The sequence below is a fragment of the Heterocephalus glaber genome, unplaced genomic scaffold (assembly GCF_053883595.1).
Source record: "Heterocephalus glaber isolate CG9 unplaced genomic scaffold, H.glaber_assembly_v1.0 deba00001457, whole genome shotgun sequence".
In the NCBI taxonomy this organism is placed as follows: Eukaryota; Metazoa; Chordata; class Mammalia; order Rodentia; family Bathyergidae; genus Heterocephalus; species Heterocephalus glaber.
In genome coordinates, this window is record NW_028258305.1 from 21247852 (window position 1) to 21309923 (window position 62072).

The 62072-nt window shown below is 48.6% G+C and overlaps 1 long non-coding RNA gene and 1 pseudogene across 1 annotated transcript; both read right to left on the reverse strand.

Moving 5' to 3' along the window:
* Window positions 1-15781: 15781 nt before the first annotated feature.
* Window positions 15782-18706, reverse strand: LOC110348004 (uncharacterized). Its single transcript, XR_015453120.1, has 2 exons — window positions 18426-18706; window positions 15782-16396 (listed from the first exon to the last, which is right to left on the reverse strand). It is a non-coding gene; the product is annotated as an uncharacterized LOC110348004 (long non-coding RNA).
* Window positions 18707-30229: 11523 nt separating this feature from the next.
* Window positions 30230-31504, reverse strand: LOC101717248 (serine/threonine-protein phosphatase 2A regulatory subunit B'' subunit gamma pseudogene; annotated as a pseudogene).
* Window positions 31505-62072: the final 30568 nt, after the last annotated feature.

The window sequence follows — 62072 nt, forward strand, 5'->3', positions numbered from 1 at the left end:
GTATTAAATCTATTCCCTTGTAAACCCTAACTACAGCAGAGGGAAAAGCCAGAACCCAACAGTTCCTTGCTTTCTGCTAGTCAAACTCTGCTGCAGATAAAAGAAATAAAGCTGGGTATGGTGGTGCACACTTGTAATCCCAGTATGCTGGGAGGCTGAGGCAGGAAGATCACAAGTCTGAGGCTAACCCTGGCAAATTAGTGACTTAGAAAGATCCTGTCTCAAAATAAAATGTTTAAAAGGGGTGGGGAGAATGTAGCTCAGTATGGAGGCCCTGGGTGAAGACAAATTAGAAACAAAAACCACATGTCTGTTAGAGTTACTGTACCTGTGAACCTTAACCTGGCATGGCAATCTATGCCTGCAGGGATGCATATGTGTGCCACTCTGGTGGGGAGATATGGTGTGGAAACCCTGTTCCCCTTGCTGGCCATCATTCACTCACCATTATGGGTTAGTAAGAGGGAGAGGAAGGCCCAAAAGATGGGAGACCTCAGCTCCATCCCATAGCCCCCCTTAACTAGCTGAGGCTCATGGCAGAGCATTTAGTCTTCACGGATTGGGGGTGGGTGGGATGAGTGTCACCAACTCTGGGAGCTCAGTGGTTTGGCAGCATCTCCTGTGATTCTGAGAGTCCCTCAGGAGCGACCTATGTCGGACTCTATCAGTCAGAAAGGACCTTTGCCTTCCATTTTCTGTTGCTATAAGAGCATGCTCCAAATGGGTCACATAAAGACCAAAAGAGCAGCACTTTCTCTCCACAGGGCCTTGGGTGCACTCTTCCTCTGCTGGTCACAGCCTGGTGGAGGCAGCTCATAGCCAGAGCATGCACAGGCATGCACGCATGTACAGCAGACCCAGCTCTCTCCCTCTTCTACCTGTCAAGGGCCTGGCCTCCCAAAGGCCCCGCCTCCAAATATCATCAACATAGGAATTTGGAGATTAGGTTTCTAACACAAGAACTTTGGGGACCACAACTCTGCCCCAGGACCAACAGTTCATGTGCCTGGACTGATGAGCGTGGTAAGGGCTTGGAGAGGTCGGAGGTCAGGACTGTCCCCTGCCCCATGTAGCCCCTGGGATACAGGAACACCAAGCTTCTGGTGTCCCTTGGGTGGCCAGTGATTACTATTGCCCTATCTTTGCCTGACTACTTAGTGTGAGCAGAGCTGCCTTGCTCTTCCAACATGGGGTGCTGTGGGGAGACAAGGTAACCTGTTCTGTCCGCTGGACCCCATCCTTGCTCTTCTCCCACCAAGGTTTCCATGTGAGACCCCCAGCTCTGCCCATCCCAGTGGGGCAGAGGCATCAGCCAGCCATGGGCCTGGGCTCCCCCCTTTCAGTGTCTCCCCAAAGGCTCATCACTATGGAAGCATGAATACCAGTTTAAACTGCAACAAACTAGGCTCAAAAAGCACCTGCTTATCAAATTGAGCTAAAAAAAATATTACTGACAGCCAGTGAAAAATATGTGACCTTTTCCAGCAGGAGCAGTCCTGTGGTATATGCAGCTGTCAACAGAATGTGAGCCAAGGGACTGAAGCAGGAAGCTGGGTGCCTCGAAGAGTGACAGTCTCAGGGGGAGGGGCACATCCCAGTTGCAGGGTCTCCACACCCCTGATGCTGGATCCTCTGGGGTCTCATATGTCAGGCCAGAGTCTTAAGGGGAAACCAGGCCCTTGGGGGAAGGTGGAACTCCTGAGCTAGGGGCAGGGCTCCCTGCCTCATCCCCTTCCTGGCACCCCTGCCCCATCCTTCCAGCATCAGGACTAATCAGCACTGCCCTAAGTATGCTCGCTGAAGTCCTCGCTGCCTCCTGACTCAGGGCCCCTTGGCCAGGGTGGACCTGTGCAGTCTGGAGCTGACTCCTAGCTCCCACTTCCGGGGCACCCCTTCCCTCTGGGAAGTCCTTGCTGTTGGGACACGTCAAGGAGCTCAGACCTCTCCCGGAGGCTCTCACACATTTAGCTGAGCTGGCAAGGTGGACTGAGAGGCCCGGTTGCTGCAAGCCCTGTACCACCTGGCCCGAGGTAGCCCTTGGTGATGGTCCTAAGGCCACCCACAGGCAGCCATGGGCTTTCAAGCCTCTCACACAGCCTTCTCACACCTGGCTGCATATAGGACTCACCTGAAAGCCTTTAAGACTACCTGTAACCTTCCCACTGCCTCCAGTTAAGTTAGAATTGCCCATCTCAACCCGTAGTCTTCTGTCACAGTTACCCAGGTGATGGGAACATGGGGCCAAGGAGGCGGAGCTTGCTCCTTGAAGAACAGCCCAGGACCAGCAGCACCCCATAACCCTGCTGCTAAGAAATTCACCAGAGCTGTGGGGACAGAGTGGGCACTTTGACAAGTCCCCCTGGTGATTCACATTGATGGGGAATTTATTTCTAACTTAGCTGTCTATAATATTATGGCCATTAAAGTTCCAGGCACACACATGTAGTCTCAGCACTCTGGAAGGTCGAGGCAGGAGGATCACAAATTTGAGCCCAGACGGCAACTTAGCAAGACCTGTCTCAAAAATTGAAAAACAAAAGACATCTAGGGATGAAGCTCAGTGTGAAGGTCTTGGGTTCAACCTCAATACCACCAAAACAAACAAACGAACACAAAGTGCCAGGAGCTGTGTCCGTGTCCTGCTGAGCTGTCCAGTCCTCACTCTGCCTCACTGCTCCCAATCAGCCTGGGCATCACCCTCTCCACTGTGGATCGTGTAGAGGTTGGACAGTGATGCCTGGGTCCTTCTAGCTCTTCCACCGTCCCCACCACATTGAGCCTCGTCCTAAGGACCAACTGTGCAGCCGGTGCTGGGTGAGGCCCCTGAGTGCTCCACTGAAGTCTGGGTCTCACTCCACCACCTCCTTGGCTCCTGTGGTGTCCCCAACCACAGGCTGAGCCATGCAGTGACACCACCTCCTGGCCTGGCAGTGCTTCCTCTGCTGTCTCAGTTCTCTAACATCTTCTTTCCACTGAAGATCTTTGTTTCCCAGTATTTTTCAAAAGACAAAAGGCAGCATTCTTTTTGTGTTAAAGGGGACACGAGACAGTGTAAAGGCGTGGACTGCCAGTGGAGCAGGGCGTGCATGCTTTGGCCCCTACCTGCCCTCGGCACCACTGGGCTGGGCACTGGGAACACGGGGCATTGCCAAGACTCCCAGACAGCCTGTAGGCTGAGAACACGACCTGCAATGTTGGGACGGCTGTGCGCAGGTCCTGATGGAAAGATGCCCATGGCCTTGATTCATGCTGAGCCCCCACTCCCTGCCTTCCTCATAGGCAGGAGATGCTTCCAGTGACCCCAACCCAAGGTGAGCTATATGAGGTGGCGTGACAGCTCCTCTTTTCTGCCCCCTCCTCAGGACTGAAGACCCCCTCCACAGGTGTTTAGGGGCAGGTGGGTCTCCTGCTTTGTCCCAAGTCCCTGGCAGCTGAGGTGCAGGCTCCACTCATCAGGGACTCCTGGCAGAAGGGCACTAATCCTGCAGTAAATGACTTACAGGAGCAGGCACAGAGGTGGGCCCATTGGGTCTGGCAGGTGGCAGAGAGGGCAGTGTGGATGGCAGTTCCTGGTAACAGTCACCCTAGCGTCTGGCATCTATGTCAGCTGGCTGGGGCCCAGGCTATCTGTGGGATCGTGTAGGGTCCGAGGCTGAGTGGGGCGTGATTTGTGCTCTGCCTCCCTGTCTTCCTTTCATTCTAGGCTGCAAGCTTCACATTTATGGCAATTCTGTGAGCTACCTTCCCTCTGATTCACGGATCCTTTTTCTGCTTAAATCTGCCATAAGCCAGACTCTGATGGAAGCACGCATTAACTGAGAAACACATGAGAAAGCATTTTGTAAAGTGGAAAGCACAAGGAAAATGTTCCTTGTTGGGATCTGAGGCCTCCAGGCAGAGGAGCCTCACAGATACCCGCTCCCGGTCTGGGAGCTCTAAGCAAGGCTCCTCATCCCTGTGGGTCTGTTCTGCTGGGTGTCATGGAATCAAGCACACGTGCCTTCAACCTGTCTTTCCCTCAGAGAGCCAAGGACATAAGACTGGAAACACACACAGCAGAGGGAAGGGAGGAATGGGGCGAATTCCACACCAGACACACTATGTTTTGGATTTTTTGGTATTGGGGAATCAAACTCTGGTCTTGTGCTTGTGCAGCAGGTGGCGAAACCACTGAGCTAAATCCCCGGCCCTGTGACCCACTATGTTTAATGGCCACTTTAAGGGTGGGTACTAAGGATTGAACCAAAGGCCTTTGCACTGAGCTACATCCCCAGTCCTTTATTTTATTTTATTTTATTTTTGAGACAGGGTCTCACTAAGTTGCTGAATTGCCCAGGCTGAGCTGGACTTTCGATCCTCCCGCCTCAGGCTAGAGTGCTAGGATTACAGATGTGTGCACTATGCCCCACTTATTTTTTATGTGTTTGTTTTTTGGTACCGGGGATTGAATTCTGGACCTTTTGCTTGCAAGGCAGGCAGCAGAATCACTGAACTAAATCCCTGGCCCCACTTTATTTTTAATAAGAAGGATGTGGTTGCATCTAGGGGCATGGTGTGGAGTGGGATGCATTTTCCTATCCATCCTCAAGTCTGGGAGAGAGGGAGTGGCAGGGGTTAACATTCCCCATCTCAGAGAGGGTGAGTGGCTTGCCAAGGTCCCAGGGAGCAGAGCTGGAGCTGGGACTTGACCCTGCAGTCTTTGGCCTTGAAAGGCGTCGACATGGACTGAGCACAGTGGCCAGGCTTGTGCATGCAGCAGGTTCAACATCAGCAGCATAGTGACCACTGAATATGTTGTGTTCATCACCTCAGAGTCCGCAGGCTGCATGAGCTACCACCAACGCCAGGTGAGTTTCACACGTCTACCTGCAGAGCACTTGCCAGCCTAGAACAAATATGCCAGCTGCTTTAGATGTCATTTAGCCCAGGCCTTTAGAGCTTGAGGTTTGTTGCCAGGGAAGGAGCCCGCATGCCTGTTCTAGCAGCACACCCTATGCACCTATTCCCACACCTGCCTGACATGACCCATACACAATTTCCCCCTCAGCCTTGTTTGCAGCAACAGGAAGCACAGGAAGCAGCCTCTGTGTCCATCAGCGGAGGCTGGCACTGCTCATGGAGCAGTGTATTACCACCTGGATTATCAACGGGGGCTTCTTCAACTTAACAAAATAACAGCAGGCTCTCTCTGACTGATGTGGGAAGATCCTCAAAATATATTGGGAGGTGAAAACAACAAGTTACAAAACTAGGTATCGTAGCCACCAATTATGCAGAAAAAAGAGGAGAAAGAAAACAGATGACTGTGCCCGTATTTCTGGAGAATACAAAAGACCAAAGACTGAGACATCACATTGGGGGATTCAGGGGAGGGAAACTGGGTGCTTGGGAGACAGGAGTGGGAGGGAGGATTTTCATAGAATATCCTTTTGTTCTTGTGAATCTGGAATAATGAGAATGTATTACCTATTTTAAAATGTGTGTGACAGTCATGGATTTTTTGGTTTGCTTTTTTTCTTGTTTTGTTTTTGCACTTATATATTGCAGTGGTAGGGATCAAATCCAGGCCCTCGTGCATGCAAAGCACATAGTCTACCACCAGACTACATTCCCAGTCCTTGAATATTATGTTAAAAAAAAAAATAAAAACAAGGACTGAAATACATGGATTTCAGATGGTCAGGTTGCAGCCATTGAGGAGGCCAATATTTCGGCAGTGGAGACCTTCGCAGATCTGTAAGTGGCTGTCTTGTTTATGAGTTCAAAGATAAAGCAGAAAGATCCTTCCCAGGGCCCGGAAGCGCCTTCAGATCTTCCAGGTGAATTGAACCACCAGGAGGGCACCCAGTTGATCACTGTCCCACCTCCAGAGGCAGAAGGGCCACACCAGTGCTCTGCAAAGAACAGAAGGAAGTTCGGGAGCCCAGAGCCAGGAAGATGATGCGGGTGTGTCCCTCCTCAGCAGGACTGCCTGGAGACTCCCTGAGTGATGCCATACCTGATATTCCATCAGGAGGTGGGGCTGCATCTTTTATTGGTAAGGCGTTGCCTTGTTCCCAGCTCTGCTTTCAAAATATAGCCCTATTAGCTGTGAATTAAGCATTACCCCATGGACGGTCCTAACAGTGCAGTAGTTTACCCAAACTCTCCTCCCCGAGCAGGAGCCTGGTGACAGAACAGGCCTCTGCAATGGGTCAGAGGTTCTCCCAGAAGACATGCCACCAAGAACCCCAGGATGTGGTCTTCTTTAGAATAAACCTCTCTGCAGATATGATTCAGCAAGGTTCTCAAAATGAGACCATCCTACATGAGAGATGATCCCAAATCCAATGACAGGTGTCTTTATAAGAGGCAGAAGAGACCAGGTCACAGGACATGAAAGCCATGTGGAAGTGGAGGTAGAGGTTGGAGTGATGTATCTGCAGGCCAATGACCCCCGAGGACTGCCAGGGCTGGGGACAGCCACAGAGGGGTCATCCCCCTGAGCCTCCAGAAAGGAACAACCTTCTAACCCATTGACTTTGAACTTTTGTCCTCCAGAACTGAAAACGAGATTCTACTGTCAGGCACCCAGGATGCTGCGATTCTGTTATGCCAATCCTAGGACCTTGGTGAAGAAGAAAGGGGGACTTGGGGTATTGAGGGTTCCTCCAAGAGCTTCACAAATCAACTAACAGCTGGCCCTGCTGTGTATGACCCTGGGAAGGAAAGAAGGGTGGCCTGGTTGGTTGAAAAAAAAAATGTCTAGGGAAGGCTAGGCCTCACTGTGGGTCTGGCGACTCCTTGCAGTCCCTGGGCCCAGGGCCCTTTCTGCAATTGCTGAGTCTAACAAGGAAGGTGTGCCTGTCCCATCCCTGTCGCCAGGAAACAGGGAACCAGGCCTGTGGGCTCCCAGCCTGGAGTGCATGCAGATGGTGACAAGATTAAATAGTGCCTTTCATTTCAACATAGGAAATGTTTTCCATTCTTTCCTCATGTCTCTAAAAAAAGGCAAGTGGCAGAAACGTCCCACTGGAAATTTATTAACAAAAGCCCAGGCAAGCCCCCCAAAAGCAGACTTTTTTCTTTTCAAGTGTCTTTCCAATCAGGCAGCAGGAGCTCTGAAGGTGGGGCCCCTACCTTTATACCATGATCTGCCAGCCACCCCAATGAGCCTCATTCAATCCTCATTCAGTGAGGGGTCCTCACTCACCAAGCAAGGTGCCACAGCCTACAGAACAAAGGACAGGAGTCCCCCACTTGTCCTCGGGGTACATACATTCCAGGACTCCCAGGAGGTACTGACCCTCTACAAACAGTATATACCACTTTTCCTGTACATACTACATTAGTCATTTGCCTGTAGTTAGGACAAAATATTCAACCCTCACAACTTTCAGGAGGAGAGGTTTATTTGGCTTCCAGTTTACAGTGGATTCAGTCCATGGTCAGCAGGCTCCAAGACAGAAACAGCATAGTGCATGGCAGCCAGGAAGCAGAGAGAGAGAAGGGAGGAGCCAGGGACAAGAATATCCCCTTCCTAGTCACCCTACCAGTGACCCTCCACCAACCAGGCCCCATCTCCTAACAGCACATTCAGCTATGCACTTATCAGTGGATGAATCCATGATCCAATCACCTTTTAAAAGCCCGTCCTCTTAACATGAGACTTTCGGGGAACATAAACCCTAACACATACATACCTATGATAAAATTTAATTTATAAGTTAGACACAGAGATTAACAACTATAACTTTTCACTTTTTTTTTTGTTTGTTTTGGTACCAGAGATCGAACTCAGAACTTTGTGCTTGCAAAGCAGGTGCCACACCACTGAGCTAAATACCTGGCTTAACAACTATAACAGAACAGGTATAACAATACACTATAGAATTGTTTTCTTTTGTTGTTGTTGTTTTGTTTTTGGTACCGGAGATCGAACTCGGGTCCATGCGCTTGCACAGCAGGCAGCGAAACCACTGAGCTAAATCCCTGGCCCAACAATACACTATAATAAAATTTATGTGGATGTGGCCTCTTTCTCTTGCTGTCTCTCAAAATGTCTTAGTATACTACACTAACCTTCCTGTTCTTCTTGTGATGGTGCAAGAGGGTACAATGTGAAGCTCCCCTTTGCCTAGTGCATCCACTGTGTATACACTATTCACCCATCAGTCACATAGTGGCCCTCTTGGTTAGCATTTCACCTGTCATGGCATCACAGAGCTTGTGTTCTAGTAGCCCTCAGAAAGATGTATAATTTAAAACCTGTTTTTCCTTTTTCTGGAATTTTCCATTTCATATTTTCTCTTTTAAAAGGATACTTATTAACTTCTTTGATTCAGTTTACTCATGCTCTTATACTCTAGAGTTCTAGCCTACAAATACATGGTGAGGATAGGAAATTTCCTTTTCTAATTAAACTAATGTTTCTATTTTATAGGATGTCCATTTAAAAAAAATATGCCACTGTAGCAAATGTTTACTTTGTTTTGTATTTTTTTATTAGTGCATGTTTGCAGTACATAATGATTATATTCATCATGAAGAGTTGGTACATGTACATAAAACATCTTAATTTTTTTTTTGAGACAGGTCCTCTCTATGTAGCTCAGGCTGGCCTTGAACTTACAGCAATCCTCCTGTCTCATCTTGATTCTTTTTACATTCCCTTCCCCTCCCTTCCCTCCTGGCTGCATTTTTTCCCTATCCTAAGTGATAATGACCATGAAAGTAACTGGACAGGGTAAGGCCAACACAAATCCAGAATCTCATTGGCATCAATATGTCTCAGTCAGCTTGGAGGGTGGTAACAGAATGTTGTACACTGGCAGGCTGACATCCAACAGAATTTATTTCTTACAGGTCTGGATGCTGGGAGCTCCAGGATCAAGACAGCAGCAAATTGGGTGTCCAGTGAGGGCCTGTGCCCTGGTTCATAGACCACTGTCTTTTATTGCATCATCACATGGGGGAAGGAGGCAAGGGCACTTTCAGGGCCTCTTTTATAAGGCCACCAATCCCATTCATGAGGCAGAGCCTCCCACAGGCCCCAGCTCCTCTCGCCATCACACTGGGGATGTGTGGGGGACATAAACACACTCAGCATATAGCACAGGATAACTCAGAAGACAGCTTTGTTTTCTCTGCTTGGGGCAAGGAGTGAAGTGGACCGAGTGAGTAGACAGATGTAAAACCTGGCATGCTGCAACTCGGAGTCCACTGGCTGGCTCAGTGACTCTTCTGACCATGTCATTTTGGGTACAGCTTGAGACTCCATGTGACCCGGGCTCTCAGGCTGGGCTGACCACAGCTGGCCAGAGAAAACGCTGAGACTGCCCAGTCTCCTGACTGTCCTGTGTTTGCAGCAGGGCAGAGGGATAGTGGACACCGGGTGTCCAGTGCTCAGACTGAAGCTGGGTAACTGGCTGCTCACTTATTCAACAATATTCGTGGAGTACTTCTGTGCTGGGCTTTGTGTTAACCAAAAGGAGCAAGGCAAAAGCTTGTGATCTAATCATTAAACAAATCATCACAAAGATATGTATGTAATCATGTAAGTGCTATGAATAAACATCACAGGTAAGAGAAAAAAGGGACTTCATTTATATGGGGAGGAGGGCGGTTAAAGAAGCTTCTTTGTGGAAGTGACATTTAAGGAGAAGCCTAAAGGATGAGTAGCAGTTGCCCAGGTACCAGAGAAGGAAGCAAGAAGCATTGAGGTGTGTGCGGATGTCGCGAGGCCCATAGGCTTCTGCAGGAATTAGAGCGAGCTGGGCGTCACTGGCATGGGACAGGGCTGGTGAGGGGACTCTGGGCCAGGTCATCCGGAGTCTTAGGAATCATGTTAGGTAGTCTGGGTTCTATTCCAAGTGCACAGGGATGTCATGGGAGGGACTGTGGGCAGGTCATGTCCCTTACGAAAATGATGTTTTGGAGACAGTGAAGAAGGAGGCTGCAGTGACAGGGTCAGTAGTTCTGTACCTAGGGGATGATAGGGCTTATGCTAGGATAGTGGCAGTGGGAATGGAGAGAAATAGAGTCATGAGAGATATTTTGAAGCAGAATGGACAGGAACTGGAAATAGAAAGACAAGAGGGCAAGAAAGCCAGTGTTATTCATCAGTGGTGCCAAGTCCTGCAGCAGACATGCCACAGAGCATGTCATGGCTGGGCCCTTCCCGTCTTGGAGTGAAAGCGGACCCCTTCCTTTAGCCAGTGACCCCCACCTTCATTTCCCCGAGGCTCCCTCCAGTTCCAAGCAGTTCTGTTAGTCTGCCCAACTCTCTGTCTGCCCCTCAAGGGAGGGAAGAATATCCAGTTTTGCTCAGGACCATATGGCCCAGGACCAGCCCAGTGCCTGGGGCAAAGTAGGTACCTATTTCCCATTGGATGAATGAATTACACTGAATAAATGACTGAGTTTTTGCTTTTTCTACCCACACCCTTCATCTCTATCCCTTTGATCTTTTGTTCTCTAAAGTGAGGGTATTTTTTTTTCTTTTTTTGTACCGGGGATCGAACTTGGGTCCTTGCGCTTGCGCAGCAGGCAGCCATCTTGCCATGGAGATTTAATCCAGCCATAAAGAGCTCCCAAGGGCCAAAATGCTGAGCCCTGAGGCCTGGCTTGAGATAGAGAAGAGAATTCTGGAGGCAGAAGGGGCAAAATTCCTTGTCTGTGGCATTACCTAATGCCCCATCCAGTCCTAGACCTCGTCTTTGGGTCCTGGCTCTGGTCCCAGCCCTACGGTTTCATATCCTGAGATTGACTTCTCACCAATTCCACTCAGCTCTTTGCCAGACAGGAAGCAGGTCCTGTGGAGCTCTGGTTCTGACACCTCACTATGTATCAGGTCACCAGGAGCTCATGGATAGCACAGCTTCCTGGGGCCCTATCCTGGACAATCTGACGCAAAGGTCCCCTGGCTCTGGCAGTTTCCTCTTTAACACCCCAAATGTTGCAGTGGTTGCTGGATGGTGCTGTGCCAGGCTCTGCTGTGGAGCACAGGTGATGCCCGGATCAGACAGACACAGCCAAGCGCCCTCCCACACATGGCAGCAGTTGGGTGGGAGTCAGGTCTCACGTCTAAGGCTCAGGGTCTTCATGGGCCTTAGGGGACACATGGGGCCAGGCTGGGGCTCCTGATCTGGGACCTTCTGCACTATATCAAACATCAAAACCCACCTACAGCCCATGGCAGATATATCTCTTTGCTTTAGAAAATTGGAAAGGACTCTGGTATTTTTAGCTTTTTAAAAATAAGTTATCCATATTGTTAATTTGATCACATATACATATTATATACATAACATAAAACAAAATAATTGAATTGGAGGTGACTGTTGATGTTTTATGGACATTTGAGTGACATTTACTAATTTCAATTTAGAAATTTTTGTCTCTTTGAGCCTATACATTTTAAATTCTGGCTTCAGATATTTTCTACAGGCTCTTAAAAAGCCAGCAGGCCCAGGGCCTGGTGCCCATAAAGAGGCACAGTGCCATCCGAGGCAGCTTTTCCTAGGCCATCTGGGTTAGGGAGGGAGGTGCCAGAGTTGAGGGGGGCACCTCCTCATTGCCATAGGAGCCCTCGGGGTCATCCTGACAGATGCGGTGGTGAGCAAGGCACTGAGCTCAGCATGTTCAGGGTGATGTCCACCTGCCACCTGGGTGCTAAATATAGCCCTGCACAAAGGCCTCTCTGCCTGAAACTGCAGCATCAGCTTCATTGGCTGGGATTCCCACAGAGACAAACTCTGTTAAAATAAACGGAAAACAGGCTTCTCTCCACAATTCAGGATGTTGAGGTGTACGATTAGACAATAGATTTTTCCTGCCAGAAACACAACATTGCTGGTTTCAGTCACTGATAGAAGCTTAGTCACTTCAGGTGTGGAGGCTAGGCCTGGGGAACTCTCTCTAGTGACTCCACAAAGCAGGATGCTTCCCACAGGGTTCTGCTCCTCAGTGTTTGGGGATTCATTTGCTGAACCCCTAATCCCTCGTGTGTCTGTATTGGGAGAGGGGGCCTCTAAGGAAGTAATTAAGGTTATGAGGTCATAAGTGTGAGGCCCTGATCTGACAGGATTAGAGTCCTTCTAAGAAGAACCAAAGAGCTTGTTCTTTCTCTTCACTCACACAGGAAGAGGCGAAGTGTACACGTAGCAAGATGGTGGCTATCCATAGCCAAGAGAAGAGGCCTCTGAATGAAAACTGCTTCGCCAGCACCTTGATCATATACTTCTAGCCTCCAAAATTGTGAGAAATAAAATTCTATTGTTTAAGCCAGTTCAAGCCAGTATGTGGTATATGATAGAAAATACAGTGAATATTCAAATTTTTAAAAATACATTACAGTAAAAGACACATTGCCATTGAGCCCTCTCAGAATACTTCCCCTTGCTTTGAAACACACTTATTCCACCTTTCTTGCCACTTTTTTTTTCCCATTTAGTTTATTGGTACATTTTAGGTATACAGTACAGTTACATTCCTCATTGAGATCTTGTACATTTACATGGTTTACATGGTTCTTATTTTTTCCCCATTCCCCTGCCGTCCCTTCACCCCCTCCACCCTTCCTTATTTACAAAGACTTTGTTTCCATTTTTTACTTTTCTCATATTTTTTCTTTTCCCTTCTTTCCTTTCCCCTTCCCCTCCCATTTCCCCTATTCCTTTAGACATTTTCTTCCTATTTCACAATATCAATTATACATTTTGATTCTTATTTGCACTTTTAGTTTTTCACACCAGAGAAATTATTTGATATTTACACAAGTGTTTCCTATTTATGTCACTGAAGAGGATGGCCTTAATGTGCATCCACTTAGCTATAAATGTCTCTAGTTTCTCATTCTTTGTGGCTGAGCAGTACTCCATTTTATATAAAAAAAAACACATCTTCTTTATCCAGTTTCCAGATGACAGGCATCTGGGCTGTTTCCAAGTTTTAGGTACTATAAACTATGCTGCTATAAACATGAGTGCACATATATTGCTGTGGTATGATTTTTTAAATTCTTTTGGGAAGATCCCCAGTATAGGAATAGCTGGGTCAAATGGGACTTCCAGTCCTAGTTCTTTGAGGTATCTCCATACTGATTTCCACAGGGGTTGCACCAGTCTACACTCCCGCCAACAATGGAGAAGGGTTCCTTTCTCCCCACAACCCACCCAGCATTTTTTATCAGTTGATTTCTTGATAGCAGCCATTCTTTTTGAGTGAGGTAGAATCTCAGCGTTGTTTTCATCTTCATCTCTCGAATGACCAGTGATGTTGAACATTTTTTCATATGTTTATTTGCTGCTTTTACTTCTTTGTCTGAGAAATGTCTGTCCATTTCATATGCCCATTTTTGAATTGGGTCTTTATATTTGGGGGGTCTGATTTTTTTTAGTTCTTTATATATTCTAGAGAGTAGACCTTTGTCTAAAGAACAGCTGATAAAATTTTTTTCCCACATTGTAGGTTGTTTCTTAGCTCTGTTGGTGGTTTCTCTTGCAGTGCAGAAGCCTTTTAATAAGATGAGATCCCAGCTGTTGATTCTTTGTGCTAGTTCCCGTGCTACTGAGGATTTTTTCATAAAGACCTTTCCTATACCAATGTCTTCAAGAGTTCTACTTAATTTGTCTTCCAGCAAGTTTAGCGTTTCTGTTTTAATATTTAGATCTTTAATCCACTTTGATTTTAGTTTAGTGCATGGTGAAAGACAGGGGTCTAGTTTTAATCTTTTTTCTTGCCACTTTCTGAAGCAGTTCTGGAAGTCCTCTTTAATGAGTGTCTTTACTTGTGCTGTCATGGCTGTCTCAATGTCCTGAATCCACTCGAACATTTGCCTTTTATGGTCAGTTTGAATTTGGGGAAGAGCCAAAAGTTGCACGATGCCAGATACCATAAAGGAGTGGGTGAGGACACACCTCAATGTTTTAATGAGACTGCCTTTCCATTGGATAGGACTTGGCAGCAGCATTCACTCTACTTTTGATCACATCTTATAAAGACATTCACAGAAAGAGGACTTCCAAACCTGCTTCAGAAAGTGGCAAGAGCAAGAAGATAAGTGTGTTCAAAGCGAGGGGGAGTATTCTGAGGGAGACTAATGGCAACGTGTCCTTTGCTGTACTAAACATTTTTATTTAAACATTCACCTTTTTTTTTTTTTTTTTTTTTTTTTTGGTACCGGGGATCGAACTCAGGTCCTTGCACTTGTGAGGCAGGCAACAGAACCACTGAGCTAAATCCCCAGCCCATTCACCATATTTTGATCAGTTCTTCCCTTTTGTCACAGCGACTCAAGCTGACTATACTTTGCTTCTCCATTCCGTGAATTAGCAACACCAGCCCCAAGCGCAGGCCTACCCATCAGAACCTGCCTCATCACAGGGCACCCAGGTGATTCAGAGGATTAGAAGGTGTTAGGCCTTTTAAGGAGGGTCTAACTGACCTAGTGGTCATTTACTCAGGAGTGGAGGCTACTGAATACTCTAGGCCAGAAAGAGAGAATACTGTGAAACTAAAAATAGTTGCTGGCTCTCAGCTTTGCTGAACAGAAAAGTCTTATGACTCTGGTTATGAGTAGTCTGGTCTGGGGCTCTGAACCTGGCTAGCCTGGCTGTGCATGAATAGGGATGGGGGAATCTTTAATGTCCTGTAGTTGATAGGAGGTCATGATCTGTCCTAAAGAAGGGGCAGTCATGCTCAAAATGTGCATCCTGCCTTGCTTAAGAATTGGTAACCCCTGCCTCTCACTTTCACATAACCTGGATGACTGAGGGTGGGGTGAATTTAATTCCATGCACCAACTCTAATCAAATGGCAGTGGCCACCTGGAAAGCTCTATTGAGAAAGAGGCCTCCTTTGGTACCCATGAAGAACAGAAACTTGATGGATTAGCAACATCTGCCAAGAACATGGGGTGGGAGGGACCAACAGGGATTTAATTCCACTCTTATAACTGATGCATGAAATATTTAATCAAGTGATTAGGTCTGGATTTTCTCGTGCTGCTATCATCACATATTTGCCATTTATTATTATTTATTTGTATCATTAACATCTACTGACTTAACTAATCATAAATGAAAAAATAAGAATAACAAAAAATTTTGGGCAAACAAAAAAGTAGGGCAAACTAGCCTACCAGATATTACCATACTTTGATTCTGTGCTTGTTTTTATAATTTATTGCCTCTGACACTGAGGTGTGTCCTATATCTCTGGCCTCCAGGTGGCTGTCAGGATGTTGTTACCATCACTTGTCCATACACATCAGCACTGATGGAGACTGGTAGCAACTTGGAGGATGTCTTAGTTACTTTTTGGATTGCTGAGACAAAATACCCAACACCCAAAGTTAAGGCTCACAGTTTGTAGAGGTTGGGTCCAAGGCAGGTTGGTCCAAGGCAGGACGGCATGGCAGAGGAGTATCACAGAGGAAAAACTGTTTATGGTGTGGCAGGGCAGGCAGAGGCAATAAAGCAGCAAAGTAGCAAACAACAACAGCCCTCTTTCTATCCCTCACATTCTATCCAAGATACCTGCCCTTAGGGTGGGGAACCTTAAAACCAGCATTGCACCATTAATCCCAGCACCACATCCTTAATCCCAGCATCACACACCCTAGATCCAGCCACCTGTGAAAAACCCCACCTAGGACTGCATGAGGCTTTGGGGGGACATCTAGACACAAACCATTGTAGGGGACAGGGGAAGGGGACGTTACCAGAACCTCTGCAGTGAGTCCTGGTCTCCTGCGAGCCACGGCAGCACACGGCGAATTACAGGAAAGGTAGAAAAATGAGACTGAGAAGAAGCTGAGCTTTGGGTCTGATCAGTGCTGCTCTGGGCAGCAAAGACAAAAACCCCTAGCTTGCAGCACCTTTTATTTAGTACATCCAAAGAAACAAATGTAACAAATGAATAATGTAGATTTCAGTATCATATTGGGATGAACAAGGTGTAACAAAAGACTGGGTGGGGGGTGGCAGAAATCTAAGAACAATGAGGAACTATGCAGATGAAGATTTAGTTCCTCCCAGGAGCTACACAGATGAAGATTTGGTTCCTCCCAGGGCGTCTCCCACAGGTGTGGTCTTGTCCTGGAGCATTACAGCATCATGGGATCATTGAGACCTTCCTTGTGACCTGAGGCCAAAATGGAAGTATGTTTTGGAGTGTTATTGCTGGCCTGTAGGCAGGAGAACTAGGCCTACTCAAACGATTTTTCCCTAGAATTATGTAGCATTGCTCCCAACAAACCATAACAGAGGATATCCTGCAGACAGAAGCGGGCTCCTCTTTTAAGAAATCCTTTATCATCAGGGACTGGGGGGTAGCTCAGTGGTAGGGTAGCTCTGTGGTAGGGCACTTGCCTAGTATGCTGGAGGCCATGAGTTTGATCCCCAGCATTCCCGCCCTGTAAAAAGTAAAAGAAATGCTGTATCATCAAACTAGCACTCTTCAAGGCATAATTTAAATAAACAAGGGTGTTAATGGTCAAAATCAAAATATGACTCAGCAGAAGCAGATTCTGAATTTTGGGACTATTTTAACTAAACAATTTTGCTTATGTATGTCTAAATGTCATATGTCTACGTGACATCTATTTCTATAAACATCTATATCTATATAAGTCTAAGATTTTTTTCAATAAGCATAAAATAAAAATTTGAGTGATAAGAAAGCATTATGTCCTGATTTAATTGGCAACAGTTGTTTTCTTTCTTAGTGGCACATAAAAAATAGTGAAAGTTTCAATCAATGACATTTGGATTAAACAGAAAAATAGGTATTATAAAATAACAACAATTAAAGCACAAAAAATTCACTTAAGTAAGAATCACATATGGTAGAGGTGAAATTTGAACTTTGGACTCCACTATGCTACACCTTCACATAGCAGGTGTGGTCACTCAAGCCTGTAATCCCTGCATTCTGGGAGGCTGAGGCAGGAGGATGATAAGTTTGAAGTCAGCTTGGGTAACTCAGCAAGACCCTCATCTCAAAAAAATAAAAAAGTAAAAAAGGCTGGGTATGCTCAGTGGTAGAGCATCCATGGGTTCAATCCCCACCAAGAAAAACTACACACCCACAGCTCTATTCCATTAAGGCTTTTCATGGGATCACTCCAGTCCCAAATCAGTCTGTCCGCCCTGCTGGTGAGACTGTGTGGAGAGGCCACATGATGGGTTGAGCCTCTGGAATAACACTGAGAGGCCCAGCCATCCCAGGGTCCCAGCTGAGCCCACCCTGCCAGAGGCCAGGCTTGAGAGAGGAGCCACTGCCATTTTGGCCCCCGCTGCACCTCACTACAGCCACTTGAGGGAGCCCCAAGCAAGAGCAGCAGATGAACCCTCCAGCTAAGCCTCAGGCAGCTCAGAGTCTGGAGAAATAGTGTGGTGGCGGTTGTTTTAAGCCACCCTGAATTGCACTGGTTGGCTCTACAGCAATAGGTGATGAAAAGAGATGGCTTCTGTGGAAAGGTGGCATCGAAGGTAGGAGCTAAGGGGTTCAGGTGGGAATGGGGTCCTCATGGGAAGGCAAATCCAGGCAGAGGTGTCAGGAAAGAGCATGGCCCCCCTTGAGGATCTGAAAAGTGCAGGGCAATAGGGAGAGCAGCACAGAGGCAGTGGCGAGAGAGGGCAGCAGGGGCTGCAGACTGCAGCGCATATGAGGAGCCTGGACTTTAACTGCAACAGGCACCATTGAAGGGTTTTAAGCAGGGGGAATTCCTGAGCAGATTCTTCTGGCTCTTGTGTGGGAGGAGGCATTCCACACAGGCAGGAGCAAGACCAGCTAGAAGGACAAAGCAATGGTCTCCAGGAGAGGTGACGTTGGCCAGGATGTGGAAGGCAGACTGGAAGGTGAGAAGTCAAGTGCACATTTGGAGGTAGAACGCACAGAACTTGGTGATGTGGGCTGTGAATGGGAAGGAAGTGCCAAAAATGACTCCCAGACTCCTGATTTGACAACTGGGTGGAGGCTGGTGCCATTTTCTGTGACAGGGAAATCGTAGGAGGACAAGATTTGGGTTAGGGGGCGCAGAGCAAGAGTTCACTTGCACATGCGAAGCTGGAGATGTCAGGAAGATATCAAGTGGAGGTGTGAGTAGGCAGTTGAATATACAAGTTTACATTTTAGAAAAGCGATCTGGGCTTGGGCTATGCATTTGGGAGTCATCCACCTAGAGATGATATTTAAAGCCAGGAGAGGAGACGGGGTTGCCTAGGGAGAGAAGGAAGAGAGAAAAGGCTCCATGGAACGTTAACATTAGGCCACTAGACAGGGGGAGACCCCAGGGAATAACCTGATAAATGCCCTGAGGCTTCCCTACAGAGCCCCAGGAAGCAAGTTCAATTGCTCCCACCTCCAGCTCTCGGGTCCTGGACACTTAGGACACAGGCCATGTCCTCCTGAGGCTCCTCCTCCAGGTTCCCTTTCCTCACCTTGTAGGCACAGTTAGAGTCCACCCCTACACAGGTCATTCTCCTCTCCAAGTTCCTTTCTCTGAGTGTCACACTGCAGTGTGACTGTCGAGCCCAGACTAGAAAAGGCCTCGCTGACCAGCATGATGGATACTAAATAGGGAGCAGATGAGGACAGGACAGAGGGGGACAGTTGAGCCTGCTTGGTGTTGCTAAGAGATTTTCTGTTGCATTTCCCATCTGTAGGGAAGGGTGAGGGATTCAGAGAAAGCCTCATAAACAATCACGTGAGCTCAGGCACTCCCTCACTGCCTGGCAGCCTCGGTGGCAGAAAACAAGATTGTTTCCCAGACATAAACATAAATAGTGTAAGATTTCCAACAAGATGCACGTGACAGAGGCTGTCATCTGCTTTATGATGAGAGCTGGAGATAGAATGTTTGGGAAAAGCTAAAACCTATAAACACCTCTCGGAAGTTCTCCATCTTTTGCTCACTTATTCCGCAAACTTTCACTGTGGAGATGCCATGGTCCAGGTAAATGTGCGATCTGTGCCACTGTTCCCTTCTGAGTCCTGGCTGAAATAGGAGGCCTGTGTTCTCCACCAGTGCTGTTCAGGTTCAACGTAGGAGAGAGTTTTGCTTTGCTTCTTTTCTGTGGAGCTGGAGATCAAACCCAGGCCTCGTCCATGCTATGCAAGCGCTGCACCACCAAGCCACATGCCCAGCCCTACCATATGAGCTTTCTACCCTGGTTACTAAGTATGGTGGGCAGAAATCTGAGGGCAATAAACATTCATGCACGCACACACACACACACACACACACCTCTCCTGGATGTGCAAAATGTGTGTCCAATACTACTTTGGTGAGACAGGGTTCTTCATTCTTTCTTCCTTCTTTCCTCTCCCCCTCACTGCTAGCTGGAGTGGACAGAGTCTGCCTAGACAGAGCCTGGTCAGCAGTACAAGGCAGCAATTGCCCAGAGTGGCCCATAGCACCATTGAGACCAAGGTTGGCTTATCTTGTAGATGTTCCCCTTTGAAGAGGGAGGTCACATCAAGAGAAGGAAGCTGTGTGGTTGAGGCAGGAGAGAAAGCCTCAATACTCCCCCAAGAGGTACTCTTTATGTACTTTCTATTTATTTCTTTTTCTTTCTTCCACAGCTGCTCCCAAACTCTCAGTTGGCTGCCACAGTGACATCAAATGCCCTACAGCCCAACTAGGAGACATCTGGTTCTGTTTCTGGTCCGTCCTGCATGACTCCACCCCAAAGCATCTCTGGACAGCTCTGCCCCTCTCAGCCTTTTTCAGTCAGCTCCCTACTAGTGGACTAAACAGAAGGTGACACTGCCATGCCTGGGCCTGCCTCCCCTGCCCCTCCCCAGACCCCTAGGGCATCAACCCATGTGCTTCTCTCCCCTCTACCGCCCCCGGGCTGCAGCATGAGTCCTAATAAAGCCTCTTTCCGGATGGAGCATCATTGTCTACTCATGATTTCTATCACGAGTAGAGCAGGCTTAGCTGGTAACACCAAAGACTGCTGTCACCAAAAGTGGTCAGGAGCCAGGGCTGGTAACACTGAGGGCAGCAGCAGCTGATGAGGTGCAGCAGTGGAGAATCGCTGGGAGCTGCCCTCCTGGGTCACCAGGAGAGTTCCCAAGGACTCTCCATAGTTCCTGGCTCCAGCAGCAGGAGAGTGGCAGGGGGCTGCTAACTCTTTGAGCTGACAGCCGCCAGCATTCAAAGCTCAGGGCTCTTAACACTAAAAAAGCCACACTTTACCTATTTGTGATTTCTCTCTGAAGTAAGCAAAAGAACCCTCAGCAAATTGGTGTCCTGGTGATCTGGGTGCACATCTATCCTTCCTGACTCTAGGCGGGGAGTGTGTGAGTGTGATCATTCAAGGGCAGTGATTCTCCAACAGAGCTGCTTGGCAGTGGAATTTCCCTTCTGCAATAAACTCTACCTTTATACCCTTTCAAATGTCACCTGCATGTAATTTTTTATTTGGAAAATGAGGGGAAAACTGTTTCTGTAACACAGATAATAAAATATTTGGAAGGCCAGAAAGGGGAAACAATGGTGTGTGAAAATTCTAGAGGTAGAGTTTGTGTTCACCAAAGTGGGCAAGGGATTAAAAGGTTGTAAAACACTGATTTAGAGTAAAGAAAGAAGATATTTCAGAACCAGGCTGTGGGCACTTGGGCTAGGAATTCTTGCTGCAGGGCAATGGAGTTTAGGACACAACTACCCCCAAATATGGTCCCTTGATGAGCAGGTGGTGTGTGCCCGTGGATATGTAAGTGTATGTACACTCATGTGTGCAGGTGGAGGCAGAAGGAGAATGGGAAGAAATGGGAAACATCCTCTTACTCTGTGGCCACCAGCTCCTAGCATCCCCCTCTCAGCCCCAGAAGAAATGGGGTCTGCAATATTCTAGAGACCTCGGAATGCAAAAGGGGTTCCTCCCGGTCTCCAGGGACCCTGAGGTGGTTCCTGGGCTGTGTCCCTACTAGCAATTCAGCCTACCCCACCTGGAGGCTCACAGCAAGGGCCTGGCCCTGGGGAGACATCTGCACTTGAATAAGCCCCTCCCACCAGGACGTCAGAGCAGAAGCTTGCAGCTACACCTGGGATACCCGCACACAGCTGTCTCCTTGGATGATGGTGATGCTGGGGAAAGGGGGGGTGACCTTGAGGAGTGAGAGAGGAAATTTCAGGACACTGGTGGGCAGCAGGACAGCCTAATGCAAACGGTGCAGAGGCCCAAGCCTGGTAGGATGTATCTGGCCAGCTGCTGCTCCTGGGCCACCAACGGCAGCCATGTTCTTCTGAGAAGGGAGCCCTCACAGGGCCTGTGGCCAGCACTTGGTTTGGGAAAGAAGCTTGGAGAGTCCACAGGGCACATGAGGCCTCTGAACATCAGACAGGTAGGGAAGGCCATCAGCACCATGGATTCTCTGGGCAGGTCAGCACGCAGGGAGCCAGGGCTGATGGAGGTGTTCTATCCCATGGTATCCCACAAGGGAGTCACCAGCCACGGGTGGCTCATGAGTCCTTGACATAAGGCTACTGCAACTGAGGAACTGGCTTGTAAACTTTACTTTTAATTACATTTTTTTTTTCTTTGAGACAAGGTCTCACTATGTAGCCCAGTCTGGACTCAAGCTCAAAAACCTACTGCCGCAGCCTCCCGAGTGCTGGGATTATAGGTGTGTCATTGGGCCTGGCATTACATTTATTTATTTATTTATTTGTTTATTTATTTATACCAGGGATCGAACTTGGGACCTTGAGCTTTCGAGGCAGAACCACTGAGCAAAATCCCTGGTCCTTTACTTTTAATTCATTTAAATTTAAGTTTAAATTTAAGCCACAGGGGGCTATGAGTACTGTTCGGAATAGCCAACCCTATTGAGCATCTCAAGTCACCCACCAGGTCTCAGTACTGGGATGTAGGCTGTTTGCCAAGGGCCTCCTCAGGTGGGGGCATGCCCTGTGCCATCTAAGAGAGGGACAGAGGTGGGCGTGCAGCCTCCTGGCTCCATCTGGCTTGGCTCTACTCTGCTTTAGGAGGGACAGCATCCCATGCACTGGGATGAGTCGGAGTCATTCACAGCAGTGCAGCTGCCAGCCTGGCCCTGCTCATGGTCAAGGGTCTCATCTGTGGCCTGACTCCAAGCTCGGCTCTGTGATTCTGGAGGGAAAATGTGGGCAAACTTGGGGGGAAGGGAATTGCATATCCCTTATTGGAACGCAGGTGAACCTTCCAGTAACCCTCCTATTGCTCTCCCTATTTCCTACTGAAAAGATAAAAAGGAATGGGGCTGGGGATTTAGCTCAGTGGTGCCACACACCTGTCTCACAGGTGCAAGGTTCTGAGTTCAATCCCCAGTACCAAAAAAATAAATAGAAAGGAATAGCAAACATAAAAGAGAAGAAAGCTACATATGGCGTTTGTTTTTGTACTGGGGATTGAACCCAGGCCTTCATATTTAGCTGCATCCTCAGCCCATTTTTATTTTGAGATAGGGTATCACTAAGTTGCTAAGTTTCCCAGGCTGGGTTGGAACTTTCCATCCTCTTGCCTTAGCCTCCCAGAGGGCTGGGATTACAGACTTGCACCAGCATACCTAGCCTGAAGGCATTTTGAAAAGGTGCATCATGCACAGACACTGCAAATGTCTAGTTGTGAGGAAACACAGGAGCCTTCAGGTAGCCCAAGAGGGCCCCCAGAGGCTGAGGCAGGACCTCAGCTCCTGCAGACTCCACACTTCTCTGCCCAGGCTGGCAAAGGCCTCTAACATCAGCCTGTGCCTGCTGCCCCTGGCAAGGCTGCACATTGAGGGCAATGGTCCCCTCTGAGGAGGTGCAGGGGCAAACAGGCCCTGAGGGAGGGAGGTGCCAGAAGTCTTTCCTCCGTCCCGAAGTCACACAACAGCCCCACTGCCTCACACGGAGCCACGGGACAGCTCCAGGCACAAGGATGCCCTGGTTCCCCCTGTGCAGGCCAGTATTGGGGGCACAGCACCAAGGTTCCTGGTGGGGCTTCCAGGGGATGAAGGATAAAGGGTGGCAGAAAAACTGTGAACAAGTCTCACCCATGCAGCTCTCGAAGGCCAGTGATAAGGCTGGTGATAAGCAATGACAACTTCCTCAAGCTGCTGAAACAGCCTGACAGTCAGAGCCCCCAGTGCCACCTTCCCCTCTGCCAGGGGGGCTGGGTGCTGCCAGGTCAGTGTCTCGGGGGTGACTCATGACTCAGCCTCTCTGCTGGGGACACTGGCAGCCGCCCCCACCCTCGCAGGCCTGCAGGGCTGCCTGCTCCTTTTATTTATTCTCTGTTCCTCCACCTCTCCTCACCAGGGCCCATGACTCACGGGCTCCCACTGCCCTGGGCAGGCTGGGTGGGCATCACCACCACTGCAATTATCTGGATCATTCGGGCCCAAGAAGTCTCTCCACCTCTGCCCCCAGCACCAGCAGCAGTGCTCCCACCTCATCTGCATAGCCCAGCGCCTCAGATGCCCTGTCTACACCTTCAGACAAGTCCCTCCTGGGAGGGCTCCCAGGGCATCCTCACAAGCTCTGAATTTGTGTTTTATTTGGGAAGCTCCAGAGGGCAGGGAGTCTTTCTATCCTCTGAGGGTTCTGCCCTGAGGATGCCAAGTGGGCGTGAGGATGCAGTTGACTTGACACAGTGACACCCCACTCCAGGGAAGCTGGCTGCACCTACAATGCTTGCTGTTGGAGTGCACAACCTGGGCCCTCGTACAGATTCCACACTGACATTTTCTGGCAAGGGCTGGGGGCTGGAGGAGGGACAGTCCCTGCACCCCAGGGTGTCCAACACTGTGCCGGGAGCACTAGGAGCTGGTAAACAAAGACTAACGGTGTCACCCAGCAGGATAGGACACATCAAAATCGTGACATTTCACAGAGCCTGCGGGAGCTGCTCCTTCCTTCTGCCGGCTGCATCTGCTCGGGCACAGGTGGCTGGGCACAGGGAGGCTGCCCGGCGAGAACACTGGAGAGGACACTGCCAGTCCAGCAGCTGCCGGGGGGAGGGGCAGGGCCTGGCATCTCCTGCCCAGGACTGTCGCCCCGTGCTTGCTGGGAGAGAAGGGAGGTGACGGCTTAGATCTGTGTGGCTGCCTGCAAGCCAGGGCTGTGGTCCCCAGGACTCAGCTCTCCTTAAAGTCTGCCTTTGCTACCACGAGGGACCCCTTTCCTCCTTCATGGCCTGTCTCCAGTGTCTCCCCCCTCCCCCGCAATCATTCTCACTGTTCCCCCTCCCCCAGGCATGTCTTCTCATCCAGACAAAAGCCTCTCTGGTCTTAGTCCCTTTGCTTTTACTGCTCCCTCTACCAGCAGGGTAATCTTGCCTAATGCCTGGCAAACTCCTATGCATGCCTCAAGACCCAGCTTAAATGTTACTTTCCTGGTGAAGCCTTTTGCAGACCACAACAGAGTCAGTTCCTACATCTGTGTATTTCTATTATGTTACTTACTGAATTGTTTGCTAATTCTTTGTTTACTTGTCCATCTTATTCTTTCTTTCTCTCTCTCTCTTTTTTTTTTGGTCTTTCCATATAGGTCAGGCTGGTCTTGAACTCACTATGTAGCCCAGGCTGGCCTCCAACTCATGGTAATCCTCCTCCCTCAGCCTTCTGAGAGCTGGGATTACAGGTGTGCACCACCATGCCTGGCTCTTTCCCTCTTTTAAATAGTGAAGTCCTTGGAGGTAGTGACGACTTCTCTAAACCTATTCCACAACATAGTGTCTAGTACATAGAGATTGTATGTAAATATTTGCTGGGCAGGGGGTGTAGCTCAGCGGTACAGAGCTTTCTTGGCATGCTTGAGGCCCTGGATTTGATCCCCAGCATCAATGATTAAATAAATAAATGTTGAATGAATGCAAGCCCTGCCTTCGCTCTGCTAGGCCTTCTCAGCATTCTTCAGTGGTGCCCCTATCTGGATATGAACTTTCCAGCAACTCACTCTGCACCCTTTCTGTGCTCATCAGAATTACTCTCATGTTTGGGGTCCTAGAGAAATACCAAGAACCCCAATGAGCCCTGAGAGAACCAAAGGGGCCCTGGAGTCCCAGATGGAGGGACAACCTGGATGGTCTCCCAGGTGCTGGTCACAGGCAGGCCGGCTCCGGGCACCTGGACTGAAATGGCTGGACACAGAGTGGGGAATGAGGGCACAGAGTGTTTGGCCACAAAGGGCAGAGTGTTTGGGACAGGTTCTGGGGCTGTTTGGCTGGAGCCCAGGCACAGGAGGGGCCTGTGGAAGGTGCAGGAAGACAGTGCTTGTCCACAGATAGTCACGGTGGTTCCCATCTCCACGGAGTCACGGTGGGCTCATTGGCAGGGTGGGCTCCTGAGGGACCTGCTTGGGGCTGGGCAGCCACACACCTCTGAGGCCTTGGTGGGGACAGGACTGACAAACCCATGCCACTGTCACAGCCCAAGCAGGGGGTGAGTAAGGGGGCAGGTGGGCCAGTAGTGAAAGCAAGGACTGTCAGATTCCTTTTAACTCTCAAATGCCCCAAGACCCGCACCTCAGGAGGGCATCTCAGCCCACCACCCTACAGCATGGAAACCACAGAGCTCCCTGATCTTTTCTTCCTCAGGGGATTGGGGCCTGTGCGCTCTCATCCGGCACAGATCTCTCATGTTGGAGGAGTGTCCCAGCATAGAGGACCCAGGCCTTGTGTAACAAGCCTCACACAGTATAGACACCCAGAGAGCCAGGCCAGGCCCAGAGTGGTGAGCATCCGGGGAACACAGGAGCTAGTAGTTTCTCCCCTTATGGTGACATAAATGACTGTCCAGCCTGGACCTGTGAATGGCAGGGCTGTAGTGCGTACTTTGGAACTCCGGCAGGACTGCGGCTATTCCCATCCTCCAGGACGGTCCTACCCACTCATACGACTCCTGTGCTTCCACAGTGTTCGTCTCCAGCCTGCCCTTGGCCTTAAGATCCAGGCCCACAGTTCACATCTCTGGCTACTTCCATTTCCATGTCCTGTGGGCTACTTAACCACAATGCATCAGACCTTGAAGTCTCCGCCCAGGCGCCAATCCACCTCCCCTGGCCCTCAGGTGGTCCCCACTCCCCAACCTACCCTGCCGTTCCTGCCATTCATTCATTCCCTGGATCCACTGTGGCTGATGGGTGAAGGTTTTACAGGGAAACACACCCATTCAGACAGTGAAAGCAAATGTGGCTCAAACCCTGTGATCCACTCTTCTAGGTGAGAGGAATCTGGCTGATCGCACCATTCTTGAAACTTTTCCCTGGACCTTAAGTTTTTCCAAATACAAAAGTAGGTTTAAAAAAAGAAAAGAGCCAGGCGTGGTGGTGCATGCTGGTACCCCAGCACTGGGGAGGCAGAGGAAGGAGGACGCTGAGAGTTCGAGGCCAGCCTGAACTGCATATCCAGACCCTGTCTCTAAATAAATAAATAAAAATTTTAAAAAACTGTAAAAAGAATGAAAGAAAAAACTATGGAGGGCCAGGGATTTAGCTCAGTGGTTCCTGTGCCTGCCTTGCAAGTACAAGGTCCCAAGCCCAATCCCCAGTACCAAAAAAAAAAAGAGTAATTGTGTGTACCAATGCTCCCAAATGACTGCAAAATGCATGTACTAGAAACATGAACTAATAAAATAAAATTTTTTTAAAAGACAATGGACCTGCATAGTAGAATTTATTAAAGTATAATGTTTATTGTGACTGGTTTGAGACCGATGTCCAGGGGTTTCCATGATAGCTCCACCCTTCCCACCAAATTTGTCGTGCTTAAATTGTAACATAGTGAATTTTGGAAAAAAATCAGAAAAGTTAAACCCAAGAAAATAAAATCACCTAAAATCTCACCACCCAGAGATGACAAATACAATGATTTCAGTACGTGCCTTCTAGACAATTTTGATATGAGCTATATTTTTAATACAAAATGGGTTATACTATGCACATATAACCTGTTTTTTTACTCCAACGTACATTATAAACACCTTTTCATATGGAGAAATACACCGACATTTTAATAGTTGTGCTGCTTTCCCCGTGATTTATGTAACCCTGTGATCTTTCCTCAATGTGTATCATATCATAAGCCTTAACTCTGATTCTGGCACCTTCTGTGACACTATTTCAAAGAGCAGAATCAAAGTCACAGCTGGCCCTTTGTTTAGAGAGGTGGCACACTGCTATTTGGGCTTCAGTGAAAACTGACAGGTTAGAATTACCTGGGCAAAGTGCCTCATCTCCAAGGCCACGAGCGGCCCAGCAGGTAATGTCACTCTGTCTGTACCCCTGTCCATGGAGGCCAACAGAGTTCCAGGCCACACCTGGGCCACTGAAGATTGAGAGGAGCTAAAAACAGACCTGGAACAGAGCACGGAGACTTCTAAATTCACAGGCACAAGACATACCCAGAAGGACCTGCTCCTCCAGCACTTTCCACCCACAGCATTGTCAGGCTGCCTCTGGGTGATGGCTTCTACAGGCCCTGCAGAAAGCAGGCAGCTGTCCTGGGGAGCAGAGTGACTCTCCCTTCCAGATAGAGTAGGCAGAGCTTTGTCCACTTTGGAGTCAAGGCAGGGGCTCCTGCTCTAGCCCTGCTACTCACCAGCTATGTGATCTTGGGTGGAGTCCTCAACCTCTCTGAGCCCCTGTGCCCTCATCTCCAACAAGGAGATGCCGGGCCACCTCACAGAGGTATGAGCCGGAGAGGGAGGGGTGCCTGGAACAGGTGCAGGAGTGATGGTTCACTGAGACTACTGAGGACATGAATATGCTCCTCAGATTAGCCAGTGGGGCTCAGAGACCTGAGTCTTGCAGGAGTTGCACTGTACAGTGCCTGCACCCCCCGATGCCTTTAGAGGGCACCACATTGGGAACATCTGCGCCTTGCTCACTGGCTCGGCAGTCACAGATTCAGCACCCACAGAGCCAAGGCCTCCCTGGTCCTTTCTGGAGGCTCATGGCCCCTCATAATTTGCTGTTTGGCTAAGATACACATTTGAAACCTGCTGACTCAGACTGAAGAAAGATGTGCATATCACAGTTGTCCCAGGACTGTCCCTGGCAGGCTCTGCAGCTGACACACTGACACCTGGAGGGATGCAGGTCTACACCCACCCGGCTCCTGGCCCCTGCCTGACACCCCAAGGGGCTCATCACACAGGTCAGCAGCCTTGCCCTGGTCACGACCAGGTCCCACAGAGGGCTCCCAGGAGGACACAAATGAGCATCGGGTCTCCAGGGCACTGAGCACGTTTATGTCACTTGAGCGGGTACTGTGGGATGGGGCGCAGCTGCTTTCACCTCTCTAAGGTTTCCCACAGCTGCAGAAATAGTTCTCCAAACTAGGTGGCTCCAAACAACCAACCAAAGGCTCCGCCTTGCAGTCACCTTTCCTCTGAAGTTTGTAAGGACAGCTGCCACCAGGCCTCTCCCAGCTTCCGGTGTCCTGGCTTGCTGAGGCACAGCCCCAATCTCTGCTTCTACTGTCCCATGGCTGGCTTCAGCCGGGTGACTCTGTTCTCTTGTAAGGACGCTGCTCATCTTAACTGGGGACCCACCCCAATTCGACCTCCTGGTAACTAGTTACATCAGCAACAACCCTGTTTCCAAAGAAGCCCACGTTCTTGGGTACTGGAGGCCACATCTTCATTAGGGGCACAGTGGAGCCCATCGCTGCCACTAGGCCTGACTCGAGGTGACCATGCCCTCTTAGCATCTGTGCTCAGTGGGGTGCAGTGTCAAACCTCCTGTCCACAGCCAGGATGCAGGTCCCAGAAAGACCCTGGTGACCAGGCCCTGCCCTGTGGCTTGTCTGAGGCAGACTTTGAGGTGAACAGATAGGCACCCTGCCCTCCCCACACACTCAGTCCTCTCAGGTCTCTGTTCTGCCACATCCTGGGCCCTCTGGGTGTGGAGCCCCAAGTCCTGCCTCCCAGCACTGCAGCAAACACAGGGCTGGGGGAACAGGCATCCCGGCCCCTTTTCCTGGCTCAGGGCTGGACACCAGGCTATGCATTGAGGACTCGGGCCAGGTCTGGCATCTGCCAGGATTTCCTGATCCAGTTGCTCAGTACATGCAGAAAGGGAAAGTGATGGCAAAGCCACTTCTTAATACATTTTTAAATTCTTAACAAAACAGGGCACTGGGCCGGAATAAACCAGCTCTCACCGCTGCCCAGAAGCACGCCGGTAGCACAGCACAGGACCGGAAGGAACGTGGGTGGTACCTGGGGAACCACAGCCTGCCCTTTACCCACCGTGCCAGCTTCTCCCTGCCTCCTGTTTATGAAAGCAAGAGAATTTTGAAAAAACATTTTTATTAGATTTTTTTTTTTCCAGTACCTGGGATTGAACTCAGGACCTTGCACTTGTGAGGCAGGCAGTGGAACCACTGGGCTAAATCCCTGGCCCAAAAACGTTTTTAACAGGTAATAATCGTACCTGTTTATGAGGTATAGTGGACATTTCAACAGGTGTCGAGCTGATAGAATCAGGGTGGTCAGTGCTTCTGTCTCCTCTTCTGCATGTTGGCTTGCGAAGAGGGCGAGGAGGGGACGGTGGCACCATCACATTTAGAAGGAATGTGTCCTAGTGTCCCTCTGCTCAGTGGGGTGACCACAGCTAACAAGCACCCGAGATATGTGCTATGACAGGCAGGTGACCTCCTCGCAAGGCGCCTCTGCCAAGGCTGGGAAGTGGCAGCCCCGGAGCCTGCGGGCAGGCGAGGGTCCTCTGTAGCCAGGGGGCCCCTCACCTCCCTGGCTGCTGGGCCTTGGGCAGGCTGCTACCCCAGGAGGGTGCAGGGCTGGGCTGGCCTCCTCTCTCACAGGCCCAGGAGAGCCAACCTCAATGTCATCCCAGAGAGGAAGGTCAATTCTGAGGCCAAGGGGAAGCCACTGGAAGCAGAACTGATAGGACTCAGCCTGAACCTCCCACTTGCGAGCCTTTTGCAGTGACATCAGCAGGAAATGGGGGCCCTTCCCTCACGGATCACCCCCCAACTCAGCCGGGGCTTCTCCCCTACCCTGGGCCACCCAGCCCTAGGCATATGTGCTGACATGCAGGCTGCAGCTGCAGGTAGGGGGTGTGAACGCAGGGCTGAGAGTCCTCTGCCCATGCCAGGCTCTGGGGTTTAACAGGGGGAGGGTGGCAAGGAAGCCCAGGCATTTATTATTTATTTATTTATTTATTTTGCTTATGAAGTGTTTTATTTAGACCATTTCTAAGGATTCTACTTCAAAGGTTTCATATGCAGCATTCAAGCCTCTTAATGAAGGTAGTCTAGTCTTTCAGACATCAGGTATCATCAAGGTCAGCAGAATTCTCGTCCTTTGCAACAAGGGCTTCTCTGTTCTCCTAAGTCCAGAAGCCATTCAGATCAATTAGAATGGTAGTGACTGTGTCTCCTTGATTACTGTTGATTAAATCCTGGAGAGAAATTTTCAAAGGATCCTTTGGCTTTACCACGTCAAAGATTTCATCCTTAACATCTTGAAATGAAACAGGATCTTGTCCGTGGATTTTCATAAGTTCCTGTATTGCCATTTCTCCATCATAAGTGAGACACTCCTGGAAAACACGGTCTAAGAAGACATTGGTCATAGTTGCTGTTCTGTAGCGGGAGAGCTCTTCTTTACTGAGCATGCCATTGTGATCTTTATCAAGATTCAAATACTGGCCATAAACTCTTAAGGCAGAAGGAGCAGAAAACCAATTTGTCTCTTGACTCTCCTTGGACAATTCTTCATCTCTTAGCTCCAATAAATTATCCAGGAAACTGCATGCTAAAATACCTTGAATTTTTATCTTCCCTGTTCTTAGAGGGTCCAAAAAGAAGAAGAGCTTCCTAACTGCTGTACAAACATAAAAGGAGTAAAAGGATTTTTCCAGCCCATCTAATTGTGGCAAAGTAGGGATAAGTTCCAATATGTAGTTTTCCAAATCAGATTCCCGAAGGTATCCTTGTCCAGCAACATCATATAAACTGAGTCCTATTCTTGTTTGATGAAGCCAAACTTTTCGCATGACATAGTTAAAGAACTGCATGATGGAAATTCTTCCATATGAGTCTGTATGAAGGAGTTTAGCAAAGACTTTTGCAGTGAAAAATTGCTTGCACTTTGGTCCAGCCTTTTCACCAAACTTCAGGAAATTTTCATAATTGATCACTGCTTCCTCTCCAATCATAGGTGGTGTCTGGTGTTTGTCCAGCAAAAACCATAAGTTCTGTAACTCTTCATTATCTAAGAGTTCTCTGCTTTTCCTTTGTAGAAAGACAGCTCTGGATTCCTCTCTTAATTTCTGTAGTAAGACTTCATCTTCAGCTGGCAGCCTATAGTAAAACCGGGGAATCGTCTTATAGAATTCATTTGTGTTTTTTCCACCTCCTTTCCATTCTGAGTAGTATTTGGTAAATAAACCCATTTCTTCATCTTTTAATTCTTGTTCACTTTTTTTTTGTTTGGATCTGTGTTGGACGTCGCTAACTGCTGGCGAAGGACTTCTTTCCAGTCCATGGCTGACACCCCAGAGCCAGCGTCTGCATTTGCTGTTTCTTAGCCACTCCACCCTCTAAGCCCAGGCATTTAACTCACATCAGGACTAAGATGCACCATGGGCACTAAGCCAGGGCGAGAGGAGAGCGGGTGTGGTGTGACCTGTGCCCCAGCCCACTGGCAGCACTTCCTGGGACTGCCAAGGACAGCCTGCCTCCCCCGGAGCAGTAAGGCAGCAGTCACCTGGGTACTGCAGACCCTCTTGGCCTGGTCCTCCCTCAGGTGGGGATGGCAGAGGCAAAAGCCAACTGTGTGTCATGACCAGAAGGGAGATTTTTATGTTGTTGGGTTTTTTTTTTTTGTACCAGGATGGAACTCAGGTCCTGGTCCTTGTCCTGTGCTTGCAGGGCAGGTGGCAGAACCACTGAGCTAAATCCCCAGCCTTATTTAGCTTTTTTTTTTTGGTTCCAGGGATCGAACTCGGGACCTTGCACTTGTGAGGCAGGCAGCGGAACCACTGAGCTAAATCCCGAGCCCCAGAAGGGAGATTTTTACAAGGAATTTGTGGCTAATAAAAAAATTCCAGTTTGGACATTATTTTCTTTGTATGGAGTCTGCTGAAGGTTATCCAAGTCATGTCACATTACATCCTGCTAAGCTTTTCTGGATGGGAGAGAAATGACTAGAGTTAGGGCTGGCACTCAAGGTATTGTGCAAAATCTGCAGGGTAGCTTTTTATGCAGTGCCCAGAGTCAGTGACACCCCAGGGTGCACTAGGGCTCCTCATCCGAGTGAGTGATGATGCACTGGGGTCTCCATGGCCAGTAAATGGCTCACGTTTGCTGTTCCCACTGCAGAGCTCTGTGACATGTGGAGCTCTGGCCACACAAGTTCACACTCAGAGGTCACCAGGGAAGCACTGGCCATCTGCTGTGGCTGCCCTGTTGTTTCCCAGGCCCCCTGTGGTTGTGTGGCCACCCCTAGAAGGTCATCTTAAGGTACAGTTCACTTTCTCTATTTCTTTTTTTTTACTTTTTTGTTTGTTCATTTTTGGCAGTACTGGGGATTGAACCCAGGATCTTCACACCGAGCTACATCCCCAGCCTTTTAAATTTGTTTTCTTTGTACATTTTGAGACAGGGTCTTGCTATGTTGCTCAGACTGGGCTCAAACTTGAGATCCTCCTGCCTCAGCCTCCCAGAGCACTGATATTACAGATGGGTACCACCACACCTACCTTCTTTACATTCTCTTTCCCGTTTCCACAAACTAGAGCAAAAGGAGACAGCAACCTGGCTTTGACCCAGGCAAACCCAGAGGGATGGTAAAGAAGGAAGATGAAGAGAACCTGGCCCCTCAGTGTTCAAGAGCAACAAAGCAACCTGGCAACCAGGAACCTTGCCTGTTCTCAGGTCGCTTGGGTGGGAGCAGACTGTCCTGAGGCTCACTGGGGTGTTCTGAAGCTCACTGGGGTGACCTGCAGGCTTGCAGGGGTGAGCAAAACCGACCACAGTGAGGCTGGACAGCGCCTCTGCAAAGCGGGGGTGGGGGAGCCTGGAGGGAGGTGCCTCTTCTCTGTCATCCGGAAGGAGGCAAGGAGTGGACCCCTTGGGTCCCACAGCCCTAGGCCCTGGATGCAGCTGCTTCCTCAAAGTGTGCCCCCTGGGGGAGGCAGCTCCCTTTGCCCAACAGCAATTCCCAGAGTGTCCACGGCCAGCCCTCTGTAGCTGCCCGAGCAGGAGGGAGAAACTTCATCTTCCTTAAACCAAGGACTCACTCTCCAGTCTCTGTCATGGCAGCTTCCCCTCACTCCCATCTTGTAAAGCTCCTCCCTGCTTTATAGGGGCATAGCCTGCCCTCCCTGAGACCCGCACTGGTTCAATGGTTTGCAAAGTAAGGTCCCCAAAGCATCAATGTCACCCAGGAAATTGTCTTAATTGCAAATCTCAGCCCTCTCCTGAGACTTGGTGGGTCAGGAATTCTAGAGATGGGACCCTGAAGCATGTCTCAGTGAGGCCTCTGAGGACACCCAGGATTTCCTAGGACACTGCCTAGGTTTCCTTCCTTCTGGACTCAGCTCTGACCACTGTCCATCAGCACCTGCTCTCCTCTGTCCTGGAAGGGAGGGACTTCAGTGACACCAGGGAGACCTTCCTGCCCTCCTCCCGATATCTCCCCAACCAACCTGCTAGTCGAGGGCTGAGAGTTCTCAACCCAGGGCTGACGTTTCTACTCTGCACCTGGAGTACAGGTGCCCAAAGGAAGAGGCCAAGTGACTCCCACTCACATCAAAGATGAAGTGACTTAGCCAAGTGTGGTGGTCATCCTTGTAATTCCAGCACTCTGGAAGGCTGAGGCAGGAGGGCTGCTGGCTCAAGCTCAGTCTGGGCAACTTAATGACCTAGTGAAACCCTGTCTCAAAATTTTAAAAAAGGTTTTAAAGTAGAGCTGGGGATGTGCCTCAGTGTGAAGGCTCTGGATTCAATCCCTAGTACTGCAAGAAAAAAAAAAAAAAGTAACTGCCTGACGGCAGGCTTTTCCCAAGTTGGTTCTGGTAGGTGGGAGCGCTGGACAGCTGAGGAAGGAGGGTGGCCAGGTCAAACCAGGGACAATTTGATTTCACTGACCATGCCTCCTCATTCAGCATGATGCTGCCACTTCATCTCGACTCCTTAAGTCCGGTTGCCAGTACTGCACTCTGTCGGTAGCTGGCTATAGGAGCTATGCGTTCCCAGTCACCACATGCAGGGTCCACCTTGGCTGCACTGCTCTGAGAGGCTGCACACCTGAGAGGCTGGGGAGGTGCGTGGAGGAGTCTGTGTCCAGGGCAGCCTAGGGGTCTGCTGAGAACACTCAGCCCTGTCATCAAGATCCACCAGGGGCTCAGGACCTGCTCTGTGCAATGCCGCAAGCCAGGGAACCTAAGGCCTCGTGCTGAGCCAGTGCCGTGTGTGACCTGAGTTCAGGCAGAGCATGGGAACCCACCCAGCTCGCTCCTGGGCCACCTCCTTGGGTCTGCCTCAACCCTGGGAGGAGGAGGAAGCAGGCTCTGAAGCAGGCTCAGACAGGCTGAGGGCTCTGCTCCGTAACACAGCTTACTGGGGCGATGGTGCATTTTCCATTGCCCAAGGAGACAGAGGTGGCAGCAAAGCCTAGAGCAGGTCTGGACATTCCCATGGTGCCCACCAATGAGGAAGAGGAGAGAGAGGGGCTGACTGGATGTGACCTGGCATCCAGTGGCACCCGCGGTCCTCCCCAGTGCTGGCATCCTCCCTCACGGCTGCCCAGAGTGGCTGGCAGTTCACTGTGGCCCACTCTTATGGTGTGGGATCGTTCATCACTTTTCCAAGGAAGCAGAGGCCTGGGATTCGATGGTCAACCTCCCCAGAGAGGCCACTGTGTAGTAAGCCTTTTTCTTCATTGAAGAGACTCCAAGATGGAGCAGGAGGAGAGAGTTGTGAAAATCCATGATAGGAAACAGAGTCATCACCCTCACATCCCAGTAAACAGTCAGAAAGGGAAGCACTCTGGTCACAGAAGCAACACAACAAAATACCCTGCCCTGTCTTTAGCACTACTTTCATTAGCAACCAATAACGGAGCATCTATGGCCTTCAGACTTCCTTTACCTAGTAACGGCCACTAGCACAGCATGGAAAGCACCAATGAACTTCCATCCTGAGTAACTGGCACAGATATTTTAGTCCTAGCACAAGCCTCTTTCCTTTGTTCTCCTGACACCTCAGAGGCCACCTGGCCTGTGCATGTGTGTCCAGGATTGCAATCCTATTCTTTGTTTTTTCCCAAATAAAAGTTCCTTTATTGGAGATTTCTCTATTTTCATTTGATTTTTGACAGAGTCTTGATTTAGAAGAGAAATAGCACCTAGTCATGGAGGTCACAGCCGCAGGCCTGGGGCCCTACACAGTCCAGAGCGTGACGGTGTCCAGAGCCCCTGAGTTGTCCTGGAGGTGTGAGGCACAGACAGTGAGGACAGTAAGCAGGGCCCCCGGGTGTCCTTGTCTTCAGTGATGTCTCTTGAGGCTGCTGAGGAAATTGAGGAAATTGAGGCTGCTTCCCAGGGCACAGGATGCCTGTTCTGGCTAGGAATGGTTCCCTCTACTCCCTGCCTTCCTGGGACCTCTGGTGAGTGCCCACTTCCTACCTCAAGGCTACACTGCAATGGGTGAGGCATGTAAGTACCCATGGACTTCTGCAGTGACAGAAAAACCTCTAGGTTTGGGACAGAGAAAATGATCTTATCATAGAGTGAAAAATTCTGTTTAAATACACAAAGCAGCCTGGCTTTAATAGCCAAGAGCTATGCTCTTTAGTTTTTTTGTGTCCCCTTTCCTTCCTTCCACCTTAGAAAAAAAAATCTTTCTTGTTTTCTCAGAGAAGCTGAGAAGTAGCCCAACATAGCTTTCCAAGGCATGGGGGCTGCTGTTACTGGTTCTGCAGACAAAGCCTTACTTTGCATGCACAACCACCAGACCACACTTAATCACTAAATTCTAGGTCTCCAGCCTCTGTTGGATCAAAACTAGTCACAGCTCAGTGATGGCATGATTTAGGGAGAAACACTGGCCATCCCCAGAGATAGGAAGGATGCATGAGGAAGATTTTTCTGGGTCCTGGGCTCCAGCTGACCTTGGGCTCACAGCTTCTGTCACTTAATGTTCCCTGCAAGACTGAGGCACCAGGTTCTGCCTGTGATCACATGAGACAAGGAGCCATCTACCCTGGCTGCAGACCCCTCTGCGTTTTGTGTCCTGATCCTGCCAGTGTTCTCCCCGAAGCCACAGCTCCACTCCAAGGTGCTCTGTGCACCTGCTTCTGCTAGGAAATGTCCACAGGTGGTCTCCACAAGGTCTCTGGTCCCATGCACTCTTCCATATATCACGGTCCCCCACCCCAGAGGTGGAGCCCCGCTTCCCTCTGAAATCAGTGGAACTCAGCAGGATGACTAAAGCCCATGATATTTGGTTTATGAGTTTAGGCCATAAAAGGAGACAATGTGCCCACCTGCCTCTCTCCATTCCTTGGGGCGAATGCCCTTGGAACCTAGGCACCATGTCATGAGGAAGCCAGGTCACAAGGGAACAGGATGTATAGATTCTATGGCTGGGAGCCCCAGGCAGGGTCCTGGGGCCTGGCCAGGACCAACTCCAGACTTCGAGCTGCCCGGGGCTGACATGGAGGGAAGCAGAGATGAGCTGTCTCCACCCAGTACTATCCAAAGGGAAGACAATGTATCGTTTCAGTCACTACTCTTGGGGGGTAGTTTATTGTGCAGCAATAGCTACCAGATGTACATATAGGTACCTGAAGGTGGGATGCCACCACAATAAGGCCGAAAGCCTGGGACTCTGGGTAAGGCCAGCGGAGTCTGGGAGGATCTGGATAGAGGATAAATGAAAACCTTAAGGGACCCGGGAGACATCAGGAAGCCAATGGCTCCAGAGGGCTACAGAAATATTTCCAGTCTGAAATGCTCTTCCAGGCCCTGTCCCTCCTCCCGTAGAAGTGCGGCTTTATTTCCCTTCTCCTTGAAATCGTGCAGGCTTTAATTTTCTTCGCCTAATGCCAGGTGAAGACAGCAAAATTAATGCTTATTGTTCCATGCACTGTGGGGGCGGGGAGGGGTGGGGAAGATGGACTCCAAAGGCCAATCCATCAATTGCCCTGAACAAAGACATTTTAAAAAGCATAGATTATTCTTAAACTTAATTTATAAAGACCCACAACAATTAGTAATACCATGATTTTGATTTTGTTCATGCCCACACTTAATTCTAAATGTCCCTTGGGTTAAAAATTAACTCAGTAAGAGAACAATGTTTTTATCATTCCAAGGAATTGACGTTACCACTTTAAGCAGACTGGGTGATCTTTTTGCTGAGCTGAAGTTGCTAACAGATCACACTTTTGGTTGGGTCACGAGATCTGAAAATATAGACACCTGGGTGATTTTCCTCACGACAATAATGAATGACTTGAGTCCAACTATATTCAAGGTCTGCTGAAGCATTGTAATTCCAAGTCACAGCCCTCCCCACAGTATGGTCTCACTGCCTAAATCCTGGTCTATCTATGCCCACATATTTTCCATACTTTCCCTAAATATCAAGTCTAATTTGCATATGCACCCCCCCCCCCAACTACTGCAGAGTGCCTCAGTTGACTGCTTGATAGTACTCTGAATTCTTTCCATGCTCTTTCAGTCTGCTGGGCCACACCTCTTGCATATATTTCAGCCCACTTGGATTCTGAGCATCCCTCCTGTCTGGCTCCCTGTGGAGGTCACCTAAATGACAGACAGAAGGCACAGATGATCCCTGAAGCACCAAGCCTACTGTAACAGCCTAACAAAGAGAAACAGATGCACTGGCCAGGGAGGTGCTGTGGCATCTCAGCCAGGCCACACACAGGCCCAGGTGGCAGAGAGAGAAAGCACCAGAGGCACTCCAGGCCTATGAAAGCCCAGAGATCAAGCTAGGGGCCTGGAAACCTTTTTTTTTTCAGTACCGAGGATCAAACTCAGGACTTTGCATTTGCCAGGCAAGTGCAGTGGCACTGAGCTACATTCCTGGCCCTGTGGAAAACTTGAGTCAAATGTAGCTTGGGACCTGAGCACCACAGAGCTCTCTGAACCCAGTGCTGTCTGGAAGGATGCAGATCTGCCTGCTGGGTGTCCCCAGAGGCACACAGGAACTGGTTCTCAGAGCTGGAGAGACAGACACCCCAACACCAGATAGGCCCTGAAGCTGGGTCTCTCTGGCTTGGATAAAGTCACAGTGAGGGTGGCAGCAGGTCTGGGATGTTTATCTAGACAGGTTTTATGGGGGGCACTGGGATCATCATGGTTTATCTCTAGATGTCCCCCTAAAACCTTGTGGGATCATAGGCAGGACCTTTGGAAGGTGGCTGGGTTATGGGGCCGTATTGCTGACTGCTCTTAAGAGTTTGGGTCTGGTGGGAAGAGGCGGGTCACTGGGGGCGTGGCTAGGAAGGTATACCTCCCTCCTGGCGCCACATTTCTTTTCTCTCTGCTTCCTTTCCTCTACTATGCCTTTCTGCCATGCCAGCTTGCTGTTCCAGGTGCCACATGTGCTGGGGTGTGGAAGGGAATGGAAGAAAAGCCTGAGGTAGAGCTCCCTGTGACCAGGCCCAGGGAGGCTGAGGTCACACTTGGAACACTGGCCAGGGGATGAGATGGGTTTTCTCGGCCTCTAGGTATCAAGAAACCTGGATTCCAGGCCATTCAGATCCAGCCTTTCGGCGCATGATTTTATACTATGACACACACAAGGCATCATAACCAGGCCCTGTAAAATGAAAGGGTGCAGTGAAAGTAGCCATATCATGTGATCTCACATCTTTGAAAGGTCCAAATTGGCAGATCCAGAGAGACGGAAGGCAGATCAGAGGTCACAAGGCTCGGGGAAGAGGTGATGGGGAAGGGCTGCTGCGTGGGATGGGTTTACCTCCTGGAGTGATGGACGAATTTTGCAACTAGATGGTGGTTGCCACTGGAGTGTTCACTATGAAGTGCTTAAAATAGTACATTTTATACTATGTGCATCTTCCATATCTTTTTCTAATTGGAAGGCCTCTTGGTTTTCCTGTGTCAGCATGAAGGGGCCTCTCTGCACTTCAGTCCTCTTCCTCCAGGCAGTCAGAGAGTAGGAGGGACACAGGTGTGTGTCCTGGCCGCTCTGACACACTCACTTGCACATCCCATACTCTCGGAATCTCCACGGTGCCATCTACAAAGAAGGTCACTGGGGGCCCAAGCTTTGGATGTCTGAGTTAGAAATGACTCCTACAAGGCAACCAACTTCATTAAACCAATCAAAAATGTGGAAGAGTGTTGAGGTTATGTGGAGGAGCACACATGTGTGTGTGGTGTGTGGGACAGATAAACTCATTAAAAGGGGGCCAGCAGAACTAATAACCACTAAAGAATGAACAGAACTAATAAAGGTGAAAGTAAGTCATAAAATACAGTCCCTGATTTAGCGTATGGAACAGAAGATGAGGCTCTAGAGATGGAGAGAAGGGGGAAACAGGGTATAAAAGGAATTAAGATGTCATGTACCTGCACCCACTCCCCACGCTGAATGCAATCATTGTGTACTATAAACATGTACTAATAAAAATATCTTTAAAAGGAACAAAAGATGGCCCAGTAGGCCACAACTGTCAGTGAGATTTCACAGAAACATTGGATTTGAACTGATCTTTATGGAGCGGCAGGATTTGGGCAGGTGGGTGTGGAGAGTGGCAGGAGAGGGTACACAGGAGCCACAACCTAGAGGGGTCACATCCTTGGGCCAGTGAAAGACTGGTCTGGCTAGGGTAGAGGATTTGAGGCCCATAGAGATGGAGCAGACTTGGGGCTCTCTTGAATGCCAGGCCAAGGAGTCTAGACCTTCTCTTGAGGGTACTAGGGAGTCATGGATGGTTTGTGAGCAGGGGAGCAATATAATGAATCTTGTGACATGACAAAATAAATTTATCCCACATTGTGCAGAAATGATTTGGAAGTAAGTGTTTAGAGGCAAGGAGACCAGACTGGCTCCTGTGGCTTTAGCCTGGTGTGAGATAATGGGGCATGGGTGAGGGAAACAGACTGATCTTAGAAATACCCAGCAGAAGAATCCACACAAGTTCTTCTGGGTTCCAGACTCACCTGATACCCCTATACTCCTTGGCTTTTGGCACCAACAACATTCGTGTAGCTATTTCTCATCCCTGGGTATTTTCCTGGAAAAACTGAGACTGGTGGCCGAGAAAATGATTCAGGGGACACCTGAGACAATGAGCCCCTGTCGGGGACGCTGTGCACAGAGCCGGGTGAGCCGCTTTCTGGGGTTTGGGATGCAGCACCACAGAATGTAGCCATTGGGTGTTTCCAGGAACAGAACCAGGCGGCCGCTCTCAGCTCCACTGGGACCCTAGAAGGACCCAGGACCTAGGAGGGATTTTCCAACCTGGCCCTAAAACAAGTCTAAGAAGAATGGGTCCTCCCATCACCAAAGACACAGGGTCACACAGAGGCACCTAACCCCCGTTTATTACCACTGGATCAAACCACTTTATCCAATCACACTTCTCTGCCTCTACTTTTCATCAAATTCAGCACAAAATCCACACAGGTTCCCTCATGTTATGTGGAACTTGTATTAAATACATCCATGTGTCTTTCTCTTGCTAATCTGTCTTCTCTTAGAGGGGTCTCAGCCATGAGCCTGGGATGTTCAAGGGAAGATCTTTCTCCTTCCTATAGGCTCAACCCTGCCTCTGTGGATTTGGATGCCAGGTCTGGGTCAGCATGACACTCCAAGGCACTTGGACCCCTCTGTGGGTCTTCAGGACAGCATCCAGGAGGTGCATCGATCCCTAGGCAGCAGTGTGTGGGAGGGGGAAGCTGGCAGCTGCCGAGGGCACACATTGATCACTGTCTCATATTCCTGTTGAGTGGCCCTGGACAGGGTCCCTGCTCTGTCAATCACTTCTGCAACAGCCCTGGAGCCACCCAGTCAACAGCAGACAGTTCTATTCTAGGGAACACAGATGTCCTGCAGAGACCTGCAAGCTGGATGCTGCAAATGTGGAGAGCCATTACAGAAGCCCTACACGAATTCAAGAGAGGCTGTGTTCAAGGCTCAGAAGACTCGGGACTGACCCCGAGGCCAACTGATCCCAAATTGTTCTGTAGAGTCCATGTGATCCCCATCAAAATCCCACAATTCTTTTTTCTACAGAAACTGACAATTCTAAAATTTACCTGGAATAACTAAAATGACTGAGAAAGAACCATGCTGGAGGAACACTGGCTGAATTCCAGTTTATGAAGGTAAACAATGCAAGAGTGGCACTTGTATAAAGATGGACAAATAGATCAATGAAAGAGAATAGAGAGGCCAACAATAGAGCCTAAATGTGTGAACAGTGATTTTGAACAAGGTGTGAAGGGAATGCAGTAGCGAAACAAGTTTTGTCACCAAATGGTGCTGGAACAACTAAACAGTGAAATGCAGAAGAATGAACTTCAAGCCAGGTATGGTGGTACATGGCTTCGATCCCAGTACCGGGGAGTCTGAGGCAGGAGGATCGCCATGAGATCAGTGCTGACCTGGGCTAGACAGTGACTTCAAAGCTAGCTTGAGCTACATAATGAGACCTTGTCTCAGAAAAACCAAAAAGAAAAAAGTAGAGAATAAAAGAAAAATGTGCTTCAATCTTCATCTTACCACACTCAAAAATTAACTCAAAATGGGGCATAGACTTGATTATAAAGCATACAACTATAAAACGTAGAAGAATATAGGACCAAATCTTAGTGGCCACGAGTTAGGCAAAATTTTCTTAGCTACAACATCAAAAGCATGACCCACTAAGGTGGTGCACACACCTGTAATCCCAACACTCAGGAGGCTGAGGCAGGAGGATCAGGAGTTTGAAGTCAGCCTGGGTTACATAGTGAGTCTGAGACCAGCCTGGGCTAAACACCAAAAGTATGATCCCCAAAAGAAAGGAAGTGATGAATTGGACTTCATTAAACTAAGAATGTCTGCTATTTGAAAGATATTGTTAAGAATGAAATGACAAGTCAGATTTCGAGAAAATAGTTACCAACTGTGTATCTGATAAAGGCTTGGGTCAGTGTCGGGAGCAATGCTACATTATTTTAGGGAAAAATCATTTGGTTAGCCTAGTTCTCCTGCCTACAGCCCAGCTATGGAATTCTGAGACATAATTCCATTTTGGCCTCCGGTCACAACTGAGACCTCAATGGTCATGCTGTGATTCTCTAGGACAAGAAACATCCTGGGAGCTGAAAACATCCTGGGAGGAACAAACATCTACTCAGTTCCTCATTGTTCTTGGACTGTTACATCTTGTTTACCCGGATGTACTGCACTCTCTGCAAGTCATTTGTTACATTTGTTTCTCCCAATGTACTGAGTACCGAATAAAAGGTGCACAGCACTGATCAGACCTAAAGCTCAGTTTCTTCTGTCTTATTTTTCTACCTTTCCTGTAATTCGCCTTGTGCTGCCATGCCTCACAGGACACTAGGATTTACTGTAGAGGTTCTAGTAACGTCCCCTTTCTCTGTTCCCTACAGGTCAGAATACATACTTATAAAAAAAAAATACATACTCATGATCTTGTGAGAAATAGACACATGTTTGCTTCTTGTTCCTGGCATGTAACCTCCTGAGTGGCCGGGGTGGTCAGGGCATCCATGGTTATTAATAACAATTCTTGGGCCAAGGATTTAGCTCAGTGGTTCTGGTGCCTTTCTCAAAAGCGCAAGGTCTCCGAGTTTGATCCCCGGTACCAAAAAATAAAAAAGTAAAAATAACAATTCTTTAGGGCCGGGGATTTAGCTCTGTGGTGCCACCACCTCACTCAAAAGTGCAAGGTCCTGAGTTCGATGCCAGGTACCAAAAAAAAAAAAAATCCCCTTCCCACCACACCTGAGCTAATGCTCATGCATGACTTTTTTTTTTTTTGGTACCACGGATTGAACTCAGGTCGTTGTGCTTGCGAGGCAGGCGGCGGAACCACTGAGCTAAATCCCTGGCCCCTCATGCATGACTTTTGGAGGATGAGGGCAGTAGCCAGAGGAACCAGCCATGTGAACAGGGTTGGACTTTGAGCGCAGTGTGACCTCCGGGTGGCCCAGGGGCTGGTCACTCACACCCGTGTGCTGGAGCCTCCATAACCCAGCACGTGGAGGTTCTGGGGGTGGATGCCCAGAGAGTGACTGGAAGCACTGACTCCTCTGTCCCCCTCATGCATGCTCCTGCAGCCCTGCTGCAGGTGACAATTCTGCAGGGGTTAGGAAGGCACTCACTGCCTGTGTTTGTCAGGAATGTGGAGGCAGCTTTCACTCAGCTCAAATCTTTCTTCACCCTGGCCTGTGCCAGTGTCCTGTGGTGACTTTGATGTTGGAGGGCCAGAAACTCCTCTCAGGTCATGCTGAGGCCTCCATGTTTTCCGACTGTGCACCCTATGAAGAGGCAGGAGGTCCAGTTATGTAAGTGTAGACTGCTGCTTCCTTTGCTTGTCCTTTCCCCCAGCCACAATTCCCTGCATCTTAGACCCCCTGCTTCTGTAGCCCACAAACTTTCCTAAAGCATGTCCTTGGGGAGGCAGATTTCAATTCGCTCTCCAGTCTCCAGGCTTGGCGTCTTCGTGAATGAAACTTTTGATTTTTGTAAAACTCATTTTAGTGATCAGCAGCCTGTGGGATGGAAAAAACTGATTTGGTAAGAAGGGAATCATGTGTAGCTGGTAGGTCAGAGGCCCAGGGGGGATAACTGCCAGTTGCAAGTGGGTCTCTGGTATGGGGCATCTTATGGGCCTGTGCCCTGAACCTGGGAAGGCTGGCACTGGCTTGGGATAGTCAGTGTGACAGCTAACTGCTGTGTTGACTTGGTAAACAGCACTGGCTGATTGGCTTAGCATAGTTCTGGGTGCAACTGAATGATGGACTTACTGAAGACAGGAGACCCAGCCGGGGTGCGGGTGGCTCCAACAACAGGCTGGCAGCCTGGAGGGAATAAAAAGGGAAAGAAGAAAGTCTCATTTCTGTTTCTTCCGAGGAGCTCCAGTCTTCACCATTGACTTGGCAGTCCATCTCCTGGGTTCCAGTGCAGACTCTTCAGCTTCCTAATACAAATTCACACAGGACTTGACACTGAGCTCCAGACCTCTGACTTTTGACTGGATCCCTCAGCTCTCCACTGCCCCATGGCCCTTCTGTACTCTTCCACACCTGTCTCTGCAGGCGGCCATTCCAATCCTATATTTTAAATCCATTTATATTATATTATATTATATTGCATTATATTAAATCTGTTTCTCTAGTGAGGACTGACTGACACAGTTAGGATCAGAATTGGGTTAAATTGTAGGACCCCTGTTTGGGGTCCTTCTGAGAACTGGAGAATTGCTCAATGTGGAAAACATGAATTTGGTATTAGAGGTGTTGAGAGCACAGAAAAATAGTTTTTCTTTTTTAGCAATGAACTCTCTATTCAATAAGCAAATCAAAAATTTATAATGAGATTTAAGCAGATACATTTAAAAGAAGATATACAAGTGACAAATATATGAAAAGATGCTCACCTCACTAGTCCTTGAGAAATGCAATTTAAAATCATGATGGGATGGCACTACATATTTATTAGAAAGACTGCAATTTAAAAGGCTGACCATTCCAAGTGCTTTAGAAGGGATCTAAACCATCTAGGAACTCTTATGTACTGATGGTAGAAATGTAAAACGGTACAATCCCTTTGAAAAAGAGTATTTTTCTACAAAGTCAAACACACATCTACCATATGACCAAGCATGGAAATAATCACAGTGTCTTTCCACTGGGAACAGATAAACAAATTGTTACATATCCATATAATGGAATATCACTCAACAATAAAATGGAATAAACTTTTTTTTTTGAGACAGGGTCTCACTCTGTAGCCCAGGCTGGCCTCAAACTCACAGCAACCCTCCTGCTTTAGCCTCCTGAGTGCTGGGATTACAGGTGTGCACTATCATGCCCAGTATGGAATGAACTCTTAATACAAGCAACAATATGAATCAACTTCAAAATAATTATGCCAAGTAAAAGAAGACATACTAAGCTAGGCATGGTGATACCCATAATTCCAGTACTTGGGAGGCTGAGGCAGGAAGATGGAGACTTAGATGCCTTTCTAGGATACACAGTGAGACCCTGTTTTAAAACACACACACATACACATACATCCCTAGGTGTGATGGCACACACCTGTAATCCCACACTTTGGGAGGCTGAGACAAGAGGATTACCCTGCTAAGCCCACCCTGGGTGACTTAGTGTCTTAGTAAGACCCTGCCTCAAAAATAAAAAATAAAAAAAGGGCTGAGGATGTAGCTCAGTGCAAAAGCCCTGGGTTCAATCCCCAGTATATCCTCCAAAAAAAAAGTGTAAAAACCTGGGCAGGTTGGATAGTTAGTATTGCGTTAAATTGTAGGACCCCTATTTACTATCAGCAGAGAACCTGCCCAGGTTATTTAATAAATAATTTTTAAAAGAAGCCACCCTAAGAGCACATACTATTTCATTCTAGAAAGTCCTCCCCATCTGAACTTTGGTCAGTGGCTGCCTGAGGATCTGTAGGTAGCAAAGGGTGGTGACAGGAATTACAAAGGGGCACAAGGAAACTTTGGGGGAAACAGTGATAGTTTTATGGATATATACATATATACGTCAAAACTCATGAACCTGTATGCTTTATATGCATTTTCTTTGTCAATTATTTGTCCAAAAACCTGTAGGGAAAACACAATCCTCGAGTTCTCTGCATTCAGGACGGAAGCCAATGTCTCTCTGGTGGCAAAGTTACAGCTTACTGACTTTATTCACAACCCTGCTTCCCTGGGCTGACACAGCTCCCAGGACAGAGCTAAACAAGCATTTGTCGAACGACTGCCTCCCCGACCCCCAGTTAGCAGTAGTTGTTTGATCACTATTGTTAAGAACAACGTGGAGCTCCTCAAATGATTAAACACAGTTGCCAAATGAGCTAGCAATCCCATTCTTTGGTATATTCCCAAGAAAAAGGGAAACACATGTCCATACAGAAGCTGGTACACAATAGCCAAAGTGGAAACAGCTCAAATAGCCATCAACTGATGAAATGATAAACAAAACGTAAGCTGCTCACAACAGAATGTGGTAGTTGGCCACAAAAAGGTGCAGAGTACTGATGGTACTGTATACGACAAAACACGAGCGGACCTTGAAAACAGTATGCCAAGTGAAAGAAGCCGGTCACCAAAGACCACATATTCAGCCAGGCATGGCAGCACACACCTCTAATCCCAGCACTCAGGAAGCTGAGGCTTGAGGATCTCAAATTCAAAGCAGCCTGGGCTACATAGCAAGTTCCAAGACAGCCTTAATTACGTAGAAAGACTGTCTCAAAAAACAAAGAAAACAAACAGACCACATATTCATGAAATGTCCAGAATAAGACTCAATAGGGTTAGAAAGAGTAGTTGTGCCTTATGGCTGGGGGTGGCAAAGGGGAGAAGGGGAGGTAATAGCTAAAGGAGATAGTGTCCATTTTGGGGGAGGCAAAAATGTTCTGTAATCCTGGTGACAGCTGCACCTATCTGTGAACATAATAAAAACCACTGAATCATACATCTTAAATGGGGGTGAATCGCACCTTGCATGATTTATACCTCCGCTGTTTCAAGATAAGGTGTGAGGTGCCTATCAGGAGGAGAACAACTCTCACTCAGAGGGGGCAGTGGCCGCCTTGTCTATGACTTTCCCAGCACGAGGAGGACCGGGTGAGTGTACTCCCAGAGTGGGGGTCCCACGGTCACCCCAGTAGGGAGCACCAGCTGAGTGGGGCTTCACCTGGGACAAGCACAAGAGAGCTGAGCTGAGCTGAGAGCTGAGAGCTGCAGGGCAGCTGTGCAGCCCAGGGCTGGGGCTCTGGCTACTGCCTCAGGCTGATAATACCTTCTGTTTATAACAAACACCTCTCCTCCCAGGGGAGCTCTGTTTTCCCAACACTGATTCAGCAAATCAGACAGGCTGAACTGAATTAAAACTCACAGCAGCTACTCACAGCACACCTGCCCCTTCCCCTGCCTGCACATCTGCTCCTTGCAAGGCCGGGAGAAGAGTGGGGCTTCCGACCTGCCTTCCACTTCCACCCCACCCTGATGTAAGGTCTCACTTGGTAGCCCTGGCTGGCCTGGAACTCATGATCCTCCTGTTCAGCGCAGGGCCCTTCTGTCAGACAATGCAGAAGAGCAGGGCCTTCAGGTGTGACACGCTCCTTTCTGTAAACATATTCATTAAAAATCATTAAAGCTTGCCAGGGATTTAGCTCAGTGGTTTCGCCACTTGCTGTGCAAGTGCAAGGACCCAAGTTTGATCCCTGCTACCAAAAACAAAATCATTAAAGCTCACAGTGAGAACTGCTAATGAGATTTCAGGCCCCAGAATTATACAGAGGGTGGCGTTGGAATCTTTTCTCATTCTCGCATAAACCTCAGAGGCTGCTGTCTGTCCTGCCTCTGCCAAGGGCCACAGCATGGCGGGTGCCCAGGGCAGGGCTTGGCTCCATTCAGAGATGAGCAGCAAGCTGCACTGTGCCAGCAATGGTCCTGGGGACCAATGAACAGAGGTCCCCAAGTGCCCACAACCACACACACATGGCCCAGAGGGTAAGGACTCCTGCACGGCCCCCACTCCTCACACACCGGTGATTCTGGGGAGGGAGTGACGTTTTTGAGGATGCTGGGTGCTGCCTTCTGTCATCTTCCATGAAGAAGATCATCCCTTGTCCCAGCTTGAGAGAGGACAGCCCAAGAGAACCTGCCAGGCAGAGGGACCCACAGGGCACAAACCCTTGGGGGGTGGGTTCTCAACAGCCATACTCAGACCCAGTCTCAGGGTGGGGGACCTCTAAGGGGTGGTTTAATCATCCTTTGCCCCTACCCCACCCTCATCCAACACTGCATCCCCTCAGCAACTCCCGCTGCCCTTGCAGAGCAGGAGGGCTGCTGTCTGTGTCACCCTTCACTGCCTGCCCTGCCTTACCCAGGTCCCCTTAGTGCTGCCTGGCAAAACCCTCACCCTGGCTCGACCTGTGGTCACCTTGGCTCCTTAAGAGGACATCAAAGGATGGGGTACATTTTGTGGAATCACACAAAACCCATCCTTAACAGGACAATTTTCTGGCCCTTAGAAAAATCAAGGGTTGGTGACATGCGTAGAACATTCCACAGGCTGTCCCCACTGCCTTAGAGGGAGCCCAAACACTGGCCTCTATTATGACACATTTAAAATACCAGCTGAGGGCTGGAGGTGTGGCTCAGTGGTAGAGCACCTGCCTACATGTGTAAGGCTCTGGCTTCCATCCCCAGCACCATAATCAATCAATCAATCAAACAACCAATCAATCAATTAAAAATACCAGTTCAAGAGCTAAGTGTAGCAGTGCACACCTGTGATCTCTAGGCCATACTTGGAAGGGATTGAGGCAGGGCAATTGAGAGTTCAAGGCCAACCTGGGCAGCACAGGAAGACCTCTCCCACCTCACCCCCAGTCTCAAAAACAAGAAACAAAAATAAAATTAAATACCAGTTCAAGAACATGAGGTTTCCTGCATGGAAACAAAGTGTTTAGATACTGGAACTCCTCTGGAAATCACAATCACATCTTGAAACTCATCTTTATAATTCTTGGATTTATAAGAGTTGGGCAATAAGAAAAATAGCAACAGGGCCGGGGATTTAGCTCAGTGGTTTCGCTGCCTGCTGTGCAAGTGCAAGGTCCCAAGTTCCATCCCCAATACCAAAAAAAGCAACAATAACAAAACACCTCACTCTAGCATTTTCAGCATATGGAATGCATTTATACATGTTGCAAAACAGAGTAAACACTTGATTAGGAGACTAGAATGTTAAAGAGAGGCATTCTTGGGTGGTACTTAGCATACAGAGGGCAGGCTCTGTGATGGCTTCATGAGTTTGTGTGTGTGAGATGGAGGAAAAGAGAGGCAGACATCCTACACGCCGTCCCATGCTCAGTCTGTAGAGTGGGGGTGCACGTTGGGTACTTATAGTGCTGCAGGTGGTGTGAATGAACATGACCTCTCCACACTCCATTTAAACAGGAAGTTCCCTCCCTGTGCAGTGCTGGGAGCTCCAGCGTCACTGGGGGCCAGTTCTGGGGCACATCTCAGCGTCCTCCGTCAGTAACAACTCATCGCTGGAGATGGTGTAAACCTGCTGTAGGAATACACCAGGGCCCATGAGCAGCGTTCAGCTGGTGAAACCAGCAGTGTGCACAAGATCTGGGAAAGCCGTCCACGCAGGTGGCCCGCATTATCTCTTGGGCTCCACCAGCTGCAAGATCCTAGATTTTCATGAAGATTCAGGGGAGGGAAGGCTTGGGGCTTGGGGGCCAAGGTCAAATGAGAGGCACCAAGGAGACTCAGTGTGGTCATTTAAGAGACCCTGCTCATTTGACACTTGGGAAACTGAGCCCCAGAGACAGGAAAAGACTTGCTTACGGTCACATGCTGGGCAGGTGAAGCCTGTGTGTCCTGGCCCTGGTTTGGCTCGCTCCATGGGCACTCAGGGCCTCAGTCCTTTTAGGCTGCAGTAACAAAGTACCATGAGCTGGGGGGCTCATAAACAACAGACATGGGTTACAATTCTGGAGGCTGGGAAGCTCAAGGTCAGTGAGCCAGAAAAGCTGGTCTCTGGTGAAGGCTATGTTTCTCATAGGTGACACCTCCCAGTGTCTCACATGGTGGGACAGGCTGGGCAGCTCTCTGGGGTCTCCTGCAGGGACACTAGCCCCATTCAGGAGGGATCCACCTTCATGATCCAAGGACCTCCCAAAGGCCCCACCTCCTAACACCATCACCTTTGGGGGCTAAGATTTCAACACATGAATTTAGGGGGACACACACATTCAGACCATAGCACCTATATCAGGATTCCTATACCCTATGATGGGTGAGTAGCTGTTACCTTGCCCACCTCAGCCCCCAAGGCCTGAATCTATGGAAAGACAGATCACCCCACATCCTTGTCCTGACCTAAAGTTCAGCCCCAATCAGCCTGCAACCTCTCAGTGCAGCTCTCAGGGAGGCCATGCAGGCAGAAAGCATGGGCTGACAGACACTTCCCCGGGCAGCTGAAGAGGAGGCTGCTCTGGGGCATGGCTCCTGAGCTGGTTCACTCCTGGGCTATGGACTGCACCACCACGGACCAGCCCAGGAACAATTCCAAACCAGCTATTGAAGAGCATTCGGCTGGAGGCCTTGGGACAGTAAAAGGTACAGCTTTGGCACAGAGCAGACCTTGTTAAGTCAAATGGGACAATAAAAAGAATTTGCTCAGCCACTGTGGAAAAGAGGCTGGCAGTTCTTCAAAATCTTGAACGTGGAATTATGGCCTGGCCTGGCAGTTCTATTCCTGTAGAGAAACCCAAAAGAAACTAAAACAAGTGTTCAAACAAGTACTTGCACACAAATGCTCAGAATGGCCTTTTGCAAGACAGCCAAAAGCCAGAGATAACCAGATACCCATCATGTGGATGGATAAGCAAAATGTAGTCTACACACGAGGGAAGAGTATCAGTCCCACAGGGAACAAAGCACTGGCACATGCTACTGTGTGGATGAGCTGCTGAAACCTCACGCTAAGTGAAAGAAGCCAGCCACCAAAAGTCACATAGTAAATGACCCCATTTAGAGACATCCAGAAGAGGCAAATCCATAGAATTAGAAAGTAGATTGGCATTTGCCAGGATTGCGGGTAGAGCAGTACAGAGTTTTACTGTGGGGAGCGGGAAGTGTTTCAGAACCAGTTAGATGCAGTGCCCACAACACTGTGACTGCACTAAATGTCACTGATTCATTCTCTTTCAAGTGGTTAACTTAAGGAATTTGTGGACTTGCATAACCAAGAAATCCTGGCCCTCCAAGGCTCTCATGAGGACTCAGTGCCCCGCCCCTCCTTCGGTTCTGCTTCCCTTTGGCAGGATTGGGCACTTGCTGGATTGTCCCAGAGCCAGTGAACCCACTGAATGACAGCTCCACTTTCCCCTTAAGATCCATCAAAACCCCATGATTGAGTCACATTTGCCTGAACCAGTCCCCGAGCCCAGGCAGATGCCACCACAGACTGGCCAGCTGGGTCTTGGTCAGTTGGGTGGCAGGAAGTGGAATGTGAACCCCAAGACCTGCCCCTCCCAAACCAAAGGAATATGGTGGGGAGGAGGTATCCCCCAGTGAGTCAGGGTGGGCAGCACTGGCCAATGCCCCCCCCCTCCAGGGCCCTGGGAAGGGTCGCTTCTCTTCTCCCTGTCCTCATACTGGACATTCTGAAGGATGCAGAAGGGATGGATGGTACCTGACTACAGTCTTGGCTGCCCTGGAACAGTGCTGCTTTCCAGTACCCTGCCCTAGTGCCACTTGTGGGTCAGACCACGTATCCTGATTTGGGATTAGAAAACACACTCAGCTTCCTAACAGCTCCTTCAACTGCATGAACCTGCCTGATTCTCTCCCCTCCAACCATCCAGCAGCCCTTTCCATGCCTCAACAAGCCTACTCTCTGGAATTTTATTTTGATGATGAATCATGAATTTCAAACCAGGAAAATAGAGCTGGAGAGAGAAGGAGGGAAGGAGGAAGTGGGGGAGGGAACAGAGTAGGGAGAGAGACACAGAGAGAATCTGCTCCTTTCCTTCTGAGGTGCTATGGGTGACCCAAGTCCAGCTTTTATGGACCCCCTTTGCAGAACACCGCCGCTCATCTCACCATTTCTCAAATACCTGCAGGGCAGGTATTACCTGAGTGTCTGCCCTCAGGAGGCCACATCTAATCAGGGACACTGGCTTGCAGCAGCAGAATTATTCTGCCCGAGGGAATGGGGGGTTCTTTTGGCAAAGGAAAAGGACTTTCCTGGGAAAGAGGAGGGAAGGGCATTCCAGGAAGAAGGAACAGCAGAGATAGTCTGTCTTCAGGGCAAGTGCAGAAGTTCTGGGGTCAGCATCACCTGCAGGTTGGGGTGCCTTGGGGAAGGAGGATTTAAGGCAGCAGGTAGGTAGGTCAGAAAAGCAGAGCCAACAGAGGGACACAGGCAGGCAGAGGTCAGGTTTGTGTCTCAGGAAGGAGCCGGCCCAGAACACAGGGGACAGAGAGAGGAACAGGACTGCAGCTGTCCAGGACAGGGAAGGCTGGAGCTCAGGTTCAGGGAGCAGGAAAGTCCAGGTGGGGGTAACGTCTAAGGCAGAGCAGACCTAGATGGGGCAGGTATAGGAGAGAGAGTGACAGGACTCTGGACCTGAGGAACAAGGTACAAGGAGACCTCAAGAGAGGCAGATGCACCGTGTTAATGTAATGCCCTCTGCTTAGAACTCAATGGCTTCCCTTCTTAGGATCTCTACGGGGTTTCCGAAGCCCTGCAGGGCCAGGCCCACCCATCCAGAGGTCTCCTTCTGCCCTCCTGCCAAGGTCCCTATGCCACTCACACACCTTCCTCCTGGCCACTGCCTGCCTGGGTCAGGCCTCTGCACACATCTCCCCAGAACCACAGGGTCTTCCTTCATTGTTCCTATCACAAGCTACTCATCATTATTGATCCTGAGGTGCCATGAAAGGAGGACAGAGTCCATCTTGCATCTAGCACCTAGTGGCACATCCTGCATATGGTTACTGTCCCATTCTACTTGTTGGAAAAAGGAGCAAAGCTAGAATCTTCCCAGCAAGGCAAGGGCTCTCTGGGAGCTGTTTCTGTTGAGGGCAGTGGAAAGACAGTCACTGAAGAATCGAGGGATTGTCACTGCCCTCGCCCCAGCTCTGCTCCAGGCTTTCTCCTGATAAAATCTGCTTCTGAGGAATGCCAGGGGCAGCTGTGGCTCCCAGGATGCGCCAGCTAGTGCTTGGCTGGCTTCTTACCCTCTGGTTGCAGTGTTACGCTTTTTACATTTAACATAATGAGGGCATGCATAATGAGAAAACACCTCCCAGATTGTAATCGAGTCCAACAGATAATTTATTCAGTGCTTTCCTTCCTGCTCAACATTTTTGGGAAAGACTTAACTTTCTCAGTAACCTTTCTGGAGATGATCCCTCTGGTCTCCCCCTCCACCCCCTCATCTCTCCACCTGAGGATTCTCCTTCGACTGATCTAGGACAAAGGAGCAACTTGCTCCGTATGCTAAACAGGGTCTGTGTGTTCAGTAAATGCCCCAGGGAGCTAAAACAGAGGAGGCCAATCCTCTCCACACCCTGCCTGCAGCCCAGCAGACACCAGGTCTCGGTGGAGATTGCAACCGCGCAGCAGGGTGGCTGCCTGTGCCTCTGGACCTTGGTGTCCTTTCTGTGAATCCAGCTGCCACCCACAACACTCCTCCCTCTCTCTGATTCACTCATTAAAACAAAGGCAATTGAAGCCTGGCTCAGTAGTTTGTGCCTGTAATCCTACCAGGAAGCTGAGGTAGGAAGAACACAAGTCTGAGGCCTCCAACGTAACAACACAACACAACACAAAGGTTGGGTCTGTAGCTCTGTGGTGGAGTGCTGCCTAGCATGCACAAGGACCTGGGTTTGAGCCCCAGTAGCAAATAAATACTCAGTTTGCAATGAGCTTGGTTCCTTAGTAGTACAGCGTCTGACACACAGCAGAGGGTCTGAGCAGACCTCCTGTCCTCGAGGAGCATCCTCTCCAGAAGCCCCACTAGCTCCTGTAACACCTGGCAAGGTGCCCTTAAGACTCTCCTTCCCTCCCCATCCATGCCCACCTCCCCCAGTCTTCACCCTACTGGAACTGTCCCTCTCAACACTCCTCAAATCTCCCCATCCCAGGCTCATTTCTGGGCTCTCATCCAGGAGAACTGCAGCCCTGGTTTCCCTCTCGGATCTTTAGGTTTAACATGATGTTCTGTGCTATGATCTGTCCTTGGCCCAGGATTTTAATTAATGTCTAATGAACACATCTCTTGTCTTTGCGCACGCTTCAAAACCCACAGCTGAGCTGATCGTGCAAACGTGATCTGCCAGAAAGAACAACTGCTTCTGTGGTCTTTGTCCACTCTGCAGTGGCAGCTTCCACTCCCTCTCCTCTGGGTCTTGTTCCTTTCTAAAAGTTCCCCAACAAAAACAGACACCCTACTCTTCAAAAAGATCACCCCGTAACTTCAGACCGCCAACTTGTCCCAACAATGAGATATCAGCTATCTCATCCCTCTCCCACCTCCTCCTGGGTTTTGTGTTTGCTCTTGGTTCTGGTACCCTAGTATTTGGGATAAGAAAAATCACCAACATTTATCTCTCCCTATTGCAATAATATGGAGGAATCAGGCAGCTGTAAAACCACAGGAAGGTCAAACAAGAAAATTGAGATAACCCAGGAGATTGGGGGATGAGATGGAAAACTTAAAGCACTAAAGCAGTTAGGCCTGTTGGATCTAAATTTTCATCTCAGTCTTGTGTCAAATAGAGACTTTGAACATTCAGAATATTCAACTAATAAAAAAGACTGGACAACTGTGGGTCAAATAAAGGTTAATTCTTTCCTATAAAAGAAGTAATTTCATCACTTGTTCCTCCATGCTGTGGCCTTGTATATATTTCCAAACCTCTACTCATGATTCAAGATGGCAGCTGGAGCCCCAGCCCACACACCCTCACCCTAGGAACCATGACTGAGGAAAGAGAAATGGTAGAAGTAGAAAACACCTCAACCCCACCCCAGTGGAATTTAACTTCCTTTGTGCAACTTTCCTGGAAATCTCACATATTTTGCTAGAACTTAAAAATATAATCTCATCTAGAGGACAGGGTGTAGCTGAGTAGGAGAGGACAAGCTTTGCATGTGCAAGGCCCTAGGTGCCACACACACCAAAAAAATCATCTAACTGCAAGGGACGCTGGAAAAGCTGGAAAGTAGGGGTTTTTGTTTTGTTTGGGTTTTTGTACCAGGGATTGCACTCAGGACTTGTGCTTGCAAGGCAGGCACGGTGCCACTGAGGTAAATCCCCAGCCCCTGAAAGTAGGGTTTTTTAATTGGGCCAATGGACACCCAAATAAAACAGGCATCTTCTTGCTGAGAAAGAGGTGGAGCATGAACTCCAGTGGAAATGAGTCTCATTAAGAAGCGGAACTCAACATCTACTGGCATTTTAATGAGAAAAGAAAGAGTGATGAAAAAGGAAACAGGAGGAAGAAGAAGGAATCTGGAGCATCCAGCCATCCCTGCCAACCCACCCCTTGGCCCAACTTCCGTGGGAGGACACCATGTCCACAAACTCTACTTCCTATGTATTTACTGACATGAAAGCAGTGTAAACCCTTTGCTGGCCGACCAACTCTAGGTGCTTTCCTCAGTGCTCAGCGTGGAGTAGGTGTTCAACATACATGTTTGAACTGAAATATTTCTGAATGGCTTATAACAAATTAAAAATAAGTTTAAAATAGCATGAAAATATCTCATAATTTTAATCAAATCAGTTTATGTGTAGTTGCAGTGGTACATGCTTGTAGTCTCAGCTACTTGGGAGGCTGAGGCAGGAGGATTGCTCAAGCTTGGAGTTCAAGGCAGCCTGGGTGACATAGCTCTGTCTCAAAAATAAAAATAATTTGGATTCAGAGGTGTGTGTGTGTGTGTGTGTGTGTGTGTGTGTAGACAGATCACATAAATGATAAGTGATAGAAAGATGGCTAGCCATCCAACCAGGCAGAAGTCATTAAAATGATTGATACAGTAATTATCTCTAGATAATGGGAAGAGTTTAGAGTGATTTGTATTTTCTTATATTTTTGCTTTTTTAAATTTTCCAATTATTCTAAGTTAATTATGCATTACTTATAAAATCTTCAAAGTTATATCAAAATCCATGGGAGACAAAAATCAACATAGCACAACATAGCCTTCCCTATGAAACAAAACCATTCTGGATCATATTTTAAAATAAAAAAGAGTAGAAATAGATATTTAAAAAATCATTTCTTAATACAGAATGATTTGATGTTGGAAAAGGGGACTCCACAGAGCTGTGTAGACAAGGAACCCCCAGTTCTCTGAACAAGATCAAGACATAGAAGTGGTTCCCAGTAGCCTTATGGCTGCTTCCCCCCAGGATTCTGGTCTTTCTGTCTAAACTCCTTGTGAACAGGACATGACTGGTGCACTCATTAATCTTCAAGTGTCATGGTGACACGGAGATGGCACTGTACATTCTTCAGAGACAGATGTGGAAACCGGAGCACAGGGAGGTTTCAACAGGACAGGCCCTGGCTCACACTCAATATGCACCCCGTATGTCTGGGGTTCCTCCCCAGACACAGCTGAGAACTCACAGTGGCAGTGTATGTTGGAAAACTGAAATGTTGACAGAGAATTGTCTTCCTCAAGCACAAGTCCCTCTGTATTAGAGATCCCACTCTCAGCTTTCAGGAGTTTTGGTTTTTGTTATACAGTACTGAGGATGGAACTCAGGGCCTTTGGACTGAACTATATCCTTAATCCTTTTCTAATTTTCGGAGACAGGATCTCACTAAATTGCCCAGGCTGGGATGGAACTTGGAGATCCTCCTGCCTCAGCCTCCCAGAATGCTGAGACAACAGATGTGTGCCACCTGGCACAGCTTCTCACTCACCTTTGGGTTTCACGGGGTCAGTTACTGCATGAGCTAAAGCACACTGAGAGGCTTAGTTCAGCCATCGAGGTCACAGTGATAAAGCAGAGCCTCTTCGCTTTCCTGTCCCCCATACCCACCCTTTCTCACAAAGTTCCTGCACACAGTGTGATTTTTCTCTGCTTCCACACTTGTACCCAGGACAATTCTGCTGGCTGGGATGTTCCCTCTCCTCCAGTTCATCCAGATTCACCCAACCTTTGACCCAAGACCATCTCCTGCCTGCTATCCAGGCCTTCCTCTGGCTGCTGTCGCCCTCACCGCAGGTTCCCTGCTCTGCCCCAGCTGTCAGCACCATACAGTCTGCTGCCAACTGTGCCTGCTATATCACAGCACTCCCTGCCTCACTCATGTGCACCTTATGTGTATCTTGTATCTCTCACAGAACATGGTTCATCACACACAAATACATACACAAGATTCCTCTACCGCTTTCCATCTGGTAGGTTCTCAATGAATATCTGCTCATCAGTGATTTAGAAATACACCGGGAGGCTATTGTGCATGAGTTTGCATGGTGGCCCACACCACGTCTGAACACAGTGTGTACTCTTAAAAAAAAAAAGAAAGAAAGAAATATACCAGGAGGCAGCCAAACAATCAAGGAATTATTTTAAAAGTTGAGATTTAAGACACACAGTCTCATGATTCAACTACATGTGGTCTTTAAGAGAGTCACTTAATATCCAAAGACACACACAGGTTGAAGGTGAAAGGACTAGAAAGACATTCCTTGCAGCCAGTAACCCAAAGAGTGTTGGGGTAGATTTACTGTTCTGAGACAAAACAGACTTTAAGTCAAAAATTGTTATAGGAGACAAAAAAGGATATTACATGTGAATAAAAGGGTAAATTCATCAAGAAGCAATAACAATTACAAATATATGTATACACCAAACAACAGAGCCCCAAAATACATGAGGTAAACACTGACAAGATTTGAGGAAAGAACTAGATAAGTTCACAATGGTAATTGAAGATGTCAGTATTACCCTTTAATAATGGGTAAAACATCTAGACACAACAAAAATAAGGAAATAGAGGTGTATTTTTCATAGGGTTTATTCAGTCTAAATGAACCCCCTCTTTTAAATGCCAACTGGAGAGAAAAGGAGCAAAGTAATTGCTATGGTTAGCAATACCACAACATTTGGACATTGTTTATCATTGTTTGGATGCACTTTCACTTTAGGCACCAAGGTTTGACCTCCTCTCAGGTCATAAGCTCAGGCTTAAGCCTGTCATCAAACCCCAGAGTTCTGGAGAGATGGACATATGGGACATCCAGCAATCCTGTGCCACCCAAGCTTTTATGCCTTGTCTGAACTTCCAGTCAAACTTCCCCTTCCTGAGAATAATTTCACTTCAAGGGAACTTTATCCCTATAGCCACACACACACACACACACACACACACACACACACACACGCACATACACACTACTGCTTTTCTTCAACAAGACTCCCTGGCCTCAAATTAGATCAGACGTTTTTCTCTTCCACCCCAGAAGGTCTTGGGTAAAAGTGGTTCACTCCTCCTCAGCCACCAGTTCTGTGAAATATGGTGTGGGAAAACCCTTGCCAAGTCACTTAAAACATAAAATGTTTTACAAAACCCTTAATTCCAAGAGAATGGGAAAGGAAGGTTGCTGCATTTTGTACAATGAAGAAGGCAACTAACTTCCACAGGCTAGAGATGATCAATTTCTGCAGACATTTAAAAAAGTATCTTGTGGGCTGGGATTTAGCTCAGTGGTTCCATCACCTGCCTCGCAAACTCAAGGTCCTGAGTTCAATCCCCAGTACAAAAAAAAAAAAGTATCTTGTCACACAGCCAACTACCACCAAGTAAGGCAGACAGTAAGTGGGAAGGGGGAGATCAGCAATTAGAAGGCACTGGGGACATTTTGAATATGCTACTTGGAATGCTGAATTTCTAATAAAAAATTTACCAACACAGATCAATAATTAAGAGAAAGTATTTTCTGGAACAAAGTCCTTTATTCAAATTCAATTTATTCAAATTAATTTTCTCTTTAACACAGCTAAACTGGTTCTACTTTTCTCTATTTTTTTTAATTTAAAGAAATTATTTTCCAAGAGATCAATTCTATGTATTGAGACCCTATCTCAAACAAAAAACAAAAGTATACAATTTGATCTTTTTGGTCTGTTTATAAGCTGGGGAATCATCACCACAACCAACTTCAAAACATTTTTATTGCCCCTAAAAGAAATCCCATACCCATGAGCAGTCATTCCTATTTTTCCTTAACCCCCCAAACCACTAAGTTCCTTCTCTCTTTAGGAACTTCCCTGTTCTGGACAGAGAAATGTTCAAGTGGAATCATATAATATGTGGTCTTTTGTGACTGGCTTCCTTCAATCAGACAGTAGTTCAAGATTCATGCATCAGCATGTGCCAGCATTCCACTCCTCCTTATAGCTGAATACTTCATTGTACAGAAGCATTGTCTTACTTTCCCATCCATCAGTTAATGAACCTGTTTGTTGTTGTTTTTCTTCCCTGCACATTAAAGTGCAAGTTTTGTGTGGATGCACATTTGTTTGTCTTAGTTTATACCCAAGAGTGAGGTTGCCAGTGGTTGCACTTGACCTACCTAATTTTCCTGGATAAAACTTCTGCATTGTATTTTCTTTTCTTTTTTTAAAAAAAAATTGCAATTATTTTATTTTACAAATAGTTTTTACAAATATTTTACAAATGATTTTTGATATATTTAAATAATTTCTTTATATATAAAAGCTTATTATCATACATTCTAATTGGCTGTGGGCCACCTTCTTCCTGCTGCTCAGATCTGTGGTGCAAGAATCTATCTTGCTGCTGAGACACACTTCTATGTCTAATAAATTGCACTGTGGTAATCCTAAATTTGTCTACCTTCTTTAGTCTCTCGGTACCTTCTACCTTTGGTAGCTGGTTCTCATGCACTGGGTTTTCTCAAAAGTTTTTTGGTTGGTTTTGTTTTAGGGGAATAAATGTTCTTAGGTTCCTTTTTAGTAATTTTCTTAAGCAGTGCTTTGCATTTTCTTTCCTAAATGACAGAAAGGCACAGAGAGAGGAAGAGGGTGCGAGAAGGAGAAAAAGAAAGAGGCTGCACCAGTTCAAGGGTCGTGTCTGAAGTTCTCTAGTGCATGGCAGATTCAAGATGCTTGGAGTTGAAATCATCAAAGTGATTGAGTTAAAATATACTACAAAGGAAAAGTTTTCTTGAAAAAGTGTAACCTGAGTTGAGCTACATATAAGAAGTGGAGAGGAGAAAGAAGATGTCCTTCCAATAAGGGCCATGGCACCGAGCAAAGACCTGGTTGGGTGGAAATGGAATACCTGAGAAGAGGCTGTAGGCAAGACCGGAACGTTTTACTGGGAATCACTTCATTAAAGGGTTTGAATGGAGGCCTCAGGGTTTAAAGACTAAACTTTTACAGTTTTAGGGGAGCCACCAGAGACGGTGGTTTAGACACATCAGTCACATGATGAGATCAGACAGTAAGTTCACAGCAAGACTGGCCAGCGCAGCCACTATGGACCTATTGGGCAGAATCTGCAGTGGTGAGCCCTATCCTCAGGAGGCAGCTGTAGCAGCTTAGGGTGGGAGTAGCCAGCTGGCAGTCAGTGGCTTAAATATTGATTCAGTGGGCAAAAGCCACATTCATCACAGGGCTAGTTTCCTGAAAGACCCATGCAGGGAAGTCATCATTTCCCTATTACATAAATTGAGTAGGTCATTCAGAGTTGAAATTGATGCCAGGGGCTTGCTGCTAATCAAGCTAGAATAACATTTTGGAGGACAAGGCATCCCCACTGCCAACTGGGCAGGAGCTGGTCCTATAGGCACAGAACACTGCAGAGATGAAACCTGTCCCTGTACTGAAGTCTGGGCAAAGATAGCCAGAGAGGCCCGGCAGTGCCCTTCAGCTATATGTGGAGGCTCCTGGGCAACTCTCGAAATGACTCCTCTCTGGACCTCTTACAGAGAAGACCAGCCAAGTGGAATTCAGTCCCAGAGCTCTGTGACTAGGTGGTCCTCAGAGTGGGGGCTGGAGGAACGGGGGCTGGAGGAACAGGGCCTGGGGCAACACTCTGGAGAGCCCAGGAGAGGAAATGAGAAAGTATCGATAATACTGACAAAAGTGTGCAAGGCCAGTTTGTGTTTGTAGAAGGCCCCCCACTGTGCTCCAGAAATGGGGTGGGTAGGCGGATTTCAGTGGGTAAGAGATCACTCCCAGTTACACACAAAGCCTCCCACCCCTGCTAAAAAGAGTACTGAAAAACCAGCCCTGTGGTCTCCCTCCAGTGCCAGGAAGCGCAGTTCTGAGTGGTGGTGGTGGTGCTGCTGATGGATTTCTCCCCATCTGCTCAGACCCAGAGGAGTGCACCAATACAGGCGAGCAGCATTTCCAGGAAGTCCCTGGTGCCCCTGGTTTGGTATAATCCACATCCCAAGTCAGATGCCCCCTCCCCCCAGTGGGGCTCAGGTGCCAGGTCAGAGGACCCCAGATTCAAAGCTGTGAAAGGGCCCAGGGAGTGAGGGCGGCTCATTCTGGGGCCACGCTGAGCATCCCAGGCCACAGGGGACTGCCGCTGCCGCCTCCACTCTGAGCAGACCTCCCTCCAGCTCGGAGTTCTACCCGGAGCCTGGGGCTGGGGCGGCGAGGTGGGGTCTGGGGTGAGGGCAGCTCTGAATTTTGCCGCAGGTCACTCCCCCAACCTGGAGCGTTTAAGAACGGTCCCCAGCATTATTCTGTCGTCTCTACTGTACCATGATCATCACGGTCCTCCTCGCGGCCTGGAGAACGTGGTCAGTGGGGGTGAGGCGTTGGGATGGAGAAGGGGCTAGCTGCGCAGAAGGCGGCTGTCTCAGAGGGAGTTTCTGGCCTAAGAACTTTGCGCCCCAGCTCGATCCGGTGGAAAAGCGCTCTCCGCAGCGCGGGGCACCGCTCCTTCCGGCTGCGGACCATGTATCTCCTCGGGGGTCGCCAGTGCACTTCCTCCGCGCTTCTCCTGCGCCTCCTCCACCTCCGCAGCAATCGGGCGTGTGCAGCCTCACTGACCCGGGTGGAGGGCACGGCGCCCAGGAGAAGCGAGAGAGACCCGCAGTCCCCAGGCCTGTGCTCCTCCGGCCCCGGTGGTCTCAGCTCCCCCCCCCCCACCACCACCGCGCTTGCCTCCTCTGTCTGTTCCGCATCGTTCCCACCCTGTCCGCGCGCTGCCTCGGCGGCCGCACTTCCCTAAGAGAACAGCGCTCAGAGGTAGAGAGGAGAGCGAGGAGAGCGGGGCGCGCGGGGAGCGGGGAGCTCAGCCCGCAGCCCTGCAGCACGGTGCGCTGTCCGCGGTGCTGACGCCGCCGCACA